Raw genomic sequence first — 50,765 nt, 5'->3', positions numbered from 1 at the left:
CCCCACTGTGGTGTCAGCAAACATCCCCCCCCCCCCCCATATAGAGTGATTCGCTTCCTGGAGGTGGGCGGTGGAAAGAAGGTTGCAGCAGGCAGCTAGAGCAGAGCAGGGAAAGCAATAGCGAGATATAGGGACAGAGAGGCGAGGAGGGTGGATTGTGGGTGGTTTTCTGTGGAGCTGTCAAGCCAGTCCAGTTTCCAAGTAACTGGGTGCTTGCTGTGCATTATACAAGTCACTGGGAGCAGTGAAGACAAAGTCCATATTATTAACTCACTGGGTGCTGTAAACTCAAAGTGTGTTATACTAATTCGCTTGAATCAGTGAAGACAACGTCCACCTCAATAACTTACTGGGTGCTCAAAACTCATAGGGAGAGTTTAGACCTTTATCAAACTGATGTAAAGTAGAACTGGCTCGTTGCCCTAGCAGCCAATCAGATTCCATGTTTCATTCCTCACAGATTCTTTGGAAAATAAAAGGTGGAATCTGATTGGTTGCTAGGGGCAACTGAGCCAATTCTACTTTACACCATGTTTGATAAATCTCCCCCATAGTGTGTTATACTCATAGTATGTCCACTGCTGTCCTGGGGAAACTGATATACTTCTATAGTTTAGCTGTTTTAATGATATTCGTTTGTATTCGATTTGCAGATTTTTACAATTCGGACACAAAATTCCCGAACCACGATTTTTTGCCTGCTTCGCTCATCCCCAGTAATACTATATCTACTGAATAATCGGCCTACAAAATAGGCAGAGAGAAAAAAACACTGGTAATCAATTAGATGGGAATGTTAGCTGTGGCAGGAGATGGATCATAAAAGTTGCATCCCTTTTCCCTAAGGGCAAAGGGAAAAGCAGAGTACAGCTCGCTGCTTTTTTATAACAAACTAGGGATAAGCGAATTTACAGTATTAATGAAGCGCATCACTTTGTTAGCTCGGCAGTCAGCTGTCTTTGAACTCTGTGCCGCCCTGCTCTGGTGCCTGGAAAGGCTGAACCCAGTCCTGGGAAACTTCTCCCAGATAATTTTTCAGGCACCCAGAGAGGAGCGGCACACAGTCCAAAGGCAGCCGGCTGACAAGCCAGATGCCGAACCTGGTAAAGTGCTCCTCTTCGCTAGTACTGTACATCCCTCATGGTGCATTAGCAAACACAGCTATGGCAGCAGGGGCATTGCTATTAGGATGAAGAGGTAGCAGTTGCACATGAACCCTGGTGACTGGGGGGCTGCCACATGAAAATACAACAGTATAATAAATGGGACATGGTAGGTGACAGACTTAGCTTTGGGAAATTAAGTTACACCTTCTAAAACACCTACAATATCATTATCAAAATTGCAAATTCAGTGAAGAAATCTTACACTTAGACATTAATTATGCAACATTTCTCTATGTCTGTCTTTAAAGGGTCTGGAATCCACATCATGTCCTCCAGCTAGGGGGGATTAAAGCATTGTTTTCTCTGGACGCCGTACACACTCATTTCAAAGGATGTCTCCGTAATCTAATAGTTAATAAGGAGGTCAGTGGCAATGCATTATTATGTGTACAATATATGGGTTATGGCATGATGATGAAAATGATAACAAGTGTGGCCACAGCTGTATCAGAAATAAAAGCATGTATAATTAAATCGTAACTGTTTGCAGAAGTCATAGTACATGTGAATATAAAAAAACTCTGCATTTTTTCCTTTTTTTTTCCCACCTCCCCCTATTGATGATCAAGAAAATACTGTCTCCATCACAGGGAAGCAATGTGAAGGCACATATAGTCCCTATATACAGGACACAGCATCCTAAATACATACATGAAATGACAATTACCCTTTAAAGCCTCGTTGACACGCTGTATATTTTCAATAAAGAATGGCCGTTGCACATTGCAACATCGGACACATTTATTGAAAGGGCCAATTCACATTGTTTCCTATGGAATCCTGGCCGGAGTGTATACACTTCCACCATTCCATGCGGCCACACAGAAAACTGACATGTTAATTTTTGTGCGACCGCTATTAATTGAAATTTACTAAGTTCACTTTGCAGTGCAAAGTAAAGTGCAGCTCTGGACGTACTTTACATTGTCTGCTATGGTTAATTGGAACGTGGGCACAACCAAATGTGGCCGCATTCGAATCAAAATAAGTGATGTTCATCCAGCCGATACTTCAGTACCAGCTAGGGTGAACTTTACAGACAGCGGCCGCTCTGTGACTCGGCCGGTGTCACAGAACGGCCGCTGTCTTACAGCATCTGAACGTGGCCTAAATATGAAATATGCCACCATACTGCAACACCAAACCTTGATCATGGTCAGCCAGATGGTGACATCTCATTTACAGACAGAGGAAAGCTTTGTAGTAGTGAACAGATAATATAAATTGTTTACTTCCAGTCCTATGGAAAATTGTAATAACTGTTTTTTATACATTAGCTTGTTTTTAATTTTGTATTTCTCCTAATCAAGCTATATGATCTTGGAGCTCTATAGAAGCGGCCAATAGCTCTCCTGGCTGTGCAGCTTGTGATGCCATCAGCTCCGCCACTGCCCCCTGTGAGACTAAATCACCATGCAGTGGAGAATTCCCTGCCTCTATCTGTGACTGCCTATCCAGCTTCAGTAGAAAAGAATGTGAAAAAGGTAGAATGCAAAACGTTCTATATGTTTTGCTGGTGAAAGACATCTTATGAATGTTTGATTCTTAAATTTTCCATTGTCATTTTCCCCTAGATGTTGCAGAATACTTTTTCCAGTCTGGAAGCTTCATTCAGTATAAATTTCCCATGTGTTTCATACACAAAGGGACCCATTTCCAGACCATGCTAAGAACTCGTCAGTCCAACAGTGTTATCCTGAGCGTGTCCTCGCAAGACCAAACAGAGTACATCATCCTGCAGGTAAGAGGTCAGAGTAATGGTTCTGATTTTCCGGAAACTGGAGTAACTGGACCAAACAATGGAACCAACAGGTAGAGCTTTGGTCCAGTCTAAGAAAATGTCAGATTTGCTTAAAAGGTCTCCTATTGCAGTTCCTCATCATATAAAGGATCTTTGCTTGTTTTCAGAAAATGGAAAAAATTCTTTAAGCTACAAAACATTATTTGGCTAAAGATTTATTACACTGTATAATAAGAGTAACATCAAAAGATCTTTGTTGATGCAGTGTGGTATCCCAGATGTTGCCTGCACTTATAGGCTATGGTCACATGTAGTATGAGACCGGCCGGGTCACGAAACGGCCGGTCTCAGAAAAGATCATCCCGGCCGGTACTGCAGTACCGGGCGGATGATCTTTAGTGCCGCTGAGTTCTGATGCGGGCGCATCCGTGCGCGCCCGCATCAGAACTCCCCACAGCACACAATGGAGCATGCAACCGGAGCCGCTTGCTCCATTGTGTGAACTGACAGTGTTTTCTGCGGCCGCCCAAAACCTCAGTTTGGGTGTGGTTTTGCAGCTCTGTTTTATGGAAAAGAATAGAGCTAAATTGTAATACTGCACACAACCTGGGGGTCAGATGTGGTGCTATTTTTGCAAAATAAAGTAGCTGTAGCTTTTTTTTTTCTAATCCTACTCCTTTTAGATTAGAAGGTCTCACATTCAGGTTCTCCTAATTCCCTCTTACCCTTCCTTCAGGTAACACATGGAATGCTCGCTGTGTCCTATAATATCGGTGATGGCGATTTTGCAGTTCATCTTCCCAATCATAGAGTTGATTCTGGGGAGTGGCAGGAAGTCACTTTGGAAAGGTTGCAGAATGAATTCTCTCTCCGTGTAAACAGTGGCGGGGAGCACAAAGAGATCACAGCAGCACATGGGACATACAAAGAGATTAAGGTGGATCCCAGCAGCATTGTTCTTGGAATGGCAACCTTCAAGACCTCAGCTTTCAAGGTAAACTACACATGGATCTATTCATCCAATGTTACTAAATATAAAGTTCTACGGGCACTTTTGGTGATCTGCATTTAATAAAGTGTAACGGTTCCCTCCCCCCCCCCATATTAGCCACTTTACGAACACTGAAAGCCATGTTGGTTTGACATGAAATAATTATTGATGTATTTCCTTTCAATGGTTGCAGGTTGCATAAAGAATGCTAGATTGAATAACTACAGACTACCCATGGAAAACCAGTCCAGTACTCCAGTATCTATTATAAGAAACATGGTGTAAATAAAGGATGTGTTCTGATGTTTGCAAAAGTCAGCCTTGTGATCGGGGATTTATCTGTACAGACTTGTGGATGATTCATGAATGCAGGTAATATTGCAGATGTCCTGGGCCGTTATGAGGTAATGAGCATTGATCATTACCATTTTTTATTCCCACCTATTCCATAAAGATAATAGACATATCCATTCTGAAAAGTTGCCTATTACCATTCCATTCAAACACTGTTAAGATCAGGGTCTCAAACTGAATGGGCCACACAAGAATTAGAAGTTGACAGGATACATTCCTTTTAAATCAGATACTATACACATTACTGTAATCAATTAGTTGAATATGCCATCATACAGCAATATTGTCCCGTTCCACCATACAGTTCTAATGTCCCCAATACAGTAATGCCTCCTTTATAAACATACAGTAATAATTCCACCTGTGCCACCATAGTTATAGTGCCCCATGTGATAATATTTGCCCTGGATGCCTGGATGCCTGTCACTTCTGTCACGGTATCCCACGAGCTGCAGATTACAGCCTCAAGAGCCATGTGTTTAAGATGGAGGAACCATTTATTCTCTGAAACATATCATAGCCATTATTGTTGTTACATCTCCAATACTGAACATATACCATTCTATTTTATAAAATGACAAAGATTGCTAACCTCAGTTTTACCCTTGTCTTGTGTAGGTGCCCCTCGGGGTATCTGTTAATGGAGAATAAAACTGGACAGTGGTGCCTCTACACTGTATGTACGCAGAGTCCTTGCAAGCATGGAACCTGTATCCCACAAACACCAGCTGAGTTCACCTGCCTTTGTCCTCATGGATATGGTGGTAGTAAATGTGATGTCCTTCTACATGGCCTGGATCCTGGATTGGGACTCAGCACCTTTCTTATCATCTGCGTATGTTCAACAGTACTTATAGGTAACTCGTACTGAAACTCGTACTGATTGGTCACTAATTTAGTAAAACTGCTCAAGCATTCTATGTACATGCATAGGTTTCAATAGGCTGCCTGAACAAGCTGAATCCTGAATTTCTAGATTCCAATTTTCAGAATGTCTGATACACTGAGGCTGGTATTACACGGAGAGAGATAGCGTTCGAAAATCGTTAAATCGTTCGGATTTGAACGATAATCGTGTCATATAATAGCAGGCAACGATTAAACGACCAACGAGAATCGTTGATAGTGGAATGGATCCGGACCTTTTTTTTATTGTTTGATTGTTCGCACATGGTTCGGTGGGAATGAAAGAATTGCAGCTGAAATGTACCAATACCGCCCGGACTAAACGACCGCAAGAACGATATAAGTAACGATCAGCGTCCATGTATTGGTGGCGGAACGAGTTGGGTCGTTTGCCTTAGCGGTAGTTTAAGAATGGTTATCGTTAATCGTTAGTCGTTGAAAAAAATTGCTTGGTTGTAATAGTTAACCTAAAACTAAAAATAGACCAGCATGAATGCTGGATATTGCTATATTACTGCAATAATCGGGTTAATTTCTATTGGATCCATATGGTTAAGGTTGTGTAGGTCTTCATAGGGGTACATACGTACGGCTCTACAGACCTTTATCCAGGCACTGGAAAACTGGCTTCAGCTGCAGGTTACTGAATATATACAATTTGTATCACATCTTAAAATTCATAAAAATGAGTAGAATATAAACTAATGCAAAACAGGAAAGTATTCCAGTAACAACTACACAACAGAAATGTATGCCTGCCGCCACAATGTAACAACTGGAGGGTTGTGACATCCTATCTTACCAGGGTCCTGTCTCTTGCAGTGCTGATTGCAGGCGCCATCCTGTTCTTCTGCAACAAGAGAGGCGATTTAAATGAGGTGTCTATCATGTGTCTGCATACAAGGAGGAGCCTGAAGACACCCGCAAATATATTTCCATTACAATGAGGAAGGAGGAGGGGAGGAGGACAGGTGAGATATCTTGGGGAGGGTTTTATTTGGACTTCCCTTTTCATTATGAGAATCTACTAGCTACTTTCATAGGTGAATTTGCCAGTAAAAAAATTTTTGGAGCTGCACAATATGCAGATAGCACATACGCTCATGGAGACTTTATCAGTTAGGGAGGCCTCGCTTACATTTAAAGCGACTGTCAGCAGGGGCATAAATAAGCCTTGGATGATAGGACTTCTCATCAGGATTCCTAGCATAGCTTTTTTTTACAATTACATATCTTTTGCAGCACCAACATAAAAGCCTTGTTGTTAATAAGGCTAAATGCCAGGGGGGTAATCTCTCGCACAGCAAAAGCCCATTTAAGTTAAGCCCATGTCCTCATATTCCCCACCTTCAAGCCACTGTCAGTCAAAGTGAGGTAATCATGCAAGCGGTAAAAAAGGGAAAGGGCTAGGCTTGGGCTTTTACCCAGGGCATTGATCACCTGCTTATATCTCAGCTCTGGAAAGGACTATAGGAACTAAGAAAGAAATGCTGAAATAAGAAAGGAATCAGATTAGAAGCCTTACTACCCAGGTGTATTTATAGCCAGTTTAGTGAAGACAGGCCCACTTTAAAGTTTCATACTTTGAACTTGACTATGTAGCAAAAAAAAAAAAAAAAAAAAAAAGAATGCAAAAATAAAAAAGGCAGTAACAATTTAATCTGCTTCTTTAGACCAGAAAACTGGTGTGCTGCAGTATGTAGCACTATGGTCAGATATATTTGGATGGATTCTTGCAATGCTGGGTTGTGGTCATGGAGGGCAGGTGCAGTGTAGCGCAATCTATACAGCGTGTGCATGCCTAGCCTTAAAGAGACTCTGTACTCACAATCTGACCCCTCCCAAACCACTTGTACCTTTGGATAGCTGCTTTTAATCCAGGATCTGTCCTGGGGTCTGTTCAGAGGTGATGCAGTTATTATCCTAAAACTACTTTTAAACTGGCAGTCCTGTGTCAAACGGCCGTGGCTTACAGTATCTGTGCCCTAAATTTGCACCACCCCTCCATCCTCCTCCCCACCTCTTCATCATTAGGAAATGGCCCTAGAACATTTCCTGGTGTGAAAATTGCACAGGTGCCTTCCAGCCCATCAACAATCCAGCCCATGTTCAGTATTCACACAGCTGATGATTAGGAGACAATCTGCCTGGAGATTCTAATGATGAGGAGGACGGGGAGGAGGACAGGATGGTGTGCAGCCTAATGCATACACAATCTAGGCCACGGCCGTTTGGCAGTTTAAAAGTTGTTTTGTAGGACAATAACTGAATCACCTGCCGAAAACGACCCCAGGACAAATCTTGCATTAAAAGCAGCTATCTGAAGGTACAAGCGGTTGGGGGGGGGGGGGGTCAGATTGTGGGTACATAGTCGCTTTAAAGGGGTATTCCAAGATAAGATAAAATTACTTGTTCCCTATGCACAGGTAAGTCTGTAACTTAAGGCCCATATTCCACGGAACGAATGTCGTTGTATTGTCGGCCGATATCGGCCGCTACGAACGCGATCAGCGTCCCGTGGATAGAGTGCAACATCAGCCAACATCGTTTCATGTCGGCTGATCGTTGAGTCGCTTGTTTTTCACATTTGAAAAACAAGCGACTGGACAGCAACGATCTGCTGCCGTCGCTCCGTTGAATAGGAGCATCGGCAGCAGACGATGCTGTATCTTAGGGCTGCCTGGACGAACAGCGATCAACGGGCAGCCCCCCAGCGCTCGCTGCAGCCACGTGAATAGTGGCGGCAGCAAGGGGGGAACTAGGAGCAAACGAGCGCTATAGGGGCTTTAGACATGATCTAAATCAATGGCAGGACAACAGCATATATCAGGAGAAGGAGGCAGGTTTAATAAATGAACGTATTGCAAAAAATCTATAACTTGACGAGCCTTATAAATTGAACTAGGTAGTTGAGTGGGAATAACCTTTCATTTTGTAAACTTTACAAGGCTTTTAAATTGAGGAAACTATGCTATGAATAGTGGCAACATTTATTATGCTTTTATTATAGGCAAATTATTTTTCCTTTTGCACCACAAACAACGTTTCGAGAGCTGAGCTGGTTTTAGAGTTAACTTTAGTTGCAGACATGTTGCAGTCTTCACATTCAGAGTAAAACTATGTGACTTGCCAATCAGTTTATTATAAACTGTGTTACGGCAGATGCATTCAGCATGACAGATCTCCAGCTGTCCCTTCAGAGCAGCCCGGCACAGTCTCTCTGAGGAGGATGGGAGGAGAAGCATATAAATGGCCCCTTAAGCTGCGATTACGATACATTTGACAGCCAGAGGTAACGTCACAAGTGCCAGCGCCAAGAGACTGAGCTGTTCTTTTCCGGTGGAGATTTGAGCAATATTCTATGATCTCTGTCAGGACGCTGCCTTATATGCGTGCATCATGTGACAGCTAAAGGTGTATGACACTGAGGGCACAGGGTCACTTGCTGGAAGCCTCAGTACGGTGGCCTCATCTGGACTTGACTCAGACTTAGAGTATGAGGAGCTGAGAACATGGGGGCCAAAATTTAGCTATCTCTGTAAACTGTATCATACACAGAGGACGATGATCCATAGTGATGTGTATGGAGCGAGGGTATGGAAAGACAGCATGTCACGCCATGGATGGCTGGATCTGCACTGAACAGACATCATACTGGGGTCTTGCTAAATGAAGTCAGCCACACCAAGCTTACAATGGAGCAGAGCTGACAGCAGTGTGAATTGCCCAAAGCTTACAACCACCACACAAACCACTGTGAAGTTCTCTAGGAATTTGTAAAGTATCACAACCCTCCTCAATGGACCTTTTCACCATTTTTCTAGTGATGGTTTTATGCACCCTATGTGGCTTGCCTTGTAGATGTGGTCAAGGAGATGAGATGGTTATCTATGATTTTGGTCATTTGATGTAAACCTCTTTGGAGTTTTGAGGGAAGGTCAGTCTATAATCAAGCAATATACTAATGCACCCCCTCATCTCAGAGAAATGACGATATAGCACACGTCTTAGTGCATGCAAAATCCATTTCCATAAATTATATTGAGAGCTACATGAGATTTAGAGTACATGCCCCTTCCTTTTGTAATATTAAAATTGTTTATCCTTTTATTATTAAGTTCCAGAACCACTGGAAAATATGCATAGTAAAAAGGTACAGTAAAGGAAAAACCTCCTACCAGGTATCCAGTTCGCCCTGTGTTCCCTATATCATAGGAGCTGGTAATGTCTCATTCTGGGGCTCTTGTCTTACAATATGCAGAAAATCAGGGTCCTTGTCTTTTTGAAATCTCTCCTCAACTTACCAGAACTTTTTTTTTGTATGTAAAAGTTGCCTTACTTGTGCATGCTTGACCTAGTGCCATCATTCCTTCCTTTTTGCATTGAATTTAAACCTCCCTCTTTATTGTACATAATAAAATGCAATTTATACATTTCCTAATGTGCATTGATTGCTCTGGACACCAAATGAATGGAATGTTGGTTAGAAAATGAATAAATAAAATAACTGAAGTTGTGTCATGGTGTCAGCTGCTTCCATATGTCTCTATAGACCATTTATGCAATGGTACTAAATAATTAGAACTCAGTATAGTTACATAGTTTAGCGCAACGTAACAGCACTTGTATTCACTCAAAAGGGACAAATGGAACCCACAACTTTGGTGGACACCCTTATCTGAATGATTAGAATGCAAGGAATTGTAGTTCTTAAAGGGGTGGTCCAGTGAAAATCTTTTTCTTAAAAATCATTCTATAAGAAATCTCAAGCCTTCCCATACTTATTACTGCTGTATGTCCTACAGAAATGTTTTATTTTCAGTCTGACACAGTGCTCTCTGCTGACATCTTGGCCGAAACATTTCCTGCAGGATATACAGCAGATGATATGTGATGGGAAAACATGAGATTTTTTTTAATAGAAGTAAATTACAAATTTATATAACTTTGACACCAGTTGATTTGAACAAAAAAGATTTTCCGCTGGACAACCCTTTAAAGCGAACCTTGTACCAGGTTTGTAGAGGTCCCCATGCCCCATGGTTTGGGGGGTCGGCCTTTCTGCTGGTGCCAGTATTTTGGAAGAAAACCTACTTTTATTGATGTACGGGGCAAGGATCCAATCTGGCGTGGCCTAGAGCATCCGTGCCCCGGCCTGCAGCACCTCTCTCCCCACCCCCCTTCACTTTCAGCACGCCCTGAGCTGGATGAGGCAGGGAGAGAGCACCGCAGGCCAGGGCACGGATAATCTAGGACATGCCAGATTGACTCCCTGCCGCTGCAGCAATAAAATAGTTTTGTTTCAAAATGCCGCCAAAGGGAGAAGAAGGCCGACCTGAAACTGGACGCAACGTGAGGACTCTAAAATGCGGTACTGGCTGTTTAGGGTGGCTACAAGAATCACTTTAAAGCACTTGGTACACTGATTGTTGGTGCCTGCAAGCACTGTGATCTCTGCAATAACGACTCAAGATTCAGTAGTACTGTAAATTGTCTATCAGGCTACTTTAAACACGTTGCACAAGGTCTGTATATACGGAACAGACTTTGGAACTCCCAGCATTCATTATATGCCGTGATCTGCGCACTACTGTACTGACACAGCTGTGTCAGTGCAGCAGTGCAAAGATTTACCTATTTCAGAGCTTACGGCTTATAATGAATGATGATGCTGAGAGTTTCGAAGACTGTTCTATATATACAGATGGTGCAGAGGCGCGAGTAAGACCTTGTCCATGGCACAATGGGTTGCAAAACTGATTGCCTATTATTTTCTAAATAGGGCAAAATGATTCCATAACCTGGATGTTGGATGCTGGCATTTTACTGCATTTTGTTTAATAATATACATAGTACAAAAATGGAGCAACTGGGTAAGAAAATATAGCAGTCTACTTTTGCAGGAAAGCTAATCTGTGTAATACTTAGGCAGTTTATTTCTGCAAAGATGACATTAACAGGACTGTCAACAATCATGACGTTCTCATAAATATGGAAGGACATTCAAGGTAGCGTGCAAATCCTCATTTATAGATGTAGTGCATTAGTAGGGTGTCATATATTGATATATGCCTTGCGTTCATGGAAGGCTTGTTCAGGGTGTTGGACTTTAATATGGTACTGGAAGCAGAAGTTTCAAAGTGTGATCTACAATTATCCGTGTGAATAAAGGAGTCTACTTCAAGGTATTTGATTTAAATATTAAAATTGTTTATGCGTAAGTCCTTAATCCAGGCGCCTGGAGGAAGCTAGCGTTAAGTGTTGTTCTGCTCCGGCAGCTAGGATGGGCCTGTTCTGCTTCCCGGGTAAAGCCTTATAAATCCAGGTATTCTCATTACTTCCAGCCTACGATTTAACCCTCTTTACTTCCAGCCACTGAGCAGTGGGAAGGATACAGATGAGAATGTGCATAAACTCTAACAACCAGGCTCATCTAACTGATAAAGCAACATGTTCTCCTTATTGCTCTATATAAAGTCTTTATAGGGGCTATTAACATTTCAGGATGCAGACTAGAGTATAATACAGATCTTGATCAGACTGACCTGTGAAGGACTTTCTGGAGCAAGAAGAGTCTGTAAAATTCCAGAGCTGAATTCACAATTCTACAAGCTAAAGATATCACAGAATTTCATGCTTGGTTTCTACAGAGAACACAACTGGTCATGTGCATTCTGCATAATCATCTAAGGTTATAAACAAAAAAACCATAGCTATTCATACAGGAACTCCTTTAGCCGAACGGCTTTTCGGAATGTTTCTAACCAACAAGCACTAGAAGCACTGAAGGACATTAAGCAAAATCAATGAAAATACAAGTAACAAAAAATCGCTATAACAATATGGAAAGGTGTGCTGATACACGACCAGCAAACTACGTAAACATCTTTTGAAGCCGCATCCCGCCTAAGCTTTTAGAGAAAATGTACATAATAAAGTCCTGTGCTGTCTGTTAAAGGACAAGTGCCATGAAAAACTTTTTCCCAGTAATTGAAGCACATTACAAAGTTTATAACTGTGTAATATGCTTCAATCACCTATCTGCCTCTTCCTGTCTTTTCCCCTCCACCCCCCACCAGGAAGTGTCCTAACTCACACAGACCTGATTACTGTCGTCACCGTCACCAGGCAGTCTTCTTGTGAGGATGAGTCATCAGCAGGAGGGTGCTCTAGTCCTGTTACACCAGCCTCCCCCTCCCCTCCTTGTCAGGTGACTCTGCTTGCTCAGCTTATCTTCTCTAGTGACTGACTCCTTCACTGAGTCCACAGCAGCAGGAGAGGGTATGAGGGGGAGGGGAGAGAGGTATGAGGGAGGGGGGAGTCCCTATGTGCGGAGTTAGTCGGAGGGAAGATAAGCATGACATGTGACAAGTGATGGCTTGCAGCTGTTCAGCCAATGGGAGCTGAGGCAAGCCGGTCACCTGAACAAGGGGTGAGAACAGGAGAAGGAGCTGAGAGAAGAGCTTGGTGACGGTTGACGACAGTAATCAGGTCTGTGTGAGTCAGGATACTTCCTGGTGGAGGGGGGGAAAAGACAGGGAAGGAGGCAGATAGGTGATTGAAGCTATTTACAGAGTTATATAACTTTATAATGTGCTTCAATTATGGGAAAAAGTTTTCCTGGCACTTGTCTTTAATTCCCCAAATCGGGCATGGGGCGTCGGGTCAGCCTGAACTAGTCCGGTCCACTGCGCATTCCAGTGCTGTAATCATGCCCCTTTAGGCGTGATTGAAAGCGAGTTCATCTGATTACATCACACAGAGGCAGGCCTTTGCTCAGCGAGTCATGACCGGTGCTTCCTCACGCCGGACATGGCAGTACAGCAGCTTTATTAGTGACTCTTTGCAAAAACATGGGCAGGGATGTGGGCTTCAGGAAATGGTTTAGGAAGTGTGCTGGGTCATGTACACCACAAATTTCCTTAGGGTACTATTACACGGAACGATAACCGGCCGAATCGGCCGATTATCGTGAGTGTGATAAATACAACGATCATCGGCTGATCTTCATATAGGTTGGAGCTATATGTCGGGCGCCGACCGCGCACCGCTATGTGTAATAGCGAAGAAGTACAAAACAGCTATGCGTTAAAAAATACATAGTTTTATTAACATGATTAAAAATATCATAACATTATATAGTGCAAAAAGGATCCAGCAAAGGAGACAGAAACCACAGTAGGTCATTATAATCGCATGAACAAGTATGGCAAGCGTTGTAGAAAAAAATCTCAGCACATGCAGTGTATCCACATGGCCGCAGGGCTGCTAAACACAGGACTGGCATAACCTGAGAGTGTCTACCAAGAAATAAGTATCGCTTACCATGTGGAGTCTGGCGTCTGTAAACCAGATCTTACGTTTCGCGTAAGATCGCTTTCTCAGGGGCGTGTCTTACGTTCACCGGCGGGCGTGCGTCCAGTGACGTAGGCGGGAGGAAGGCGGTGCGTGATTCCTTGCCCCTCCTGTGACCTGCGTCGCTGCCGAAGGAATCACATCAAAAATAGCGTGAGATACAGGAATTAGACGCCCCTTGAGAAAGCACTCTTACGCGAAACGTGCGTCGGGGTTACAGACGCCAGATTCCACTATGGGTAAGCGATACTTATATTCTAGGTAGACACTTCTCAGGTTATGCCCGTCTGGTTAGCAGCCTGAGGCATGTGGATACACTGCATGTGCTGATATGTATTTTCTACAGACACTTGCCATACTTGTTCATGCGATTATATGACCTTAATACTGTGGTTTCTGTCTGTCTTTGCTGGATCGTTTTTGCACTATAATATATGTTATGAGATTTTAATCATGTTAATAAAAACTATGTAATTTTTCGACGCATAGCCTTGTTTTGTGTACTTGTTTGTAAAGAAAGGCTATCATATGGTAAATTCTGGACAGAGTAAGGTGTGGTTAATTAAAGGGGTAGTCCACCCAAAAATTTTTTCTTTCAAATCAACTGCTACCATGAAGTGCCAGAGATTGTAATTTACTTCATTAAAAAATCTCAAGCCTTCCAGTACTTTTCAGCTGCTGTATGCCTAACAGGAAGTTGTATATTCCAGTCTGGAGAGCAGGAGAGGTTTTCTATGGGGATTGTTCCTGCTTTGGACAGTTCCTGACAGGACAGAGGAGGCAACAGAGAGCACTGGGTCAGACAGGAAAGAAAACACCACTTCCTGCTGGACACACGCAGCTGATAAGTACTGGAAGACTTAAGATTTTTAATAGAAGTGAATTACAAATCTCTGGCACTTTATGGCACAGTGATTTGAAAGAAAAAATTTTTGGTGGACTACCTTTAACTCTGCTAGGTCAGAGACCAATATAATGATGTAAATGTCCATTGGAACTATTGTGTATAAATACGTGTATAGCGGTGCCGGGCCGGCGACTGATGATATACATTACGTATCCACGTTCCAGGCTGCTCCTGCGGTCCAACTTCTTCCCGGGTCCCGCGCGCTCCAGCTTCAGAGTGGCCTGTCAGCTGACAGGCCACTCAGCAATCACAGGACATGGCGGTCCCGCTGTGATTGGCTGAGCGGCCTGTCAGCTGACAGGCCACTCTGAAGCTTCAGCGCGCGGGATGCGGGAGAGGCCGACCGCAGGAGCAGCCCTGGAACGTGGATAGGTAATGTATGTAGTTTAAACAAGGGCTGCAAGGACATCAGTAACAATGTCCTTGCAAGCCCTTGTTAAACGATTATCGGACTGTGTAATAGGCCCAGTAAACGAGCGAAGATCTAGCAGATCGCTGCTCGTTTACAGGTATTATCAGGCCCCCATCGGCCTGTGTAATAACACCCTAGTGTTATATTGATCTTTGTTGTGATCGGTTCCTATTAACAGTCTCCATCAACCCTGTTTACATGGGAGGTAAGGCACACATAATCTACTCTACCTGGATGGACAACTTGCGTGGTTTCCTCTAGGTACTCGGTTTCCCCCACCCAAAAACATACAGATAGGTTATCGTGCGGAATCTGTGTGCGCTATATAAATAAATAAAATACAAAAGGATTCATAATCTTTCCCACCTGACAAAAAATAAAACACAGAGATGACTTTTCACAATGGAGGAACAAGCCATACAAGAGACATATCACCTAGCTATATAAATCATTACTTCCAGATCATGGGTTATGCAAAAATTGACTCTGTCTAGCCCGATGGTCCAACAACAACCCAGATCTAAATACTAAAACTATACTTCATACCTTGGAATTGCATATAAGGTGTTGTCCTCTGCAGATACCAAGAGATAACCCTGAAAATACTACATACGCATACATTTCCCCACAAAGGAATACCTAATGGCATTTATTTAACAGATGCATGCCTTAATGCTGTGAACCTCAAGCAGACATCTATCACTGTAGTCTTGCTCCACAAAGGTTCACCCAATTGACAGAAATCCATCTTTACTTTCATGCCTAAGGACCCTTTAAAGCGACTCTGTACCCACATTTGACCCCCCTCCAAACCGCTTGTAACTTTGGATAGCTGCTTTTAATCCAAGATCTGTCCTGGGGTCCATTCGCAGGTGATGCAGTTATTGTGCTAAAAAAACTTTAAACTAGCAGCCCGTGCCCTATGGAGTGGCCTAGATTGTGTATGCCTTAGGCTGGCACAACCTCTCTGTCCCTCCCTCCCACCCTTCTCATCATTAGGAATGCTCCAGGCAGATTGCCTACAATTCGGCAGTCAGTGTGACAGCCCGGCACATGGGCTGGATCGTTAAGACACCTGTGCAAATGTTCAGCATGGAAAATGTTCCAGTGGCATTCCTAATGATAAAGAGGGTGGGGAGGAGGGACGGAGGGGTTGTGCAAAGTTAGGGCACAGATACCCCGCAGGGCACGGGGCTGTAAGTTTAAAAGTTGTGTTTTAGGACAGTAACTGCATCACTGCCAAACGGACCGCAGGACAGATCTTGGATAAAAGCAGTTATCCAAAGGTACAAGTGGTGTGGGGGGGTCAGGATTGTGGGTACAGAGTCGCTTTAAGGGCAATTTTTGGATGCCAGATCCCATAAAGTGCACAAAAGACTGCAGAAAGCCACTAAACTGTATTGCAGCAGCAGCTAAGAAAGCCTATCCTGCAGGTATGGATTTCCCCGCGCTACAACCAAAGAAACTATTTCTGGAAAAATTAACTTATCTGCTTCGTATAGATTAAATGGAGACTTCTATTTGTAAAGAGAAAAGATCTGAAAAAATCTTTAATATTTGGGAAAGTTTTATATCATTCTCCCCAGACAAATCCACAGGCAAATTAAGACGGACTTTCGTTCCTCTTCCGTATATTGGCATAACTACCTTTTAGGATTTTTCCTGAAGGATGCGTGTGTACCAGAAAGAGACCCGGAAATTATAGATGTTCTATATTCGTCGAGGAATTCCGGCATGGATGCCCCATAGAACCCTATCGGGGCCCATGGAATTACGGATAGCTCCAGATGCGCATCCCAGCCCGGTCAATTACTCCTGAACAGAGCCAGCATTATGATACCACTCATGCGTTTGCAAGCTGGGAGTCAGAGAGAGAAGGCAGCAGTAACAACACTGCAGCAGGTGAGTATAGCTTCCCCCCCTCCCCTTTTTGGTTTTATTGTTAGGAGAAACTGATCAGGAGGCCTTTTTTAGGCGGATTCAGGAAACAATGGCCACGGACATGTGAAGGGGGCCTATTGTAATATGTGCACTATGAGGAGATTTATTAAAGGGTAAAATATAGACTGGTGTAAACTGCCCACAGCAACCAATCACAGCTCAGCTTTCAGCTCCGGTAAAATGAAAGAGGAGCTGTTATTGGCTGTGGTGGGCGGTTTACACCAGTCTATATTTTACACCCTTGATAAATCTGGGCCTATGACTCCAGAAGAAGACTAGTGAGTGCAGCTCTGAAGCATATACATAATTTAACTTGGATCAGTACAGAACAAGTGATGTATATACCAATTGGCATAGATTTAATCAATCTCTCTGAGACAAAAAAACTGTCAGCTTTATGTTTCAGACAGATAGCAACCAATCACAGTCTAGCTTTTTGTTTCTCAAATGAACTGTTATTGGTTGCTACCTGTCTGATAGCGAGTGCAGTTCTGCAGTTTAATAAAGGATGTAACTCAGGATCAATACAGGATAAGTAATGTATGTAAACAGTGACCCGTCCTGGCATCTGAATTGCAGTCTTAACCATATGTGGACACACAGCCAAAGAGCACCTGTTAGTGGAATGATAATGTTCCAAATCAATTATGGCTATCAGAGACCTTGAAAATGCTTAGGAACTTAAAACACGTGTCAGTGGAGTTTTAAATAAAAAGGAGGGATGCAAGTCAGGCTGAAGAAGCAGCGTTGGGACTCTGCAAGAACATTCTGAACAGCCTGGCAAACTCTGCAGCTGTATAGAAATCATGTGTGAACCAATTTTTGCAAATGTGGTGTTGTTAAAGGGGTTATCCAGTGAAAATCTTTTTCTTTCAAATCAACTTGTTTCAAAAAGATATACAGATTTGTAATTACTAATTTAAATTAAATCTCAAGTCTTCCCATACTTCAGCTGCTGTAGCCCCGCAGGAAGTGTATATTCTTTTCAGTCTTCACAGTGCTCTCTGCTGCCACCTCTTTCCAGAGACAGGAAACTGTCCAGAGCAGCAGCAGATCCCATAAAAAAAATAAAAACTTACTGCTCTGAACAGTTCCTTTTCTGACAGCAGTGGCGGCTTATAATGTGGGCGGTTTGGACGGCTGCTCGGGTGGTGGCTCCGGGGGGTTATAAGGAGGGAAGAGGGGGACCATCTATAAGGAGGGAAGAGGGGGACCATCTATAAGGGGGGGGGGGGGGGGGGGGGGGAGAGGGGGACCGTCTATAAGGGGGGGGGGGGGGGAAGAGGGGGGGCCATCTATAAGGAGGAAGAGGGGAACCATTTATAAGGGGGAAGAGGGGGCCAGCTGACAATCCTCTGTGCTGCTGTGACCTCCCCTATAGATCAGCACCCTCCTCCTCCTGACATCCTCTGGCAGCTGTGACCTGGGGGGGGGGGGGGGGGGGGGACAGCAGGGGACAGGTGAGGTGGCGAGATGTTTATTGGTGGCAACAGCAGGAAACCAGGAGGCAATATGTTTATTGGGGGCAACAGCGGGGGAACAAGTGGCAATATGTTTATTGGGGGCAGTGGAGGTGGGGTGGACAATGCTTACTGGGGGTAGCAGCAAGGGATAATAAACATTATGATTATTGGGGCCAGCAGGGAGGGGAGGCAGGCAGTGTTTATTGGGGACAGCGTGGGTGGTGGGCGGTGCAGTAGCGGATTATAATGTGGGCGGTTTGGGCAGATTGACCAGGGGGGGAGGTTGGGTGGACAGTCCGGGGCCCAGGGTACATTTAATTCGCCACTGTCGGACAGAGGTGGTAGCAGAGAGCACTGTGTCAGGCTGAAAAGAAAACAACATTTCCTGCAGGTCATACAGCAGCTGATAAGTATGGGAAGACTTGAAAGAATTAAAAAGAATTAAATTACAAAATCTAAATAACTAAACTTTCTGAAACCAGTTGATTTGAAAGAAAATTTTCACTGGATAACCCCTTTAAAAACCAAGAGGGGCAAACTAAACATTTGTGGCGTGACATGCAAGGCTACAGCACCACTTCTGTCAGCATTTTTTTTTAACAAAACTTTTTAGATAGATTAGAGGGAAGATTTATCAAAACATGGTCTAAAGTGAAACTGGCTCAGTTGCCCCTAGCGACCAGATTTCACCTATCATTTTCCAAAGAGTCTGTGAGGAATGAAAGGTGGAATCTGATTGGTTGCTAGGGGACACAGACAGTTTCACTTTACACCATGTTTGGTAAATCTCCCCCAATGTTCCTAAATAAGCACTTGGTAATACTAAAATTCTGTTATTATGGTTCCGATTTTCAAAGTAAATACACAAACTCTATGTTACCACAACATCTTTTTATGGCTGCCTTCGTGGATGTATATGATTTCGATGCTAAAAATGGCTGTATTATACAAATTCCAAAAACACAGACCAACCAGGAAAATCCCTTTTAGAGTAACGGAAAATGTTTCTAAAATGTTGTTTCTGAGGCAGCAAAATTTGTTAACTAATTCAGAAACAGAGAAATGTGCAGATTTGGAAGCCAGTCTGTTTTAAAATGCTAAGTTTTTATTTTATTTTTTTTCTCACTTTCCACAAATATATAAATAAAAAATAATAATTTAAAGTGCACCTCCAGTTGTGAAAAATGACTTTTACAGCTCTGCTCCCCTTTAGCTGTATTATTTCCATGCAGCTGCAGAGGTTTTTAGGCCATTCAGTAATGTCCTTGCAGAATCGCTTAGGCCCCCTTCACAAGTCCGGAAAAAACATCCGGATTTCCTGATAGGACCCAAAGACTTTAATTGGTCACGGACACCCTTCCGGATTTTTCCGGAAGGGTGTCAGTTCCGGAAAATATATCCAGAAAAAAATAGGTCATGTCCTATTTTTGTCCGGAATTCTGTCCCGGACGCCCCCTTAGAAGTCTACGGGAGTGCTGGAATCACAGGCACTTTCCTGATGTACATCAGGAAAGTGCCCGTGATTCTGGATGATTGACAGCCCGCGGGCACCCCTGCTGCCCGAACTCCGCGCCACCACCACCCCAAGGGACCGGACAGGACATCAGGTTCTCTGCCCCTGCACCTGGACATCAGCTGCCGCCGCCCGGTGGCCCCGCCACATCACCCTGCCCCCGCTTGACCTCTGTGGCCCCCGGTAACCTGTGCCCCCCCCATCCCGAGACGCAGCAGGTTGCACCCGCCCGGGTCTACTACCTTCCGCCGCCGACAGGTGAGATACACAGCCTTCTCCACCCCTCCCCCCCCCCAATACTAAAACTCCCACCATGTCCTGCTAACAGGCCATGATGGGAGTTGTACTTCTGAAGCCTGTGGCCATCCAGGTTGCAGAAGTAAAACTCTCATTATGCTCTGTTGGCAGGCCATGATGGGAGTTGTACTTCTGCAGCCTGTGGCCATCCAGGTTGCAGAACTACTACTGTCATCATGCCCCTGTTGGCAGGCCATGATGGGAGTTTGTAGTTCTGCTGCCTGTGGCCATCCAGGTTGCAGAAGTACAACTCTCATTATGCTCTGTTGGCAGGCCATGATGGGAGTTGTACTTCTGCAGGCCTGTGGCCATCCAGGTACACTAGAGGCAATGTGGGTACCTGTGATGTATGTTGGCATACTAACTAGGCCATATTGAGAACACTTTTTTTTTCTCATCAGGAATCCTGAAGGTTTTTCCTGATGGTTTCCTGATGGTAAAAACAGATTACTGTCAGGAAATCCTGATACTTTCCTGATGACTTTTGAGGTCTCCTGATCAGGATTTCCTGACAGTAAAAACTGACACGGACGTGTGAATGGGGCCTTAAAGGTGTATCCAGGACTGGAAAACCATAGCTGTCTTCTTCCAGAAAAAGCATCAACCTGTCCCCAATTTGTGTATGGTATTGCAGCCCTGTTCCATAGAAGTGAATTGAGCTGAACTGTAATGCAATACACATAACATGGGGACAGTAGAGGTGCTGTTTTTGGAGAAAAGCAGGATGACATCATTGGGCTTGTACTGTGAGTGAAATGTTGGTCATAGTAAATCTCTTGTAATGCCTCATGCCCGAACAAAGATTTAACATTCTCTTACCTTGAAGGGAAATTTTTCTCATACGCCCAATGTCGCCCCCTGCCGAGTAATTTGCCTCACTTTTTATAAAATACCAATCCTTTGGACTTATTGTGAACATGGACTTCAGCACTTAAGTCAATAGAGCAATTCCTGCCAGTGTGAGCATACACCAACAAACGCAAACTCTGAGTAAGAAATAAATAAATTAAATATTAGCATTAACTATTATATTGTCACCTATAGATACCTTGCAGCCGACCCAGTAGAAGAATGTTCACATTTCTCTGATATTGCCATTTAATCCCACTGTAGGTAGCACCCCTTTTGTCCAATCATTTTACGGTTTAATAAGCCGATAACAACAAAACAGAAAATCACCGTCTACAACAACAGACGGAAGGAAAATTCCAGCATGTGTAGATTCAGCCTCATGGAATGTGGGGGTGGTCTTTCTTAACTTATTATAATTAGTTTCTAGTTAAACTTTAACAAAACCAAGAATTCTTAAAATCATGAGCAGGGTTAGAACACTAGAACACAAAATCCCTTTAAAAAAAAAGGACAAAATTACAAAACAAATACAATAAGTAAAAAAAAAAATTAAAAAAAGTACTTTTACTTGATGAGTAAAAAAGTCATTCCCTGCCCCTAAAAAGGATCATAGGTCCATCATTTAGGAAACACTGATCCCTCATTTGCCATGACACAACATGGAGGAATTTGGCACATAATACTACGAATGGTCACACAGTCCTGTGTTAGTGAGAAGAGTGAAGACGTACTTTTGTAACAGCTGACCTCATCTTTAGCACTGTGCGAGACAACTAAAAGGGCAGAATCCAAAAGAAAGAGTGGATGGCGCCCCTAGGGTTAGGCCTCAAGATCCACTGTGATTCATGATTCACCTCACTTCAAGTTCAAACACTACGCTATTAAAAACACAATAAAATAGACTAGGAAACATCCCTAAATGTCTTCACGCAGGAACGCTCCACTTTTCATTCTGGTAGCTAGCCCCATCCACAGTGCAGTCTGTCAGCTCTCGGCTACTGCATCACAGCTTTCCGTGATAGTCTGTAAACGTGGAAAGTTTTGTTCTTGAAGACCCTGGTGAAATACTTTGTGTAGAAAGGTGAATCTCTCTTAATTCATCACAGAAGCGAGGTGAGGGTGAAGGCTTTAAATCTGGATCATTGTGTCCATCGCCGTCCATAATCGTTTCAGCCATTAAGAAATATAAATACTTTATCACAAGGGTTATAGAAACAGATGTACTTAAAGTGAATCTGTACCCACAACGACCCCGCAAACCCCGCTACCACCCCCAGTGCCCTAGGCCAGTGGCGCCTCTCCATTCCTCCTCCCTTCACTCCTAGTCATTAGAAAGGTCCCAAATACAACATATTCACAATGTTTTTTTTAATCGCATATTACTCACACTGTCTACATCTATCTGAAGAGCACCCTTTCTGTGCATTTTACTACAGCATCTGAAGAGTTACCACCTGCAGACAATAAATGCATTGCTGCAAAAAAATATAACATCCTGTAACCTTATGCAGTCTTGTGGCTGTCGGCCAGATCTTTGCAATGAAGTCTTCAAATTGACTGACACATGTCAGCTAAATTACTAAGGTCACATGAAAAAGAAATTCAAGAAAAAGTTTACTATGCAGCTATAGCTAAAGGCTATATGTTCACACGCTGAAGAAACAACAACCGTTCCGCTGTGATCAACCTTTGTTTAACACTACCTACGGCCAGAATTAATGATCATGATCATTAATTCCGGCAGTAGGTAGCATTAAACAACAGCCGTTCTAGGCTGAACGGCCGTTGTTTGTACAGCGTGTGAACATATAGCCTAATAGTGATTATTAGATATGACCGAACCTCGAGCATGCTCGAGTCCATCCGAACCCGAACTTTCGGCATTTGATTAGCGGTGGCTGCTGAAGTTGGATAAAGCCCTAAGGCTATGTGGAAAACATGGATATAGTCATTGGCTGTATCCATGTTTTCCAGACAACCTTAGAGCTTTATCAAAGTTCAGCAGCCCCCGCTAATCAAATGCCAATCGTTCGGGTTCGGATGGACTCGAACCCAAACCCGGTTCGCTCATCTCTAGTGATTATTTATAAAAAGCTGTCTCAAATGCACAAAGGGAATACTTTTAATCAGAACATTTCACTATTAAACAGCAATGCAGAGCAAAACTCCTGCTCCTCTGATCCAAGAGACCTCACACAGGGATGCTACAGTTTCTTCTGCAATCATACTGACAGTGGACCTATTAGTATACTGTCAGCCCACATCTAAGGGGCCCTTTATTGAGAGGCTACAGCTAATGCTGCTAAGTAGTAAGTGCCATACATGCAGATATATACATAACTATCCTGTCTACACAGTGTCTAAAGAAAAACAGAAAACCATGTACTACACTGAACTGATTCGTAACATATGTCTTACATGTCCATTATTAATGTCCAGCAGATCTCGCAGACGGCATCCTCGGCCATGTCTCCTTTCATAACATATGCTGTCCTCCAGAATCACATAATCTGTCCCAAACGACCTCAGAATGCTGTAAACGTCTTCTGGGGACCGCTTTGCATATATTTGGTACACCTGTTAAATGACATAATTTGCATCAAATGAGATTTCAAAGTAATTCCAGTATTAACAACTATATACTATATATAGTACAGTAATCACTGGACCTCATGCAGATCCTCCAATTGTGCTATACCAGATATCCCTCTTGAAAGGACCCAGCAAGGGTGGCTCCTGTAAGGAAACCACCATATTAAAAGGCCCTATAAGTCAATGTAATGACAAGGGAAAAACCAAGGCCAGTTATCCATCCACAGACAGCTGTTTCGGGGTGTTGCCCCTCATCAGTGTGGAGCAGGATTCTGACTAAGTGGGAGCAATGCCTAGTAGAGCCATAAGAGAAACAGATCGCTTATCTCATGGAGACCAGCCAAAGATAACACTGTCGGCTGCTGGTTAAGGCGCTCAATGCAGTAAAATCCTAGGTGTATTGCTCCCTGGGAAACATGGAATATGCAAAAGAAGAGCCTGTGGACTTTATTTAAGAGTCTCGAAACACAGAACTAGCCAGATATCCCTCTGGAAAGGACCCAGCCAAGGGGTGGGGTGTAGGTAAACCACTAAAATCACCATATTAAGTGGCCCTATAAGTCAATGTAATGACAATGGAAAAAAAAAGACTTATAACTGAGGCTCCACAGGTTCCTCTTTTGCATATTCATGTTTCCCAGGTGGCAATGCACCTAGGATTTCACTGCATTGATTGCTTTAACCAGCAGCCGGCGGTGTTACGTTTGGCTGGTGGCCTTGAGATCAGTGATCTGTTTCTCTTGTGGCTTTACTAGGCATTGCTCCCACCTAGCCAGAATCCTGCTCCACACTGATGAGGGGCAACACCCCGAAACAGCTCTCCTGTGGATGGATACCTGGCCTTGGTTTTTCCCTTGTCATTACACTGACTTATAGGGCCACTTAATATGGTGGTTTTGGTGGTTTCCCAACAGGAGCCACCCCTAGGCTGGGTCCTTCCAGGGGGGGGGGGGATACCTGGCTAGTCCTGTGTTTCGAGACTCCTAAATGAGGCTCCTCGGGTTCTTCTTTTGCAAATTCATGTTTCGCAGGGGGTAATGCACCTAGGATTTCACTATATGAAGACATGGGCCTTGGCTTTTCACTAGCTGTTGCGCTGTCTTGGCAACCAAGTCTAGAAAGGAAGGGAAGGGTTTTATTTGACAAGGAGGCCACCAGCAACATCAGGCATGTTACATGTCACTGCCATTACCCAGCATCTTCTGTAGTGAGGACTGCCCTTGTTCCTATGCCAGGGAGAGGGAATTTTATCTGCATTGTATTCCACTGTATGGGTAAACAGTGGAAATTATTGCGGCATACTGACAGAGGTATAGGTTTGTGTAAACAACCTCTATGTACAAGACTATAACTACTATAATACCGCCCCCAACACTATGTGCAAAAAGAAAAATGGAATGCTGCAGTCAAATGCAGTAATATAAAATACTGCCCATAAGGGCAAATATAAACAAAAATACTGTTTCCTATGTACAAGAATATAACTACTAAATATTGCCCCCCCCCCATGTAAAAGAATATAACTACTATAACTGTATCCAAAGAGGAAGGCACTCATAATAAAAATGAATCGGCTTGAAAACTTTATTCCACAGACATCTTAGCACAGGGAGGGAATGGAACGAGGTGCAGCGTGTCCTGGAACAACGACTTTTTTAAGCAGACTGCCTTTCTGAAAAAGCAGTCTGCCTAAAATGGCTGTCTCTCCGGGAAGCGCCCGCACCTCGCTCCATCCCCTCCACGCAAGAAGTCTATGGAATAAAGCTAATTCAACCTATTGTTGAGTGCTAGACTTTTTTCTCTTTGGATACAAGCATATATCTATAACCTCTGTCTTGGCACCCCATTCAGCACCTACATTCCGTATGGATAATCTAGGAGACATTCCCTGATGCACCCCGTTGATTTGCAGTGCTAGCCAGCTGTATCTCTTCTACTACTATAATGCTACCCCTTACAAATAGCAGTTGTTTCACTATGATACTGCCCTCCTTGATAGGAAAATATAACCACAGTAACTGCCCACTATGGACATATTTATTTTCCTACCTGTTTTGTCCTTTCCCTGAGGACCTTGTCTTCATAATGGGGATGGTTAGTAAGTATTCTTCCAGTGCAAAGTTTTACTCCAGCCAGTAGCTGCATGCTTCCAGCAAACACTGCATGCTTTGGGGTATGTGACCTACACAATAGAAATATATGGTGCATTATTGTACAACCAATACATCCACTGTTGTAAAGTATCTTAATATTAGGGGTACACAAACACCAGAGACAGAAGACTGTATGCACAGTAATAGACACTTCTCATTTGTGGGATCCTTTTGCTTCTGGAGTTCTCTTCTCTTACAAGTAAATATTACATACATTTCTCTAATATTCCAATGATCTGGAACATTTGATAATACAGCATTGCCCCTTTTAATACCAGGTTAAAGTAATTTTATGATACAGAATACACACACTAAAACAAGAGGTGACGCTTGGATAGCCCCACTGAGACAGTGGAAAACATGGAAAAAAATCGGAGATCCTCCACTTATATACTGGACGCTTTGCTGTTCATCTGATTTGAGTATTTTTTTTGTCTTTCATTGTTTCACTAATTAAGGGATTCCTCCTGTAAAGGAGTACCCCTCCTCATATTGTGATAATTATTTTAGGAAAAATCTGCTTAATACTGTATGTGTACTTTAACCTTATACAATCCTTTCTTTCCACAGATCCTTTTTGTTCCCCTACATTTTCTCCCCCTTTTTCTTCCCTGCCTTTTTCTCCTCCTTACCCATCCCCATACCTATACATGTTACCCTGTGCCTATTACTATACCTCTCAGGAGGTTGGGGAACGTGAATAGATTAAGTTTTACTGTTCAGAAATTTTGTGAGCAAAAGTCGTTGTGACCGTATTTCAGTTTATCTTTAGCGTTCTCAACAATGCGGAGTCTGCGAACGCTCAGTCCATTGGAAGATACGAAAACAGTGAAGTCCATATACATCATGCTTCGCTTAGTTTATGCTGTTAAGATATTGGTTATTTTATGTATCACCTCTAGTTTGACAAATATTACCCAAAACTATCTAATGCTATTGTCTTATAAATCTATTTCTATCCTTTCGTGCTCCCAGGGTCCTATTTCTATGCCTCCTCTCCTATTGATACTATATGAAATCAATTACTTGGAATGTTAAGGGGCTCCGTTCCGCTTCTAAGAGGATGTCTGTCTTAAAAGCATCTTAAAAGGTTTAGAGCCGATATAGTATTGTTACAAGAAACACATCTGACTGAATCAGACTTCTTCAGACTTAAAAATTTTTGGGTGGGTGCTGTATATGGCTCATCAGCTGTTACCCATAAATGTGGGGTTATTATTCTTTTACACAAAAAACTAGCTTGCTCGGTGTTGTCTCAATACCATGACGACGAAGGAAGAATATGTATACAAACCGGGCTGGCACCACAAACAATAATGAGGAGTGCTAGTAATCACAACCTAAGCAACATCTACAATTACCAACAAAAACGGCTGGAAAAAGACAACTGCACCTCCAAATGATGAAAAAATATATACAATCTTTATTACACATGTATGCAAGGGACAAACATTTAAAATCATTTAAAAGTACACGCATAACTGTTCACCGGTTCCAATCCAAAACGGCGAAAACTGACCTATCATAAGCTTATGCAGGGACTAGCAGCATAAATGATACAACAATGACAAGAATGTGGAAAAAAATGATGTGAACAATCCAAAAACTCATAAATCCTAATACCCCAATGTCCAAAGAAACTGAAGTGTTAAGCACAAATAACCAAAGGAATCAGAAACAAAATCATGATACAAAGTATAAAGAGACTGCTGCCACTAGGTCAGACCAGAACACCCCACGCGTTCCGTCACCAGGACTTTCTCAAGGGTGAAACTCAAGTCCCTCTTTGCAAATATTTATATCAGGGATAATTAGTGATAAGAAACAGATGTATAGCGCTCAATACGATTATTCACACAGTGGAGGGGATCCCGGATCATGTAACCCACGCGAGCGTGGCTGCGCCGCCATTACTTCCTGATCACATGTATGGTCATGTGAGTACTCCAAAGACACGTGATGGTGACGTAGACTGTAAGACTATGCGCATGCCCTAATGGTTAACACTCGCGATGCCGAAGGCCACTATATGCAATAATACAGATGTAACAGGGTATAACAGCGCACAGAATTTGTCCATAGAAATAATTAGAGGGTACAGAAATAAATAAGGATAAATATGCGGCAAAAACATACTATTTTCTAAAACACCATACACAGTCATAACAGTATACTGAAATTTCTGTTTATGCCGCATATTTATCCTTATTTATTTCTGTACCCTCTAATTATTTCTATGGACAAATTCTGTGCGCTGTTATACCGTTACATCTGTATTATTGCATATAGTGGCCTTCGGCATCGCGAGTGTTAACCATTAGGGCATGCGCATAGTCTTACAGTCTACGTCACCATCACGTGTCTTTGAAGTACTCACATGACCATACATGTGACCAGGAAGTAACGGCGGCGCAGCCACGCTCGCGTGGGTTACATGATACGGGATCCCATCCACTGTGTGAATAATCGTATTGAGCGCTATACATCTGTTTCTTATCACTAATTATCCCTGATATAAATATTTGCAAAGAGGGACTTAAGTTTCACCCTTGAGAAAGTCCTGGTGACGGAACGCGTGGGATGTTCTGGTCTGACCTAATCTGGAGTGGCAGCAGTCACTTTATACTTTGTATCATGATTTTGTTTCTTATTCCTTTGGTTATTTGTGCTTAACACTTCAGTTTCTTTGGACATTGGGGTATTAGGATTTATAAGTTTTTGGATTGTTCACATCATTTTTTTTCCACATTCTTGTCATTGTTGTATCATTTATGCTGCTAGTCCCTGCATAAGCTTATGATAGGTCAGTTTTCGCCGTGTTGGATTGGAACCGGTGAACAGTTATGCGTGAACTTTTAAATGATTTTAAATGTTTGTCCATTTGCATACATGTGTAATAAAGATTGTATATATTTTTTCATCATTTGGAGGTGCAGTTATCTTTTTCCAGCCGTTTTTGTTGGTAATTGTAGAAGAAAGAATATGTCATCTTGTTGTTGACACTCCAGCTGGCAAGTATAGTATCTATAATGTTTATGGACCCAATAATCATAGATCAGATTTTTTTTAAGAAATTGGAGGCTCTAGTTCTTCAAGATGATAATCCTCTCAAGGTGATTAGTGGTGATCTAAACACAGTTCTTATTACAGCTGAAGATAGAAAAAGAACAAAGCCCACCACATTACACAATTCTTCACAAGATAATATATTATCTACCTTTCTTAAAGGACAAGTTTTTTTCCCAGTAATTGAAGCACATTACAAAGTTATATAACTCTGTAATGTGCTTCAATCACCTATCTGCCTAACTTCCCTGTCTTTTCCCCCCTCCACCCCCCCCCCCACCCCCACCAGGAAGTGTCCTAACTCACATAGACCTAATTACTGTCGTCACCATCACCAAGCTCTTCTCTCAGCTCCTTCTCCTGTTACAGCAGCCCCCCCTTCCCTGCCTTGTCAGGTGACTCAGCTTGCTCAGCTCCCATTGGCTGAACAACTGCAAGCCATCACTTGGACTGGGGAGGGGGGGCTGCTGTAACAGGACCTAGACCAGCCCTCCTGCTGATGACTCATCCTCACAAGAAGGAGCTGCCTGGTGACGGTGACGACAGTCATTAGGTCTGTGTGAGTTAGGACACTTCCTGGTGGGGGGCTGGAGGGGGGAAAAGACAGGGAAGGGAGGCAGATAGGTGATTGAAGCATATTACACAATTATATAACTTTGCAATGTGCTTCAATTACTGGGAAAAAGTTTTTCATGGCACTTGTCCTTTAACTCTACCTCTATCTGATGCCTGGCGCCACCTTCACCCAAATAGTAGAAAGTATTCTTTTTTTACTATTGTCTAGTTTCATCGTAACCTCTGTGCAGAGTGGAAAACTCTGACATACATGACCTGGTGATTTCGGATCACTCCCCTGTTAGTCTACATTTAAGGGTGCCTTCACACATACCGACTCGCAGCAAAAAACTCGCTGCGAGTTTCTGCTACGAGCCAGGTCCTGGAAGGCCCCTATCACTACATACAAGCAGTGGTCTGAAAGACTGCTGCGTGTATGTAATGCAGCCGCCCCCTTAACCGCACCGCTGTCTCCATACATTACCTGGCTCTGGCTGCTCGGGGTCCCAGGGTCCTGTTCTGCCGCCCAGCCAATCAGTGGCTGCGGCTGGGCAACACACTGATTGGCTGGGCGGCAGTGCGGCAGTGCAAGACGCCGGGACCCCATGCAGCCAGAGCCAGGTAATGTATGGAGACAGCGGTGCGGGACCGGTGCGGGAGCCGAAGGAGTTAAGGGGGTGGCTGCATTACATACACGCATCGGTCTTTCAGACCACTGCTTGTATGTAGTGATAGGGGCCTTCCAGGACCTCGGCCTCGTAGCAGAAACTCGCAGCAAGTCGGTATGTGTGAAGGCACACCCTTAGAGACAATTTCTCCAAAAAAACGACATAATTTGGAGATTTCTCTCTCATTTAGCCAATGATGTCTCATTTACTAAACTTTTAAGAACTTGGTGGTCGGACTTTTCTTCTAATAATGCACAACATACACAATCCCCCTTGCTTTTCTGGGAGACTGCTAAAGCAGTCCTCCGAGGCCACATAATTTCGTTTATGGCTGCCCAGAAGCGCGAGGCAAGGAAAACATACCTCTTACCCAAACACTACGCTCTTCCTATACACTCTTTCTATCTTCCCCTACTGATGATAATAAATCTAAATGGGTGTCAGCCAGACAAGCTTTGGAAATAGCTCAGGAAAAGCTTAACTCTCTATATAGAGACCAATATATGTCTTGCCTATTTAGATATGGAAAAAAAATCGGGGAAGATGTTAGCAAATCTCGCTAAAGGCCGCAAATCTATCTCTAATATCACTGCCCTTAAAGATAAAGCTGGTAATGTACAAAATGATCCTAAAGTCATCTCCCGACTGCTACAACAATATTACCGTTCACTTTACTCAAAAGATGTACTTGATCTGGCTGCTGGTAAAACTTTCCTTGACTCATTGTCTCTACCTTGTCTTGACACCTCTTCTCTTCTTGATCTAAATGCCCCAGTGACCTTGGAGGAAATCATTAAAACAATTTCTGCACTTAAAAATAACAAAGCTCCGGGTCCTGATGGTTATAGTGCAGAATTTTACAAATCTATGTCTGATATCTCTCCCTTTCTCCTTTCCAAACTATTCTAACTGAGCACCACATGTTACCTTCAGGGGACACGGCATATATAAAAGTTTTACATAAACAAGGTAAAGATACAACATCCCCAAGTTCTTACCGTCCAATTTCATTGATAAATTTAGATCTAAAAGTATTGGCGAAAATTATGACTAATAGGTTAGCAGAGATTATGCCTTCGTTGATTGGAAATCATCAGGTCGGCTTCATAAAGGGACGCTCAGGTGTCACAATATATGAACCGTTCTGGCAGCTCAAGCAAGTATACAATTTGGGGGTCGTTCCAGTCATTCTCCAGGCCTATTAGCTATTGATGCCGAGAAGGCCTTTGATAATATCAGTTGGGAATGGCTGGATATGACTAACTAAATTTGGAATTATTGGTCAATTCAGGGATTTTATCTCTACGATATATACATCTCCTAAGGCCAGGATCCACACTCCAGGCTTCCTCTCAGATAGTTTCCCTCTCCAGAAAGGCACAAGACAGGGATGCCCCCTGTCCCCTTTATTATTTAATTTGGCGATGGAACCTCTCGCTAGGCATTTTATTTCTTCAGACATCTTCTCAGGAATAAAGGTTGTCTCCCAGATCATTAAATTGACGTGTTTTGCCAATGACACCTTAATATATTTAGAAGATCCAGATTTACATGTCCCAGCTGTCTTAGATAATCTGAAATTTTTCGGTTCTTTTTCTGGTTACAAAATTCATGTACAAAAAAGTCAACTTCTTTACCTTGCCCCACATGCAAGGACATCCATAGGCCCTGCGGGAGTTTCTGTCGCCAGATCTAGTCTTACCTATCTTGGTATTCAAATTGGTCGCACTCCCTCCTCATTGTACTCTTTGACTTATCACCCACTATTCCAAAAAATTAAACATGATTTACAGAGATGGGAATCTCTACCCCTCTCGATATTGGGTCGTACCCATTTAATTAAAATGATGTGTTTTGGAAACTTATTGTATCCAATGCAAACAATTCCGCTTTTGCTTAAAGCGACTCTGTACCCACAATCTGTCCCCCCCAAACCACTTGTACCTTCGGATAGCTGCTTTTAATCCAAGATCTGTCCTAGGGTCCGTTCGGCAGGGGATGCAGTTTATGTCATAAAAACAACTTTTAATCCGGCAGCGCTGTGTCTAACGGCCGGGCTTACATTTGTATATGCATTAGGCTGGCACCACCTCTATGTCCTTCCTCCCCACCCTCCTCATTATTAGGAATAATCCAGGAACATTTACTGCTGTTTGAGCTTTGCACAGGTGTATTAACGATCCAGCCCATGTTCAATATACACACAGGTGGGGAATAGGAAGCAATCTGCCTGGAGTATTCCTAATGATGAGGAGGGTGGGGAGGAAGACAGAGAGGTTGTGCCAGCCTAATGCTTATATAAATGTAAGCCCCGGCCGTTAGACACAGCGCTGCCAGATTAAAAGTTGTTTTTATCACTATAACTGCATCCCCTGCCGAACGGACCCCAGGACAGATCTTGGATTAAAAGCAGCTATCTGAAGGTACAAGTGGTTTGGGGGGGACAGATTGTGGGTATGGAGTCGCTTTAAACACTCTGATGTCTCCCTACTCCAATCCTATTTTACTAAATTTATTTGGCAATCTAAAAGGCCGCGTATAGCCTATTCTACTCATTGTCTTCCTTCACTAAAAGGTGGTGCTCAATGTCCAGACATTAGAGTGGCGGAGTGCACATATCTCCTCTATAGGGGACTTATTAGATACTACTTCTGGTACCTTCCTGTCATGGGACACTGTCCAAATGAAATTTAATCTTCCCTCCTCTCACTTACCACAATACAACTCACTAATAGAATATTTCACCAATAGAGTACGGAATATTGCCGAGGCAGAATGTAATATGGATTTTGACAATCTTTTTCCGGTACCATCTATACATAATTCTTTATCACATATTTATGGAGATCACGATCACAAAGAATTTTATCTCAACAAATATTTCAACACAAATAGTCCTCCATACTTCCTTCTACGGATCTGACACAACAAATTCTGAGAGGGTATCAATTTGTGCATTCTGCCACTCCTAATGTTGTGTTACGGGAAATACATTTCCGTTTTATTCATAAGGCCATATACGCTTTTAACTTTCCTTCTTCTACTTCACCTGCCCATTACCTGAAAAGTTGCCCAAAATGTGCACTTCCTAAGGCGGATTTGTATCACTGTGCTTGGTCCCGTGTACTTGTTCAGGAATTTTGGGACTCAGTACGGATCTATCTTTTATCCACATGGGGTCATGCAATACCTCTTCTCTCTCTTAGCTATCTTTTTCATTTCATTAAAGACAATTCTGCTACTTCTATGAATCATTTAATCTCTTCAAAAGGGATTCACCTAACATTATTGTTTTCCCTAAAATGTTTACTAAGACACTGGTTGCTAGACACCATACCTTCTATATCTGAAATAATATCTACCTTAAAGGAAATATTTCATTGGGAACTCTTAGATATACTACGTACTAAAGAAAAATCAACAAAAAGTTTATGACTAAATGGAAAGAATTCCTAATTCATGACTTCACTACTGAAAAGAGAGAACCTATTGTCAATCAGTTTAACCCCTTAACGACATCGGGCGTAAATTTACGCCCTCGCGCCCTGGTACTTAACGCATCAGGGCGTAAATTTACGCCCGATGTTTCCCCGATCGCTGCGTGTTCGCACACAGCGATCGGGGAAGATGGCCTGCTATAAATCATAGCAGGCCATCTTAGCTTCTCGGCACGGGGGGTGGTTAACACCCCCGTGCTTACGATCGCTGCTATTGGCTGATCAATTCAGATCAGCCAATAGCGGCGATCGGAACCTTTCCGGGTCATCGGTGAACTGATGACCCAGAAAAAAATGGCGGTCGGTGCTGTCCGAGGACGGCACCGACCGCCATTACTGTAAAAAGTAATGGTGGTCACAGTGCCACCGGCCCGATCGCCGTGAACGGCCGGTACCGGCCGGCCGTTCACGGCGATCGGCCGGTGGCACGGCGATCAGAGTCCCCCAAAATAGTAAATACCTGTTCTGGACCCCTCAGCTAGGTAGCTGAGGGGTCCAGAGCAGGTATTTGTACATTACTCACCTGTCCTGGGGTCCTGATCGGCGTCTTCCGGGTTCGCGGCGTCCTCAGTCTTCTCATTCGGTCTTCGGCTCTTTCCGGCGGTCCCCATCGGCTTTTTTCAGCTATTTTCGGCTCCAGCCTTGTCTTTTTCCGGATTTTGCGCTCTGCTGCCCCCTAGCGGCTGATATGTGTAATACACTTAACAGCAGCTACAGGGATGTTCAGAATGTAGAATTTTTTTTTTTTTTTTCCTATTTTCCGCACCCTATCGCCGCTGAGCGTTGATCAGCATCGCATGAAAGTGCGCTACTAATCAGCAACTCCTCCTTTTTGGCGTAGGGTGTTTTTTTTCTATATCCTACTGCCACGGTCTGCTGATAAGTGCCGCACATAAGTGCGGCATTTATCAGCAACGCCTTTGTTGGCGTAGGTTTTTTTTTATACTTACTGTAAAAAAAAAAAAACACGTAAAAAACACTACATTTCACCACACTACATTGAATAAAGTTTGACACTACACCACTACATACCCCATATACTAGTCCCCGTATAAAGATGGCCCCCAGGGTGTTTTCGGCGTCAGAGGGACACGTTATTATTGCCTCCGACACCGAAACAGCCAGTGAGGATGAATGGGGGGGATCCTTCTTTCCTCCATTCATCCTCATCATCCAGTGACATGTCTGGGGGGTAGCGTAGCGTACGCTGCCCCCCAGACACGTCTTTTCCGCCAGTACCGTCCCAATAAGAGATGACGGTATGGTGTGAAATTCTACAAACTCTGTGAGCGTACCTCTGGGTACTCTTACAGATTTAGGGTACGTGCACACTGCGGAATGCGAAGGATAACCCTTTGTGCATTCCACAGCTGGCACCCGCCGGCGGACTGATGCGGGCGCATGTCTCTACCCGTGTCATAGACTCCATTCTATGCACAGGCGGATTCCATCGTCCATCCAAAGAATGAATACGTTGGACGGAGAGCGGAATCCGCCCGTGCATGGAATGGAGTCTATGACACGTGTGGAGACACGCGCCCGCATCACTCCGCCGGCGGGTGCCAACTGCGGAATGCATGAAGGGTTATCTGTCGCGATTCCGCAGTGTGCACGTACCCTTAGAGTGTATGTAGGAAGGGACACCCGAATCCAGCCCCCAGATGCCCCCTTCCCCCCCCCATCCTCGGAACAAGTGGGAAGATCGTCCGGGAACTGATCTTCCCACTGCTGGATAAAGATTACCACCTGTACGGGGATAACTTTTATACCAGCACCCCCTCTTCCGGTCCCTCGCTGCCCTGTAGCTTGCGGAACGATCCAAACATATCAGAAGCAGTAATAGAGCCCTAATATTTAGCAGCCATGGAGCGGACCCCGCGCTTCTGGATGTGAGGGACCCCGTATCGCACCAGGGCAACATTTTCTAGGTGACGTCCCCCACACTGGAAAACAGGAGACCCCAGAAGAAGTGCAGAGTGTGGGGTAACAGGGGGATCAGGAAGGACACCATTTTCCCGTGTGACACCTGTCCTGATCACCCCGGGCCTCTGCATACTGGATCGCTTCAAGGCGCACCACACGTCATTGGGGTTCTACATTTTCTAATGTCCCTTATTCCTATTTCAGGGGTCACGTTGATCCAGGGATTATTCTGATCGCCATTATGGAGTCGGGAAGGAATTTTTCCCCTGTGAGGAGGCTACTGTTGTCTGCCTCACGAGGGTTTTTTGCCTTCCTCTGGGTCAACACAGGTTGAATTTGATGGACACCTGTCATTTTCAACCTTATAAACCAATAATTGGCCTAATATCCCAAATAAATTAGAATTGTCCCTTTTCCCCAGCTAAGTAGGTATGGCCGCCATTCCCATTAGAGGATGCCATGATGCAATTACAAAGCCTCTGTGCGGCCAGGACAGTAGAAACCCCCACAAGTGACCCCATTCTGGAAACTACACCCGATAAGGAATCTAACAAGGGGGGCAGCGGGGATATGGCCCCCTGGTGACGGCCACATTTGGGACGTGAAAATGAAAAAAATTGTATTTTTTATTTTCTCGGCACATGTTCTACGTAAGTGCCCGTCACCAGTGGGGTCCATATCCTCACTGCACCCCTTGTTAGATTCCTTATGGGGTGTAGTTTCCAGAATGGGGTCACTTGTGGGGGTTTCTACTGTCCTGGCAGCACAGGAGCTTTGTAAATGCGACATGGCCTCCATCCTCTAAATGGCGCTCTGTCCCTTTGGTGGCTTGCCCTGTGCCCATATGGCACATTATGCCCACATGTGGGGTATTTTCGTACTCAGGGGAAACTACCCTACACGTTTTGTGTTCTTTTTTTTTTTTTTAACCCCTTGTGGAAATGGAAAAAATCAAGGCTAGACCAACATTTAGTGTAATTTTTGTTAAATTTTTACTCTAAATCATTAATCTTGTCATGATTTTTTCATTTTTACAAGGGGCTAAAAGATAAAAAAAAAACACTAAATGTGTAGCACAATTTCCCCTGAGTACGGAAATACCCCACATGTGGACATAAAGCACCATGCGGGTGCAGGGTAAGCCTCCAAAGGAAAGGAGCGCCATTTGGTTTTTGAAGGCTGGATTTGGATGGAATGGATTTCGAGGGGCCATGTTGCATTCAAAAGGCCCCTGTGTTGCCAAGACAGTTGAAACCCCCCACAAGTGACCCCATTATGGAAACTACACCCCTCAGGGAATGTAACAAGGGGTGTAGTGGGCATATAGACCCCACTGGTGACGGGCACAAATGTGGAACAATGTGGCGTGAAAATGAAATATTAAATTTTTTACACTATAATGTTGGTTTAGCCTTGAATTTATCATTTTCACAAGGGGTTAAAAGAGGAAAAAAAACAAAATGTGTAGAGCAATTTCCCCCGAGTCCGTAAATACCCCACATGTGGGCATAAAGCGCCATGTGGGCGCAGGGCAAGCCTCCGAAGGGAAGGAGCGCCATTTGGATTTTGGAGGTTGGATTTGGCCAGAATGGATGATGAACGCCATGTCGCATTTACAGAGCCCTCGTGCTGCCAAAACACTGGAAACCCCCCACAAGTGACCCCATTCTGGAAACTACACCCCTCAAGGAATCTAACAAGGGGTGCAGTGAGGATATGGACCCCTTGATGACGGGCACATTTGTGCCATGAAAGTGAAAAAATGAAAATTTTCCCTTTCACGTCACATTGTTCCACATTTGTGCCCGTCACCAGTGGGGTCCATATGCTCACTGCACCCCTTGTTAGATTCCTTGAGGGGTGTAGTTTCCAGAATGGGGTCACTTGTGGGGGGTTTCCAGTATCTTGGCAGCACGAGGGCTCTGTAAATGCGACATGGCCCTTGAAATCCATTCCAGTGAAATTCAGCTTCCAAAAGCCAATTGGCGCTCCTTCCCTTTGAAGGCTCGTCCTGTGCCCCCTTGGCACTTTATCGCCACATGTGGGGTATTTCCGTACTCGGGAGAAACTGCGCTACACATTTTGTGTTTTTTTTTTCCTCTTATCCCTTGAAGAAAATGAAAAATTGAAGGCTAGAACAACATTTTAGTGTAAAAAATAAATTTTTCTTTTTTCACGCCATATTGTTCGGAAAATCTGTGAAGCACCTGTGGGGTCCAAATGCCCAGCGCACACCTTGTTACATTCCTTGAGGGTGCAGTTTTCTAAATGGTGTCCCTTTAGGGGTGTTTTTTAGGTTTTGGCACCCCAGAGCCTCTGCCAACCTGAAGTGGTACAGTCAAAAATGACCAAACATAACGGAGGCATTGAAATTCACTAGGCGCTCCTTTATATCTGAGGCTTGTGGTTGCGTCAAATAGCGCAATAGGGCCACATATGGGGTATTTCTATAAACTGCAGAAACGGGGCAATAATTATTGCGGTGCATTTCTCTGGTAATAGGTTTTATAATTATGAAAAATATTGGATTACAATAAAATCTCTGCACAGAAAATTAAAATTTTCAAATTTCTTACACACTTGGCTTTTATTTCTGTGACTCCCCTAAAGGGTTAAACACTTTCTGGATATGCTTTTGCAGAGTGTGGGGGGTGCAGTTTCTGAAATGTGGTGCTTTGTGGGGCTTTCTAACATACAGGCCCCTCAAATACACTTTAAACCTGAACAGGTCCCTAAAAATATCTGATTTTGAAATTTTACTGAAAATTTGAAAATTTGCTGCTAATGTTTTAAGCTTCCTATTGTCTAAAAAAAATGAAAGATCGTTTAATAAATGCTGCCAACATAAATTAGACATGTTGCTAATGCTAATATAATATAATTTATATGGTATAACAACTTTCTGTATAAGCAAAAAAGTTTCAAAGTTGGAAAAATGCATTTTTTCACATTTTTTGTTTTTTTTTTTCATAAAGATTTGTTATGAGTATCAACTCCAATTTACCAGAAATGTAAAGTACAATATGTCACGAGAAAACAGTCTCAGAATCAGCCGGATAGGTAAAAGCATCCCGAAGTTATTAATGAATAAAATGACACTGGTCATATTCATAAAATTTGTCTCTGTCATTAAGGCCATTTTAGGCTCTGTCCTTAAGGGGTTAAAGACACTGACTGGTATTGCATGGCCGCTCAAAGAGGTACCCTGGGAGCACTCCAACTTACGTAATCTTTCTTGTTCTTCTATTACAAGATACTTTGTTATGCTTTATTGATAGTATTAGTATATATCTGCCACATATACTATGTTTGAGGTGATACTGTTTGTTAGAACTGTTTTTCTTAGGTTTTCTAATGATTCTTTATTGTATTCCATGTAATTATATAACTTTACATGTTGTTAAATGGCTCCTATTATTGTTATGAAATACAAACATACTGCTTAGGTCGTCTGCGTGCAACTTTGTCATTTTTCTTTTCATGAATATCATTATGTATGTTCCATACTTTAAAAATGCCACTAACAGGGCTCCAGACTAAAAAATTTACCTAGGAGCCATTGGCTCCTAACCTGAAAAATTTAGGCGCCAAATAGAATATTTGGTCGCCAACATTTTAAACCATGTAAAATTAATGTTATGTTAAATGGGACTTACTGTGTGCAGAGGCCGCGGCAGCCTCCTCCTCCTTTAGATCCTTTCTTTTCTTAGTTTGAAAACGTTCAACATGGAAACTTGCAACTTGACAACCATATACAGTCTGACTCAGTACTTCAGCTTCACTTGGCTAGCCTTTTAATGAGGCTTACTCTTCTGAACTTGAACTTAAAGGGAACCTGTCGACCCCCGTGCCGGGGTGACAGGCTCCCAACCCCCCGTTAGAACCCCCTATACTCACCTCATCTTCACCCCGCTTCTGAAGATGGTCGGGTCACGGAGATCTCAGCCGCTGCAGCCCGGCGTGCGCTGAGAGATGAGTCCAACGCTCATAGAGAATGATGGAGAGTCCAGCGCTCCATCATTCTCTATGAGCATTGGACTCATCTCTCAGTGTGCGCGTCAGGCTGCAGCGGCTGAGATCTCCGTGACCGACCATCTTCAGAAGCGGGGTGAAGATGAGGTGAGTATAGGGGGTTCTAACGGGGGGTTGGGAGCCTGTCACCCCGGCACCGGGGGTGACAGGTTCCCTTTAAAAGCTTGCAACAGTCTATACATACTGAGCTAGACTTCTGACTGCAGCCATAGTGACCCCCACAAGATGTGTATATAGATAGATATATCTCTCACCTAGTGACTAATGCAAGTGACCCCCTACAATACAGACACCTGATAATAATTGTGCATATATCTATCTCCCAGTGTCTGCAGCCAGTTTGCCCTACACTTATAGATGGCCCCCTCCCCTTATAGATGACCCTCTCTACCCCCATTATAGATGCCCCCTCTCCCCCCCCATTATAGATGCCCCCCTCTTCTCCCCCCCTTATAGATACCCCCTCCCCTTATAGATGACCCTCTCTACCCCCATTATAGATGCCCCCTCCTCCCCCCCATTATAGATGCCCCCTCTTCTCCCCCCCTTATAGATACCCCCTCCCCTTATAGATGCCCCCTCTCCCCCCCCATTATAGATGCCCCCTCTTCTCCCCCCCTTATAGATACCCCCTCCCCTTATAGATGGCCCCCTCTCCCCCCCTTGAAGATGGCCCCTCTTCTCCCCCCATTATAGATGCCCCCCCTTTCCTCTATGCTAAGCAATATTTAAAAAAACAAACACACAAACTCACCTGACAACCCGCTCCCCCGGCGATCCTCTTCTTCTTCGGACGCTGTCCCCGGCTGATGCGCGGCTGCCGGGGGTGTCCCGTCCTATCCCCGGCAGCGCGTCGCGTCAGTGAGCTCCCTGTACGCCGGGGCTGTGACTTTCTGACACAGGAAGCGTCTCTGACGCGCGCTTCCTGTGCCGGAAGTCAGGGCCCCAGGCAGCTCACTGATGCGCCGCGCTGCCGGGGATAGGACGGGACACCCCCGGCAGCCGCGCATCAGCCGCGCATCTTAAAGAGACAGCGCGCTGCCGCCGGGGCCAGTCGCAAATGGCGCCCAGATTAATAAATCTGGGCGCCATTTGCAAAATGTCAGTCGCATTGGCGACCATTTTGGTCGCCATCTGGAGCCCTGACTAATAAAACATATTTGAGAAAAAAAAGAATACACACACTGGGTATTATGTAGTGTGCCTCATGCCCATTACTTGTATTTATAACCCTTACATTATATTAAAGGGACGGTTTACTTTGCAGCTCTATTCAGCAGTCATATTACATGATGCAATGTGATACCTAAAGGCCCTATTACACAAAGTGATTATTGGCTGTATTCAGCAGATATAGGCCGTTACAGCAGATAACCACTTTGTGTAATAGAAATCCACAATTAGCCGACATGCATGGTGTCGGCCGATCGTTGTCTTTCAACAAGCGAAACACAAAGATCAGCCTGGCAACAATCTGTTGCTGTCGCTCCAAGTAATGGGAGCGGAGGTAGCAGACATGCAGATATCTTCTATGAGAAACAGATCGCTGATCTCAGGGCTCCACGGGCTCTTCTTTTGCATATTTATGTTTCCCAGGGGGCAATGCACTTAGGTCTTCACTGCATTGAGCGCTTTCACTAGCAGCCGTCGGTGTTGCCTATTCGTCCCTGAGATCAGTGATCTGTTTCTCTTGTGGCTCTACTAGGCATTGCTCCCACCAAGCCAGAATCCTGCTCCACATTGATGATGGGCAACACCCCGCAACAGCTGTATGGTGGATGGTTACCTGGCCTTGGTTTTTCCCTTGTCATTACATTGACTTATAGGGCCACTTAATACGGTGGTTTTTGGTGGTTTCCTTACAGGAGCCACCCCTTGGCTTGGTCCTTCCCGGAGAGATATCTGGCCAGTCCTGTGTTTCGAGACTCTTTGATGAGGCTCCACGGGCTCTTCTTTTGGATATCTTCTATGGGCTGCCAGGACAATTTAACAATCACCCAGGGCAGCCCCCATGCCCCCTACCCGCTGTCTGCAAGTGTAATAGCACCGGCAGCGAGCGGGGAATGAGGAGCAAGCGAGTGCTAACATGACAGGTTGGCGCTCGCTTGCTCCTCTGAATCGCCCCGTGTTATAGGGACTTAAGAGTGGATGCTCTTTCTTTCAGCTAATCCAGCTGTTGCAAAACTACAACTCCCCTCATACCTGGGCAGCCAAAGCTTTGAATCTCCAGTCATGATGGGAGTTGTAGTTTTGCAACAGCTAGAGATTAAAGGTTCCCTACCCCTGCTCTACATTTTACCACCATACATCCTCATAAGACACATAGAAAGGGGTAATCTCTAATAGGCAGCACCTTATATTCTTCAAGCAGGGCATACTATTACAAATTTCTACTGTGAGTTATAACCACTACTGGCTCTAATCCAAATGTATGCCATATTAGTGCAGCGGCGACATCCTGAAAGACGAATCTATCCGTAACTATTCTCTATTCTGCAGGTTACACTTTAAAAAGCCCAGCAGATATTTTGCTGTCTCGGCTTTTTTTTTCCTCCTTCAGGATACCAATGATATAGTCTAGATATTTACAGTTCTGTGTGAGTTATATCTGTTCAAACATAAACTGCTCTCCGGAGACAAAAATGCATAAAGTATTAGCCAGCGTTAAATAAGATGATGGTCTTAAACATCTTGTCACCAGAACAGTTTATCATAAAAAAATATCAATAGTTATTTCAGAAATCGCCGAGAACGGCTTTTTTCCGCTTTCAAGGACTCTGCATCCTCTGGCGAGGGGCCGAGAGATTAGCATAAAGCAGATGTGATATCATTATTTAATCAGGGAAAGAGATCACAGACCGGGGACTACACACTCGTGAGCTCCATCATGTCACCATCAGAATAGGCAGGAGGCTAAGTATAATGAGCTGTTAATAGGATGACTTGTGTGTTAGTTAGTGGCACTAGCTAAAATGTGGAACATGTCCAGTCGTGGCCCTTAAACCACAACCAGTGCTGGACACATTGCACAATAGTTGCATCATGGTGGCAGTTCTTTTAATGGGATAATGCACTGTGCTTCATGTCAAATGACACAATCTGCAACTGAAGTGCAGATGGGAACAGAGCTGCAGTGGCAGTGACTATCAAAGCCAGAGGTAGTCTAAACTCTAGTATCACCTTTTTTGCTTGAATTTGGCTAATGTGTATAGGCTTGGTAGACACTATCTGTACAGTAATAAAAATCAGTCATATACTAAGACTATGTTTTTTATGCCAAAATTTAAAATGATCAATGATACAAAAAAAAAAAAAAAAAAGTCACAAGAATTTATCACACAGGCTGAGCCTCAAAAAGGGATTTGCAGGTCTTCAGCGCTTTCAAGGTTTTGTATAAAGAAAGCTTAAAGGGAAGCTTCCAAGCATGTTATGCTGCCATTGCTCAGCCCACTGTGCATATCAACAGCGGGCATATCTCAGGCAGCGCACAGCAGCTTTCTGGGCGTAAGTGCTTTAAACCTACACTACTCTACAGTGCCGGAGACAGACCACTGCACACAGTGTGTCTGTATAGATGTTATACAGCCTTCGGCAAAGGCAGCAAAACACATGCCATTAATTTCATCACAGTCAGCCACACATTCCCTCTTATACTATCTACTAGTGATGATTTTAATGGCTGCCCAAAGATGTCATCAGCTGATGAGCAAGCAGTTTCCTGTTCATCAATCTCTGGTCCTTTTACATGTGCCGATTTTTGGGAAGAACATTTCCTGACAGCTATAACCAGCCTGTGTGACAGTGCCTTCACTTTACACAGAGAATAGACAGTTTTATTAAAGCTGGGCCCTTGCTTTCTACCAACAATTCAACATATCTGTTTATGTGATCTGAACTCTGTACAAGATCTCAAAAAAAATGAGAGCTTGCTACATTGTATACTGCTGCAGGAACTACCTAAATATATTAATGCAGTGAATTAGGTAGAAAAAATTGTCCTTTTAAGACCTGTCAAGCCTCTTTGTACTATCTCACTTTCAAAGTTTAAAGGTAACTAAGCAAAAGAGTTAAATACATTTTGTCTGACAATCGAGTTCTTAGCAACCAGAGAAGACTATGAATTGTAATTGTGCTGATAACAGAGAAGAGAAATAGCAGATGGGCAGCAGTAACATTATACCAGGTCTATATACCTGCAGAATTAAACAGGTACAGTATTCCCCGTCATCAAATGAGGGCTCCCCTGGCCTGTTTGCAAGCTACAGTTTACCAGCTACACTTTTTATGTAACACTATGAGAATACCATAGCTCACATGTCAATGGGAAGAACAAAAATGTTGTAAATCAGTCGGCTTGTCGGTTTTTGGCTTCCCAACCATTCTGGCAGATGCAAGCAGGACCAGAGGGGGGCTGAAAGCCCTTGTACAGAGATGGGAATATCCTATTGATTCTTCTAAAAATACAATTATGCAGGCAACCTCCTAAATTCTATATGCCATCAGCACTGTTCACCTGTACATGCTCTGCAGTCACCATAGCCCGGTAACATGTATTTGTTTAGTGCTGCTTCCATGTAATCACATCTGGATTAGACAGGAATAAAAGTTTTGCTCTTACTTGATCCAGTTCATTAGCTGCACTGTGTCAGGGTCATAGAACTCCGCAGTTCAGAGATCTCCTCAGTGATTCGTGGCCAGAACTAAAAACACACAATGTACTTAGTAATACTGGAATAGGCATAACACTTCTGTGCTGTGTCACTGCATACACAGACAAGTCTGATCACAGGCTACTGTTAGCATAAAACTTACACACAAGGCTTTGTAGTACGTTAGGTGACAAACAAGTGGTAAGACTGGAGCATTGCAGGCACAGAGCACAATAACCAGAGCAATCATAGTTATATGGTATTAAAGGAGAAGTCCGGCGAAAATTTCTATTAAAGCATTGTATTGCCCCCCCCAAAAGTTAAACAAATTACCATTATACACTTATTACGTGAAATACTTTAAAGTGCTTTTTTCCCTGCACTTACTACTGCATCAAGGCTTCACTTCCTGACTCCAGAGCTGTGCGAGCTGTGGCTGCTGGAGAGGATGATGGCAGAGGGATGCTCAGTGTCCCTCCAGTGCCCTGTGTCCCTCAGTGTCCCCCTGCCATCATCGTCTCCAGCAGCCACAGTCCGCACAGCTCTGGGAGTCGGGTTGTGACATCACCATGTTATCCAGGAAGTGAAGCCTTCATGCAGTAGTAAGTGCAGGGAAAAAAGCACTTTATGTGCATTTCCCGTAATAAGTGTTTATTGGTGATTTGTATAACTTTTGGGGGGCAATACAATACTTTAATAAAAATTTTCGGCGGATTTCTGCTTTAATGCTTATTGAAATCTGGTAGATTTAGCTGTTGCGCACAAATCTTTTCAGCATCACGCCCCAGTTATGGCTATTTTTCCACTACGTGCTGAGAATCTCAGCCATTGTTGTAAATTAACAGCTGGAATTAATTCATTGTCCTTAATTCCAGCCATTGTATAACAACGGACATTGTTAGTGCTTTTCATGCTAAGAACGGTCTCAGACGGTCTGAGGATGCGCATTGACATGCGCAAAACAAGTGTCACGCTGCCTTGATATCCTGCCGTCTTCGCCGATGGCCCTATCCTGCATGGCGTTTTTAATAAAAAGTCTTCAATAAAAGTTAAAGTGTTTGTGGTGAGTGCCCCTCATATTTCCTTTTTCTGCACACGAAGATCTATATGCATCTATCCTGAGGTGAGCCTCCATTCTTAGGTGGCAAATTCTCAAATAGTAATACACAGTGGACTGTATGAGTTGTTCTATAGTGCCGATGACTGTGTATACGTATTGAACTGAATTTTTAGAATAATAATACAATTCGATTCAAAGTACTATGGCCTGTAATATTGTGCACAATACAGAACTAGCAATTAGAATGTACAAGAAACTAGAGGCATAGATATTTTTGGATTGTTTGTTGCATACAGGAATAGGCACCCCGCCTACAGGCATCAGCATAGAATTTAACAAGAACAACAAGGAATAATAAATAAATATGTTCTTACCTTGCATACCACAGCAACTATCACCAATATAGAAGCAGAATAGCGAAGAGCACTGGTCTGGAAAATAATGAATTTTTGTCAATATACAACCTGTGACTCTTCAGCTGCTGATAAACTACTACTCCTAGCAGGATCTAACAGGAGCTAAAAAAAATGTAAAACAAAACAAAATTGTTTCTAAATGTGAGAACTAAAATATGACTCTATGCTGCCATCTAGTGCATTAATGTGGCAAAACAACAGTGTCCATTCCAAGGCTCTTTCGATTCAATCAATTGGGGTTTTACATTGATCTCTACCAGAGATCACATGTAACTGTCAGAGCAACAGAGTAAAGAGCTATATTAAGCAATATAGAGGAAGCAAAATGCTGTGTATTAATACTAACCCTCTGTGGTGTGTGCAGGCTCAACAGTCTAAGTACAGTTCCCCAAATGTCCATACTGGCTAGCCCAAAAGATGCAAGCACGCACATGTGTGAAGTCCAGAGGTATTTCATTCTGCAACAAAACAAGGCAGTGTCATTTTGAGTTCACTGATGAAATTCAACAAGAAACACAAAAAGCACACTTATCAAAACTGGACAAAGAGATAGTTATAGAAAACACCCCCATTACACATCTTATTATCTCATGAGCATTTTCAAAAATTAAAAAAAAAAAAAAAAAAAAAAAAAAAAGCAATGTTGATGCTTGCAGCGAATAACTTGACAGTAGCAGGTCTGCTAAATATTCCCCTACTCTTCCCTGTACACATGGATCTGGAGTATGGACTCACCTCATAGTGCTAATAGCCAGGCACCCAAACAGCATGCTGTGCAAGACATTGTATGCAACATCTGCTCTAATGAAACACACGTTCTCTTCATGCTGATTCGTCTTTTTAGAAGTTGAAGGATTCCTAAAAATCAAAGAAACATATTTCTAGAGTAACTTAGTATTTTTCATTCAAATACACAGAAATATTTGCCACGTATAATAAATCCAAGGTGATATTCCTCCTCATGATAGACAACATTTGATGCAGGCAGTACACAAGCAGAGAAAGAGAAACAATAACTAAACTGTTCTGCCCGGACAACCCCGGATATATGCCTGGGAGAGTGTGAATAAAAACATACCATACTTTCCTGGCTCCCGTGCTACCACTGGCACTATGCCACTCCAGTCGCCATTGAGGATCCACTTCCGGATTCAGGGATGTGATGTCACAGGTCTGCTCAGCCAATCACTGGCTGAGGCAGGACACTGCAGCAGCTTCTGATTGGCTGTGTGGGTCTGTGGTGTCACATCCCCAAACGCAGAGGCACAGTGGAGACTGGAGTGTCAAAATACCAGCGGTGGCAAAGAAACCAAGATGGTTAGAAATAAGTCTTAGTAAGGGCCTTAGTGTGTGGCGTTTCTCTATGTGGCTGCCGAATAGATGAGATCCTAAACCAGAAGAGCAGTGGACTTTTCTGGAGGCAGCATCGGTGGACCAGCACTTGAGCCAGAGTGTTTGGTAAATGGCTCTGGTAAGGGCCAGTAATTTGGCAGCATCCAGGAAGGCCTTGTGGAGGTACTTCCCTGGCATGGAAGATTTGGTGAGCAAGATCAGCCAACTTCTAGGTAGAGGCATTATAAAGTAAGTATTTTGAAGCTGTATGTTTGATCCGATGATAAAAAAGGAAACGTAAACTGGCTACAGATCCACTTGGGCTATCACAGCCTATGCAGAAGCACACAGTCCTCTTCTTTACATAGATGTACAAATACTTAGATATTAGACCTGTTTTGTCATCTAAAGAAAATTACACATATGTCTTCTGGGATATCATAACACATAAAACCTGCTTAAGTGACTAAATGAAAGAAGACTAAATTATTACCTGAGGTTGTAGAACACAGTGATGGCAAGTGGCAATGATTAAGAAGAAAAGAATAACAAAATAGGGATGAAGGAGAAAAGAATCTGAGAGCCTTTCAAATGTGTCCAATGGCAGAAGCTGGAATGGCTCCTCGCAAATGTATAGTTTGGCATCAAGTCTCTACAAAAAAGGGGAAGGAACAGGCGGAATAGTCAGTGTGGTGATAATAAGTATCAAAAAGATTTATTGGCTTATTGAAAGTTTATTGATCCTTGAGCATCTTGGATACAGCATCCAATATAAGACATAACAAAAGTCCATCACTTTCATTATTCCTGGATAATAGGGGAAAAATCATGTGTCCCTTATGCACAGGAAGATAATCAATTGCCTCCAAACGTACCTCGTTTTAGAGCCCATTTTTGCCAGTATAACTTGAATATATGTTCATCTGATTGCAAGGTTGAGGACTTTCTGTTGGGCAAATAAACAGAGATTTAAGGCTAATTTAAGGGTGTATTCAATGTTTAATTACAGTTACTGAATACAAAGCCAGGAACAGATCATACATGGAGGACAAAAAAGGAGAGACTGAGACTCTTCAAATCCATTCCTAGCTGCAACTAAAAACCAGAATATGTGAACACACCCAGATCTAGCTGATAAAAGCCCCTATGCCACGGGTTGAGTGAGAGGAGCAAACGAGTGATGTCAGCGCTCGTCTGCTCCTCGTTCCCCGCTCGCTGCCGCCGCTATTAGACACGGCGGCAGAGAGTGGGTGGGGGGCGGGCTGCCCGGGTGATCGTTGATGCCCGGGCGGCCCATGGCAATAGCAGCGGTCTGCTGCCGCTGCTCCTTTTCACGGAGATCTCTGCTATACGAGTCATTTGTCTTTCAACATGTTGAAAGACAAAGGACTACACTGATCAGCCGACATCGTTCTGTTGGCTGATCATTGTGTTCTATTACACAGGACGATATCGGCCGTAAGGGCCGAATACGGACGATAATCATTCCGTGTAATAGGGCCTTCAAGTGCAATGTGGAATATTTTCAGGTAAATTAGTGGTTACATTGGGTAAAATACATTGCACTGCAATCTTCATTTCCTCCATTCATTTTCACCCCTCCTGATATTTCTCTTTCAATAATCTTTTATTGAACAGTTTTAAAATTTTTAACAGACAGAACAGGAAAAAGCCCATATGGGGGGCAAACAACAGTCATATACAAGTGTAGAATGCAGAAAATGATAAATCATGGTCGCATAGCCCCCTCCTGATATTTAATTTGCAACCTGTTCTTAAGCTGGCCATACCTTTTTACTAATGGTCCACCACACCAAACCATTTGGCTGAAAATGATCTTTCCCATCCTCCCCACACACGGCAGAAAGTTCATGTGTTCCCCATGGGGAGAGGTAAGACCCAATCAGACTGCTCTGGCAACAGCTGATTGGGTGGCAAAATCCCTCATGTCCAAACCCTTTTCTCCTCCTACAAAATGTGCCTGAGGCTGCATACACCTTAGTTTCAGGCTTTTTTTTCATGTTATCTCCCCCTTTGCTTCCTGATTGCAGCTTAACCCTTTCACGACCTGGGGTCATTGATGCATCAATGTCCAGGTCGTTTTTGGACATCAGCTTATGGGATCATAAGGATCCCATTAGCTGATGTCCCTTTGTCTGCCCACTCTCCTCTGTCCCTGCCGCTGTCACAATCTTGTGCCAGCGGCAGAGGAGAGAGGCGAGGGGGCAGAGATCACCGCCGTGAGCCCTGGGTTCCCTCCCTCCCTCCCTCTGTAGAGGGAAAATTCTCTGTCAGGAGCCCTAGAGATGCTGCGATTGTGCTGACTGCGGCTCTGGTGCTGAAAGTTGCGGCTGATCCCCAGCTATCGCGATAGCCGGGACCCACCGCGGATGACACAGACGCAGCTTCTACGCCTGTGTCATCCTGCAGCGTAGGAGCGTTGATTTACTGTGCAGCGGCAGGAGGGGGTTTAAAACGGGTCTCTGAGCTGATAGGCAGCTCAGCCAATCACTGGCGGGACTGCTGCAGCCAGTGATTGGCTGAGCGGCCTGTCAGCTCAGAGACCTCTTTGAAGCTACAGCCAGGAAGCAAGCAGAGGGCAGGAGAACACTGGTATATAAGTTAATTCAATCCTTAGCACATAGTGATGCACGGTCAGCAATTTTAGGTGGGGACCTAAGGACACAATCAGCTGATGATAGCTGTCATCGGCTGATTGTTGTTTCAATTAAACAGGGCAGTAATCAGCCTGATTCGGCCGATTATCGCTCTGTGTAATAGTTCCCAGGTACCCCAATAAAACCGCCTGTGACATCAAAGGCTGATGTAATGTCTACAGAGAGCAGCAGACAGTACGCATTTTGCAGTCTTTTTTTCAACTGATAACACACGAGTAAGTTAAAAATCCTGGGGAAATAGTTTATTTAAATACTATTTTTGATACTGAACTACCCCTAATACAGATATATTCAAATCCTTACTACATTTTGGCCGACTGCTTTCTCCACCAACTCCACTATCAACAACCAAACTGCATGTTATTTATATAAAGAAGGTGCCCAACACCTGATGAGCCACTTATTGGATTGGATAGGTTAAATGAAATCTAACCTGTCCTGTCCCTAATTTCCCCCAACATAAAGTGCCATGGGACGGTCAAGCTATCTGCCAAAATAGAATGCTGGTTACACCCAGCCTAAAGGCTGCGGCATCATGAGAGATGCTTGGTGACACATATCCATAACTTAACTAAGCGATTACCTTCACAAACACTTTTATCAATGCAGTGAGACACAGGACATCGCTACATGAACACAGAGGTTCCAAATCCTTCTGGGAAGATTACCACTTTAAGATTCTTCTGTAACAAAACACAATTGATTAATAAACCATTGGACAGCCACTGGTGGTGTTTATTTTAAAGACAATAATTAAAGGGATTGGCCACTTATAGTAGAAAATATATCAGTGTACAGTACAGTGGTGCCTTGGATTCGAGCATATTTGTTCCGGCGCTGTGCTTGTAATCCAAATAGACTCTTAAACCAAAGCAAATTTTCCCATAAGAAATTAAAGAAATGCAGACAATTGGTTCCACACCCAAAAATAATGATTTATTATTCTGAATAACATGTAAAACAGATGAAACAATGAGAAACAGCAGAATCTGTGATATTATAAGTTACTGTACAGTAATGGAGAGGATGGGAAACACAAGGACTGACAGAGACGGCAGGGAGCATGAAGGAATAAGAAAGGTATATGTGGGCACAGTATAGCAGCACTCTCTGTCCGGGGAGAGAGGGGTTACAGCTATGGAGAGATTACCTCACACTCCTGTCCCCTGATGCAAGCCCCAGCCTGAAGTGGATCTGCTATGATTTGGAAGGTGAGGAGACTTCCTGGGTCAGAGTACAGAGCTGT

The 50,765-nt window shown here is 43.5% G+C and overlaps 1 pseudogene; it reads right to left on the bottom strand.

Annotated features, from left to right (window-relative positions):
- Positions 1 to 21,901: 21,901 nt before the first annotated feature.
- Positions 21,902 to 47,493, bottom strand: LOC138775007 (protein C-mannosyl-transferase DPY19L3-like; annotated as a pseudogene).
- Positions 47,494 to 50,765: the final 3,272 nt, after the last annotated feature.

Source organism: Dendropsophus ebraccatus, unplaced genomic scaffold (assembly GCF_027789765.1).
Source record: "Dendropsophus ebraccatus isolate aDenEbr1 unplaced genomic scaffold, aDenEbr1.pat pat_scaffold_1235_ctg1, whole genome shotgun sequence".
Taxonomy (NCBI): domain Eukaryota; kingdom Metazoa; phylum Chordata; class Amphibia; order Anura; family Hylidae; genus Dendropsophus; species Dendropsophus ebraccatus.
The sequence above is the reverse complement of the archived record's forward strand: the minus strand, read 5'-3'. Positions and strand labels throughout refer to the sequence as shown.